The sequence below is a fragment of the Carassius carassius genome, chromosome 22, assembly GCF_963082965.1.
Source record: "Carassius carassius chromosome 22, fCarCar2.1, whole genome shotgun sequence".
Lineage (NCBI taxonomy): Eukaryota > Metazoa > Chordata > Actinopteri > Cypriniformes > Cyprinidae > Carassius > Carassius carassius.
Window position 1 is genome coordinate 10,511,006 of NC_081776.1, and position 72,089 is coordinate 10,583,094.

The 72,089-nt window shown below is 37.2% G+C and overlaps 5 protein-coding genes across 8 annotated transcripts; 1 reads left to right on the forward strand and 4 right to left on the reverse strand.

The window, feature by feature from the left end:
- Positions 1-7,560: 7,560 nt before the first annotated feature.
- On the forward strand, positions 7,561-9,756 carry LOC132098913 (SAFB-like transcription modulator). The gene is made up of 4 exons (XM_059505198.1): positions 7,561-7,734; positions 7,905-7,998; positions 8,143-8,230; positions 8,935-9,756. The coding sequence occupies exons 1-4, from the start codon at positions 7,611-7,613 to the stop codon at positions 9,655-9,657; spliced, it is 1,029 nt and encodes a 342-aa protein (XP_059361181.1). The 5' UTR covers positions 7,561-7,610; the 3' UTR covers positions 9,658-9,756.
- A 154-nt stretch (positions 9,757-9,910) lies between these two features.
- LOC132098912 (epiphycan-like) lies at positions 9,911-22,707 on the reverse strand. 2 transcript variants are annotated; one of them, XM_059505196.1, is made up of 10 exons: positions 22,498-22,707; positions 19,246-19,413; positions 15,131-15,302; positions 14,689-14,877; positions 13,477-14,229; positions 12,941-13,048; positions 11,937-12,095; positions 11,438-11,640; positions 11,117-11,212; positions 9,911-10,923 (listed from the first exon to the last, which is right to left on the reverse strand). In XM_059505196.1, exons 2-10 carry the CDS (start codon positions 19,411-19,413, stop codon positions 10,753-10,755), a joined length of 2,019 nt encoding a protein of 672 aa, XP_059361179.1. In that variant the 5' UTR covers positions 22,498-22,707; the 3' UTR covers positions 9,911-10,752. The 2 variants fall into 2 exon arrangements, with proteins under 2 accessions (XP_059361179.1, XP_059361180.1); XM_059505197.1 differs by lacking the exons at positions 12,941-13,048; positions 13,477-14,229; positions 14,689-14,877.
- Positions 22,708-24,783: 2,076 nt separating this feature from the next.
- LOC132098914 (keratocan-like) lies at positions 24,784-31,785 on the reverse strand. 2 transcript variants are annotated; one of them, XM_059505199.1, is made up of 3 exons: positions 31,632-31,785; positions 26,151-27,025; positions 24,784-25,575 (listed from the first exon to the last, which is right to left on the reverse strand). In XM_059505199.1, exons 1-3 carry the CDS (start codon positions 31,637-31,639, stop codon positions 25,412-25,414), a joined length of 1,047 nt encoding a protein of 348 aa, XP_059361182.1. In that variant the 5' UTR covers positions 31,640-31,785; the 3' UTR covers positions 24,784-25,411. The 2 variants fall into 2 exon arrangements, with proteins under 2 accessions (XP_059361182.1, XP_059361183.1); XM_059505200.1 differs by lacking the exon at positions 31,632-31,785 and adding an exon at positions 28,153-28,308.
- A 4,394-nt stretch (positions 31,786-36,179) lies between these two features.
- Positions 36,180-38,809, reverse strand: LOC132098916 (lumican-like). Its single transcript, XM_059505201.1, has 3 exons — positions 38,517-38,809; positions 36,750-37,655; positions 36,180-36,669 (listed from the first exon to the last, which is right to left on the reverse strand). The coding sequence occupies exons 2-3, from the start codon at positions 37,627-37,629 to the stop codon at positions 36,515-36,517; spliced, it is 1,035 nt and encodes a 344-aa protein (XP_059361184.1). The 5' UTR covers positions 37,630-37,655; positions 38,517-38,809; the 3' UTR covers positions 36,180-36,514.
- A 10,484-nt stretch (positions 38,810-49,293) lies between these two features.
- LOC132098917 (decorin-like) lies at positions 49,294-63,836 on the reverse strand. 2 transcript variants are annotated; one of them, XM_059505202.1, is made up of 8 exons: positions 63,673-63,836; positions 56,654-56,903; positions 52,224-52,336; positions 51,113-51,326; positions 50,888-51,001; positions 50,687-50,780; positions 49,718-49,856; positions 49,294-49,633 (listed from the first exon to the last, which is right to left on the reverse strand). In XM_059505202.1, the coding sequence occupies exons 1-8, from the start codon at positions 63,688-63,690 to the stop codon at positions 49,433-49,435; spliced, it is 1,143 nt and encodes a 380-aa protein (XP_059361185.1). In that variant the 5' UTR covers positions 63,691-63,836; the 3' UTR covers positions 49,294-49,432. The 2 variants fall into 2 exon arrangements, with proteins under 2 accessions (XP_059361185.1, XP_059361186.1); XM_059505203.1 differs by having other exon boundaries at positions 63,683-63,833.
- Positions 63,837-72,089: the final 8,253 nt, after the last annotated feature.

Here is a 72,089-nt window from a genome sequence, read left to right on the forward strand (position 1 = left end):
TTTGCATTTAAAGAGACAGGATCGAAAAACTATGGAAGCATATGGGTAGCAATATTTAACTTGGAATGTAATATGCAAAATGACAATGCAATATGTAAAATGGCAATGCATTTCTGTATTTACATTTACATTTTCCAATACATTTTTGCAACGTTTGGTGCAAAATGAATAATTATAATAACATAATTTTCATTTGCCATTTCATACACCAGTTTTAATATGTAAAATGAATACTAATTTTAACGCTTTATAAGTTGCTAAATTAAAATGAAAATGTATTACAGAAATGATTAGATATATGTATAACATGTTCAAGCAAAAACTGTGGCAAAATTATCATTTAAATGCAATTTTTCTTAAATGCATTAACACTCACAGTCAAGACACTTACGATTGCATTTTCATTCCATGTCCCGCAATGAATGTAGCAAAATTCAATGTGCCCATTGAAAATGCAATCCGAGCCGATCACCTGTCTGCCCCCTCCCGCCATGTCAATCACTGCGTGAACAAGGCGGGGCTTGCAGAAGGTCAGAGACTCAAATCTCAAGAAGAGTGATTCAAGTGAGAGAACATGGACAAGACAGTTGGTCCATGTACGTTTTGATCATTTCGGGTTATGGCTTCAATATTTCATTCGCAAATTCACAAATTATGTGCCCAGCTACATCTGATTAAAATATTATGCTAATGAACAGTGAGCGGTGGTTTCAGACATTAAAGTGCTTCACTCGCACTGACTCTTATTCTGCCTAAAAGAATGAAAAGACCGAGTTGAAGGTGGAGCGATTCGACCAATCAGATGAAAGCAGCATTTCAGCTCCGCCCACAAGTGCAAATGAATTATTGAAGCCAAAAACCGAAATGATCAAATCCTACACGGACCAACTGTCTTGTCCATGTTCTCTCACTTGAATCCTCTTCTTGAGATTTGAGTCTCTGACCTTCTGCAAGCCCCGCCTTGTTCACGCAGTGATTGACATGGCGGGAGGCGGCAGACACGTGATCAGCTCAGAATGCATTTTCAATGGGCACATTGAATTTTGCTACATTCATTGCGGGACACTGAATGAAAATGCAATCGTAAGTGTCTTGACTGTGAGTGTTAATGCATTTAAGAAAAATAGCATTTAAATGATAATTTTGCCACAGTTTTTGCTTGAATATGTTATACATATCTAATAATTTCTGTAATGCATTTTCATTTTAATTTTGCAACTTATAAAGCGTTAAAATTAGTTTTCATTTTACATATTAAAACTGGTGTATGAAATGGCAAATGAAAATTATGTAATTTCATTTTCATTTTGCACCAAACGTTGCACAAATGTATTGGAAAATGTAAATGTAAATACAGAAATGCATTGTCATTTTACATATTGCATTGTCATTTTGCATATTACATCCCAAATTGAATATTGCTACCCATACGCTTCAATAAAAAACTGCTTATTTCTGCTTCAACTCGAAATGGGCATTATCAAAATTATATAAGAAATGATCTGTGGGGTATTTTGAGCTGAAACTTTACAGACACATTCTGGGGACACACACTTATATTACATGATGTAAAAAAGGGCATAATATGTCATCTTTGTAGTTTGTGTTGTCCTGGTTCTACTGGCTAAAATGGGCAAAACATAAATGAGCCACAATTACATGACAAGCAATAATCAGCTGCTCTTCGGAGATAAGTCTGTAATTCTGACAGCCTGATCTGTCCTGTCACTCCTCTGGCTCACCACACTGCACAGAAGACTCACTTGTGATTTAGATAAATAAGCTCAGACTTCATGAGAATGGTGTGAACTTATATTATTTCTTATAAAGATTCCGTTTACATAGCCTTTAAGCTTTATCATTAGCTATTAGTCTTACTTTGGTGGCTAACTAATGTCAACATAATGTTACAATAACAAAATTATATAAGTATTTTACGTATTTTAGTCTTCTGCCCTTCATGACCATCGGCAATATAATGCTTTTATACAAAAATTCAACATACTGTTGATATTGTTATGCTTCTATTTTAGACACAATATTGCCATTTACTTTGACTATTTTTAAATGATTTAAACCACAGCGAACCTGACGTCACAGAGAAAAAAAATAGCGGCGCTCCCAAATGAATCAGTTTTTTTATCGAATCAGCTCAATGACTCATTCACTTGCCTCACCATCTCGCCATAATGCACCGACTGGCTGCCTGTATATATTTATTTATTTTTAAGGAATATAGATATTTATAAAACTTCATAAACCAACAGGTTTTGTGTGAAAGAAATGAATTGGAATCATTAAACTCAAGAAAGATGACAGATAATAAAAGCCTATTAGTTTACATTTAGCTTAAAATCCCTTGAAGTCCTGGCTTACCTATAAACTACTCTCACCTATATGAAGCACACCATTCACTCAAATCAGATAAGATTAGATATATTTTCTGAATTGGCGAACCTGCACTTTCAAATAGGAGCTTATGCTGCTAACTTTTTTTTTCTAAAACAAGAGAAAATCGGTATGATGAATGACCAACGGACAAGCCCTCCCATGAGACCAGGCTGGTGACAAATCAATAGACTGTGGCAGTGTGGCCTGGCTCGAGGGCTCCATATCAATCATAATGCACAAGCCTTGTATTCTGCTGTTATCTTGTTGACAGCACACAGTAGGCCAGGGACCATTTGTCTCATCCATTAATTTTGGCAGATGGACCACAGGGCAACTGAACTGACACTAAGGACTGTCCGAGTGGGAGAAACAATCACCATAAACAGTATAAAAAAAATAAGACTGAAACTTCAATTTTGGCTAATTAAAGACCAGAGTGAGTTGAGAAACGTGGAAAAATTTAGAGACAGACCTTGACTTGGATGTGTTCCTTCATTCCTTCCATTGACAAAGAGGTGTGTGTCCTCATCATCCAAGTAATTTGAGAGGTTTGTCCTGCCCGGCTCTCCTCCATTGCTTCATGCCCCCCCAAAAACAGATGCCATGCACTATAATCTAAATGTGGCACTAGGATTATCAACACATTGTTCTCATCAGCCTTCCTATAGCACTACTTACAAAGACTGCCTTGGTGGGCCTTACTCTACTGTGGCAATTTAGGGCCACCTGGTGGTAAAAACCAGTTAGGACATTGCATCTGCTAGTCACATGTTTTTTTTTTTTTTTTAACTACCCCTGTGCCAAAAACAGAACCGTGGGGTGAGGAACGGAACAAGGTGTTCTTGTGCTCAAAACAATCATATTTCAAGAGACTCAATTAGCAGAAGTGCTGATCCGCAGCTTGTTTACATTTTATTTGATAAGGAGCTTCGTGGGCCTATTTAAAACCCACATATTGCTCTGTCCAATAGTGCATATTTAACAGGAAAAAAATAATTCTAGAAAAACATGTGTGGATATAACAAGATGCTTGAACGCTGACTCGACACGTCACACATTTCTTGCTGATTTTCCAAATCATAAACTGCTTCACTGTATCCTAAAGGTGCTTTTTGGATTTAAACTGGATTTTTGCAGTCATTTTTGTAAAATGGCACTGCTGTTATAATTATAGCCAGCAGATTATTCCGAATTCAATTCAGCCAGCATAATTTTGCTCATTAACATTAGTCCCTTATTTTTAGTGATGGGACAGTTCATACCGGGGCTCCGAAGCAGTTATCAGAGTAATTGTATCGCACTGTTACGATGCTTGTGTCGAAACGACAATAACACGTGATTGATAACGTTTGAAGCTTCGAACCTCATACAAAATGGGAAGGACGGGACAGCTGGTTTGAAAAAAAAAAATGGTGCTTCGCATACCCCCAGTGTTTGTCTTTACATTAACTTTGTTGTGTGTGTATACTTAAATGGGATTCAGTATAATAGTTGATTAGTAGAGTCGTCAACTTTAACTTCAAAACCACACAGAAACTTAATGTACGTCACATCTCTGTTGCATTTAATCATGTTCCATAGCTGGGGTCTCGGAGACCCCGAACAGCTCACCCAAAATCTCTTTTAAAACGATTAAATTATTATGATCATACACTAATTATATATTATTAATTAATATTGAATCCGTTGACCAGACTACACAACACGAATGGTGTTCTCAATGGAACGAACTAAATCATTAGATCAGGTTATATAGAACTGTACCGATCCAAAGTCCGTTTACGTTTTTAGTCTTTAATTTATCGGGAGAATGATCGGACTTTGGAAGCTTTGTTTGGTCACGTGCTTTTATATCTAGTGTATAATAGATTATGGAGTCTAACCTCCATATATAGCTAATGCACGTTGTTCAAAACTTTGAATAATAAACCATATTTCGACAATCTGATGAAAGCCTCCATTTACTATCACTACTTATTTTCTTAAAATTATAGCTATAGTGAATCACTTACAATGGAAGTGAATTGTGGTCGCAATTTCAGATACATTAATTGTGCCAAACCTTCTATGGTATTTGATTTGTAAAACTGTTCATTCAAAAAAAAAAAAAAAAAAAAAAACACCTTTCCCCACCCGTGTTCTTCAGCAGCTGTCCTCAAGCTCTATGGGCCCCAATCAATTGCGCAATTCTGGTACTTCTATAAAATCTCATTTTAAACTTAAGTGAATTGTAACTCCAGAAATACCATACACCAAAAGAAAGGCTGACAGAATCATGTAAGAAATAAAGACATTCTGTATCCTTGTCATTTTATTATTAGTCATCTTGCAGTACCCAGGCTGGAAACCAGTTCTAGGTCCATGAACACTGGAAGAAGGTCAAGGTGTGAAGCCTTGTGCCTACATTATAAAAGTTTATCCTCCAGGAAAATCAAAGCTTATGTAGGCTATAGTATATGCAAGTATAAAGTTAAAACCGTTATATAATAATTTAATGGGAATGCAGTTTACACAAGGTTTAAAAAACAGAAAAGAACATGAGTCAGATTTAGGTTTTAAGAATCAACAAATTTTAATAGTTAATACAATAAATATTGACAGTAAGTTCTCACAAACTATATCACCACACATGAGATGTAGCTCTGTGTAGGTTTACATTAATCAAGCATTTACCACAGCATGTACAGTTCCCCAGCAGTGATGAGCAGGCAGCACTGCGGCTCTGTCCCAAGGCTCTGGGTGGGTTGCACAGACAGCCGAGATCCACCGAGGAGGATCAGCAACCTGTAAAAGTCTCGGAACAAACACACACACACCCGTTGGCAGAGCAATGCATGCATACTTCTCAGCGACAGCACGTTACTGCGACGCTCTCACACCGTGTACACAAAGGGTGGAGCGTGTTTACCTGCTGGCCACGTGGTGTGGCCCAACTGGATGCGTGGCGTACACGTCATCGCGCAGCTGTGACGCAGAGCGTTCCGCCTCCCTGAGTTGGAGTCTGCGCAATGCTGTGAGAACAAGGAGAGCCGACAAATGAAACCACATTCAACTTGTAACATGCAACTCAGAAAGAATCCTGTCGAATGCCTGAGGTGTAATAAAACATTGTTCGATACGATTACACATTTACAGGACTAACAATAAAAGCATAGGCATTTTCATGCACATGTTACGGTCTATGGTTTCACAGCTGCCCGGTCGCCTCGTTCCGACGAAATCGAGTCAGGTTTCGGAAACGCCTCAGATTTCATTCCTGAAGAATACATTCTCGAAGTCTCGCTGCTGAAAGTCCAAAGATCTGTTGTGATCAGAGTCCGACATTGAGAAAACGCTCTCATCAAATGAGACATTACTCTGCATCGAGAAATCGTGGCTTACGTCACACGCCTCCACTGAAACATCTAATCGATCAGCGTAGACCAGGTCCATTAAATATTGCGTTGTGTTTCTTGGTGCCATGGCTGCTGTTAGGTAACGTTGATTCCCCGTAGCTGTACTGTCGACACGGTCCGAACTCGGCTGCGGTCTCGTAGAGCAGACCCTTCGTCTCCTTTCGCCCATCTTTGCGCGTAGAAATGTCCTCCTCTTTGGTTTTGACCACTTTATCTTCTGAACAGGCGCGGTCTTGATGTCCTCCTGGAAGTCTCCTTTCATTGTCGTGATTTCAAGAAACATTACCAAGGAGTAAATAGTCTTTGGTTATCCAAAAGATTTTCTTATATTATAAACTAGTGTTTAAAATAGAACAAAGAAAGCTTTCAAGCCTTAAAAAAAGACGCGAGCTTTAGCTGCTTGCTCTTCAACGGTCAAAAGAAAAACGTGGTCAACGACCGTTTGTCTCACGTACTTAAGGAACATGCGGAAGTGACGTTCTCCGCTTTCAGCGAATCAGATTTCACCTTCTCTTAATCGGCGGTGTTGCGCATAGACATATAAATGTATAAGTCTATGGTGTTGCGACCATAGAAATAAACAGACAGTGCCCCATTTGCAACTGGTGGTGTTTTTTTTTTTTTTTTTTTTTTTACCAAAACATTGCAACATAATATAACATTATGTAAAGAAAAGCCATCGGGAACTTTAGGAATAAACTTAGAAAAAAAAGTGTAGGTCTAGATTACTGAATAGTTTTGTTAATATATTTTACTATAACATCCGCCACATTGAAAGGGTCCATATCTGCTAGTAAGCCACGAATGGTTTATTTACAGATTTAAATGATTCGGTTTAACATAAACATCAGACAATTTTGCATATTGCAGATGATATAAAACTCCACAATGACATTGGTAAGCCATTTGTAAATTAAACTGATGGTTATAAAAGCACACCCTTTGATGAAGAACACAATTTTGTTATTTCACTGTGCTGCTTTTCCATAGTTTGTCTTTGTAAACATGTGCTGGTCGGACATGTTTGACCATTTTACCTTTTGCAGAATCTCTAAAAAGGCCTTATATGCCCTTAACATTTAAAACTGTGATATAACCTTGTATCAACTGAGTTCATTTGTTCTGTGTTCATAATTCACATTAGGTTAGCCAGTCTGATTTGTTCAGCAAAGTCAATAACTTTAGGGGAGATACTCAACTTAACCATAATATTTCTCCACTCTGCTCTTTCTGCCAAGAGGAAGAATAATCTATTTCACATTTATTCTCTTTCTGTTATTATTCTAAACTATTCTGGCTTTAAATGTCAGCTTGCCCATTTCTTGTGCTCCACCAGCTCTGTGGTATTTCTATCAGTAAAGTTTTCCATTCTGGTATTTCTGACAATAAAAAGTTATATGACGTCTTCATCACTACATTATCATTGCCCCTCCTGCAAAACTACAGTTTTACGAAGAAACGATTTTGAAAGCCATTTAATTGTTTGTAAAGAAGCACATCCTGTTGATATAGGCTTTAATAATAAAGTATAGTTTTATTTAAAATACTTTTATGCGATACGATATAATACCAACATGTGTATGTTTCTGTATCAGTTCCACATTTTGAAAAATTTACGCTAACAAATGAATTTCTAATACCAAATCCATGTTTAAGAAAATTGTTGTACACTACTTTTCCCAAACTTTTTTTTGACATTGTGATATCACAGCAGTCCAGTAGGTGGCGGTATGTGCACTCGAGCCGCCATGAATCAACGGCAGAGGGAATGAACGTAAACCCTCCATTTTCTCTTCTAGTGCCCTTCTCTTGTGCACTAGCGCCATGAGTAGCACACTTGATGACTCAAAGACAACAGACACAAGTATGGACCACGAACTTTACACTGTACAGAGTCCCTCGGAGGACATTAAGGACGGCCCAGAGCATGCAGAATTTATTTATAAAAGTGAGTAGCAATTACCTTATGTATTTAAAGTCCCAATGCATTTAATTAACTGTCCCGTTTTAACAGTTTAGCATTGAGCTGACCACGCAAATTGGATGCATGCATTATACAAATCACGTATCCTACCGTTATTAACATCTGCATTTGTGTTTTTGTGTGTGCGCCTCAAGTGTCAAATGAAGAATTTGTTAGATTCGTGAAGCTGCGCGTGACCAACGACTCCCTTTTCACTGGAAAGAGAAATTCTTCAACTCTGGCTTATAGGTAAACCATTCACCGCCAGCACACAGTTCCACATGCATACTCACACATTCAAGTCGTTGCACCGATAAAGAAGCATGCAGTAGATGTTTATTCCAACAACCTGCAGCAGTTAGTGTGTAAAGTCTCCATATCTTTGTGCCATAGGGCCATCTTGAAAGAGCTGGGTCTGCAAAGGGAAATTTCTGCCAGCCAGGCCAGGAGGAAATGGGAAAACCTTAAGATGAAGTATAAGGTATGCTAATGCCATGTTATGAGTGTTCAATAGTTCTCATTTCTGTAATAATAGATATACAGTGCTGCCCACCCGGGTACACACACACACACATGCACACACACACACACACACACATATATATATATATATATATATATATATATATATATATATAAAATGTATGTATGTGGGTGGGTAATGTGTATTATATACTTAAAAATGACAGTAATTAAATTTAAGGTTGAGAAATGATATATAGTAGTGTGTATGTGTATATATATATATATATATAAAATATTAAATATTAAATGTTCAATTTAAATTTCATATTTTCATGAATGTATTATATTCTTAAACAGCATTATTTAAAATTTCACAAAATTAACTACATTACATTTTAATAGTACACATCATAATGTCATAAAATGCATATATAATTAGATTATTTAAAAAATCTATATTAATATATAATATAAAATATATATAAAATATATAAAAAGATGCATATAATTTATTTAAAAAGTATGGTGCATGAATGTATTATATACATACCTATGTACATACAAACCTAAATGCCATTATATACTAATATTATGATTATTTACATTACATAATTCTGAACATCATACAGTGTCGTTACACAAACCTAATCTGCAGGATCTTGCACTCTGCTTGTTCACCACTCATAAACTGTTTGTTTCTGTGTATTTTCCGTGTATCAGGAAATGAAGAATCCCCCCCCTGGCGTCTCGGTGAACCCCACTAACTGGCCGTGGTTCTCCCTTATGGACGATGCCATGGAGGGTAGACTCGAAGGAAGTGAAGTCGCTCTAGACACGTCTACTGTGGGCGACGACAGCGAGTATCGCCCGAACAACACCACACGCAGGAGGAGCAAGAGGGCGCGGGAGCAGCACAAAAGCGAGATCGAGCTGTTCGTCGAAGACGATGACATGATGTCTGAAGAAATGGGGCGAGATAGGGTCGAGCTGGACAGAGACAGGGACGAGATGGAGCAAGAACGGGCCATCCTAGAGAGCGACAAAGCTGCTATTGAATACGAAAGGATGGTCCTGGAGCGGGAGAAGATGGTTTTAGATCGAGAAAGAGCAGGAGTAGAACGAGAACTCGCAGCATTGGACCGAGACAGGGCCTCTCTGGAGAGAGAAAAGGCAGCTGTGGAGAGAGACAGGGCCTCTGTGGAGTACATCCGAGCTCAGCTGGAAAAGGAAAGAGCGATTCTTGACAGAGAAAGGGCAAAGCTCGAACGAGAGCGTGCCATTCTAGAGCAGCAGCGTGGGATGGAAAAAGTAGAGCAGACGGCTAATCTAAATGATAGTACAGAAGGAACAGATACCTCAATTCCCTTAGTGATGGAACCAGCTTCTTTAGAGAGGAGGCAGAAATTCCTCAACCTGTTTGAAAAGCTCATCGAGAACTTCTAATATGGAACTAACTGTTCTGAACGGGACCCATAATATGTATATATGTCTTCTTTTTTGTACACCTTCTTTTTGCAGTAAAACTGTTTTCTGTTGCCAGAAGTGGATTTTGTTGTATAACAGTGATTGGTTTTGTAATGTTAATAGCTCTGCTTGTTTAAGAGAGCGATAAGTGTTGCTTTCATGCCTTTGAAGACTTTACAAGCTAACAATGAAAACGTTAAGCCACCTCTGTTTTGGAGAGGTCATCAGAAAACTTTATTCAGATGTGATTATTTCCATACAAACACACAATGCTGAGCTAATATTTACCCCCCATTCCCCGCAATCAATTCTCAACCCCAATACAATGTTCATTTTGAAGGCCATTGGTCATTACAACAGCTTGAATTGTGATATACCATAATATTGCAGTTCTTGTAAAATAATAATAATAAAAAAAACATCTTTTATATTTATATTACAGTACAGACTTTACAAACGAATTAATTGTTAGAATGCTTTTTTTATTGCATTAGTCAAATTTACCTTTCAAAAAGTTCATTAAGCACCAGCTTCAATTAGTTTATGTTAACTATGATAAACATTTGTTAAATTCTATATGAATATTAACAATATTTCATTTACAAAACAAACATATTTAAACAATTTGGGCTGGCTTTTGCAGCTAACCCCAGACAGGCAACCAGTACAGCACACAAAAGAGGGTTTTTGTGCGGTTTTGTTCATATTTGCACTTGTTCATTAGTATTTGAGTTACGCATGGTTCTCTTTTTCTCTGTTTATGAGGCTAGACACACAAGTGTTTGAGACGTCATAAATCCAGATATGATTACAAACTTCCTAAATTATGTAAAGTATGTAATGTGTCAAAAGGTAGAAACACAAGCAGCGTTGAGTTGGAAGTGTCCACCAGAACTCCTGTGAGAGGTTGAGTTTATGTATTTATGCCAACCTCCTTTAAAGACAGCCATTCATATCCAAGTGTTTGCTTGAGCCCGAAGTTAAAAGAGAGAGAGGTACGCACAGAGGAGTTTTGAAGCATGTGCATACGTGTGAGTTTTGTACGTGTGCATTTGAGTGTGCATTTTTTTCGGCTTAAATAAGGGCACCAACAGGGATACGTGGCAAACATATGTAGGCCTGTGGGGTTCTGCTGAGGTTGATGGGGTTACCGTCCAGGCGAACATCCTCAAGAGCGTTGCGGATGTAATTCAAGTCATGTGGATTGCAGAAGGTATCCTCGTGCATCATTTGGATATTGTTATTCTGCATGATAAAATGAATAATGTTTTCAAAGATGTCAGCGTCCATTAAAGATCACTATGCAGATCACCAGAAAGACTTTTTAAATATAAACTAGCTACTTTCAGTTAAAAACTATACAAATGTTAGTTTCAGTTAAGTGGCAAGTGCCATAGATGTCCACAATGTGGCGCTAGTGAGGTGGGAGTACAGGTACCTGTATGTGCAGAGAGCGCAGACTGTCAGGCAAAGGAACTGGGATGTGGTCTATGTTGTTGTCTGTCAAGTAAAGGTAAAGTAGCCCCGACATGTCCTGGAAACAGAAATCATGAGCTGTTAACAATTCCGTCAAACAAAATGATCTAAGATAAACTCAACACATCTTGTTAAGTTTTCTCTAAATGAATTGTAAGTTGTTCCTTTGGGTCTGCTATCAGGATCAAGGTCTACTAAGGAAACCTCAGAAAATAATGGGCTGAAGGTGAGCTAATGCTTTGTTATTAAACTCCACATTTTTTATTCTTACTGCTTTTCTTACCTTAAAAGCCTCTCTTTGAATGCCAGTGCTGCCCAGCTGGTTGTGAGAGGCATCAATAAGGGTCATAGAGGGTGCTAGAGCTGGAAGTTGTCTAATACTGTTCTCTCGTAATATCAACTCCTCCAGAGCAGGAAGGCCAAAAAAAGCATCATCATCGATCCTTGAAATGCCATTGCTGGTCAGATCAATCCTCTTTAATTTATCTTTATAACAAAAGAAAAAAAGATCATTCAGTGAAGTTCATGAAAAAACTAAAGCAAAAGCTATCAAATATTGATTAAGCTAACAGATCTGGTTATGAAATGTTATTAGACAAACTGCTGTCTATGAACTCGAGCCTTCAAGTCAACAGGAATTGCAACCTGTTTGCAACATTACTTCTGTAATGTGATTTATTATTGAATTAAACCATATAATCAGCTAGCTTGTCATTTCATACTGGCTTGATTTAACTCCGACATGATTAAAACTTTAACTGTCCCTTTGATTAAACACATACTCAGGTTGATGAAGTCAGACTTGCTGATCTTAGCAATTTTGTTGTAGCGGGCATAGAAATGAGTGGTTTCTTTGGAGAGGGGAGGAACACGGTCCAGCTTAAGGTCATCACAGTACACAGATCCAACCAGGCAGGTGCAGAGCATACAGGTAGCCATACCTTACCACCAAATTAACAGGTGGCATTCAGAAGACAGACACAAATACATGTTAAAACACAGAAACTGTACTGATGCATATGCCAGCCGCCACCTATTGTGAGACATGAGGCAAACAGTTTTTGCACTTTTGTATCATATTGTTAAGAGAATAAAAAAAGTCACATGAACATATGCTGCATACAGTGGTGTCTAGTCCTGCTCCCGGAGAGCCATTTTAGTGCAGCCTTTAGCTCCATTACCCAGTTGACCTATCGGTAAGCCCCTCCCCTCAAACGCAGATGATTCAATGGCAGTCGAGTATCAGTTGCACGGGGAGCGGAACATGGACATCTGTAGGTTTCAGCGCCATAGAGAAACTTTGGTTTATGGTTCAAAAATGGAAAAACTATGTCCTTGGGATACTTATAACAGTGATTCCAGGTATCCTGAGAGGATAGGCAATGGAATTTATTTTAGTGTATTTCATAAACCTAAACAAATCCCAAAGCATTTACCCCCAATCCAAATGAAGACAATAACGTTAGTTTTCTGGTTGTCATACTCTCATAAAGTTACAATTTTCATACCAAAAAGGTTCTTCTCAAGGTTGTCAGATGGACAAAAAAACTTCTAGGCAGGTGTTTTGAAGCTTACTGCAGGAATTTATGGCATTCCAGGAGCAGGATTGGACACCCCTGCAGAATATTGCAGAACAGAACTTCAGTATAATGATATGTGGGTATCTATGGTAGCAACAAAACTAAATTAGATATCACACTGAACAGGTCTTAGAACTACTGAGGATACATATTATGGAATCAACTTAATTGCCTTAAGAATGTTCAAATACGAGTGAAACACTGACCTGTTGTATCTGTTTCAATATCTTTGTCAAAATCAGGTACCCCTGACCCTATTTCACCCCCAGTCCCCTCCAAGGGAGTGGTTGGGGTAGTTAGGAGTATCACTTCCTCTTGTTAAACACAACAACATGAAGGTGTTAGGAGACAGATTAGCACATGGACAGATGAACAATGGAACAGGACAGACAGTGAGCAATACTGACACTGAGAATTTGTAATGGTAATGATTATTATTGTTATAATGCACACCAAAGCAAGTGAATACATATTAAACCATGTTCAGCCAGTTAAATTAAGTATATGGGTTTCACAGAGGGAATAATTTTAGAGGATTTGTAGAAAATGCTTAGAGCTTAGAATTGATGGGTACAACAATAAATTCAATAGTAATTATAACTCTTGCTAAGCTTGTCTAAACTATTCTTCTAAGGTTTTTTTTTTTCAAATAACGACTCCAGTAAGCTGTAACCAATACTACCAGATTTCTGTCATATATCTGAGTCATAGAAGTGCATAGTATTGATATTATGGTACTGACCTTCATCTAAGTCAGGTATTAATATTTCAGTGGTGACGACTGGGGCCTCGGTCACCCCAGACTCTTCTGGGCTCCCAGATTCTCCTGACTCGAAAGTGACCTTAGGCTGTTTAGTCTCCTCTGGGACCCCAGAAACTTTAGGCAGCACAGTGATCACAGGCTCTTCAAACACCTCATTCAACCCAGAGATCTCAGGCATCCCGGAGGTCCCGGACTCTCCCGATACCTCTGGCACCCCAGAGAGCCCAGATTCTCCAGACACCTCAGGCACCCCAGAGAGCCCAGATTCTCCAGACACCTCAGGCACCCCAGAGATCACAGGCTCTCCAGACACCTCAGGCACCCCGGAGGTCCCGGACTCTCCAGATACCTCTGGCACCCTAGAGAGCCCAGACTCTCCCGACATTTCATGTACCCCATATGCTTCAGGCTCTCCCGAAACCTCTGGAACCCCATATTCTCCTGAGACCTCAGGTACCACAGAGACCCCAGGTTCTCCTGATACCTCAGGTAGCCCAGATACCACAGGTTCTCCTGACACTTCAGGTACCCCAGATGCCCCAGACTCTCCTGACAGCTCAGGTACTCCAGAGGCCTCAGGTTCTCCTGATACCTCAAGATCCCAAGAGGCTGAAGGCTCTCCTGACACCTCAGGTAACCCAGAAGCTCCAGACACCCAAGAGATTCCATACTCCCCAAAATCCCCAGAGGCCTCGTGTGGAATGGTTTCAAACATCAAGTGGAGCTCCTCCTCTTGTGAGAGAAAAGGTGGGGTGGCAAGAAAGAAATTAGTCTCCTCTACAGTAGATGAGAGATAAAAATATGACAGCAATGCTGGCAATGATTACTAGTTACCCATTTTGGATCAACATTTTAACCAATACAAAACAGTTAAATGGTTGTGAATTACAGATCATGATTTCTTGCCTCAAAACCCTTAGGAAATCCCTCCTCACTAAGGTCTAACAGGTAGAGACCAGAAATTTGACTCCATCCAGAGAAAAACTAGCTCCTCTCAAGCTATACTCTCAGGTAAAATGTACAAAAATTTTAACGGGACATCTAATATGCACCATTCAAAGGTAGATAAGGTACAAGATTACTGCCCCATTGACAAGCTGCTGTACACCTAAATGTACAATTTGAACACGTTTTTTTTCAGTGCTTTATCAGTGTAAATATATAAAGCAAACCAAAGTCCTGAGTACTGACCTCTACCTGAGATCAATATTATGCCTGAACCAGAAAGCCCAGAGACTCCAGAACCTAGGTCCTCTGAGTCCACAGAACCTGATATGTCACCAGAGGTCCCAGGACCTCCTGAGCCCAAAGGCACTCCAGAACCTGAAATGTCCCCAGAAATCTGAAGGATGTCAGTGGGCGTCAGACGAAGCTCCTCCTCTTGTTCAAGACAAGGTTAGGTGTTAGAAAACTTATTAGAATTAGAAATACACTTAGATACATATGGACTGGTTCAGTAAACAGTACAAGTGATGAATTGAATATGGTGCACATAAAAAGCAAGTTAAAGAATTATTAAAACACATTTAACTAATAAGATTTCCAGTTAAATGGAACAACAGCATGATGAAATGATTGGCATGCTAGTCATCACAGTTAGTAGTGTGTGCGTTTGTCTATGCATAGTACAAACCTCCCTGTGCACTAGGGCCCATCAGAGTCCCTGACTCCCCAAAGCCTGATGGAACCAGCTGAGGCTTTATGGGTAATTCCTTGTCTTCTCTCTCCTCCTCTTCCTCCTCCTCCAATGAGGCATGGTGTGAAGGATCAATATCTTCATCGGGGCTCAAGGTTCCAATCTCTATCTGCAAGAGGAATTTAGGCCGGTACACTATATTGATTTTTGTTAAGTTACAAACCCTAACAATGCTTACACAACTGAGCCAGATAATTAAAGTCTTGAGAATTATTAGAAACTTCTAAGCAGATAAATTGGGACAGACTGGAACTAAAATATGTAGGATGTTGGCCCTCTATGACTGGGACTGAATACCCTTGAGCTATACTGAATTGATTCACACCACATATGGTTTTAAAAATATTCCAGATACAAACCATTTATTCATTAGACATTAGTTTGTCCTACTAAAGAAAAAGAGTCTTGCAGACACATTAACACATTTGATTGTAACAAAAATTATTTTGAGGTTCAGTTAAAGGTGTGACTCTGCAAATAGCTGTCCCATTGAAAGAGAAAAGGCTTTTCAATGGGTATCGACCTATTCATTTAAAGCTTTCAAAGTCACCATTTTCCTTGTAAATGGTAATTGTTCTGAGGTGTGAGACAAATTACAGATCATATTGATGTGCTGATTTTTATATCTATTCTATTCATTTTTCATTTCATTTAATCTGCTAATATTGACTACTTTTATCAGCATTTTTAGTATTTGATTCCACTACAATCCAGAGTGGGGAGCTGTGAAACCATTCACTGTCTCATTTGCAAGCAGCTGCTATTCTCCAGAAATGGTCCTTGTGGAACCAAGACATACATGGTAGCAGAAAAATACATTTTTCGGTTGCACTTTATTTTACAGTACGTGTACTTACATGTACTTATAGTGTACTTACAGTGTATTTATCTAAGAAAGTTCTGGTAATACAAGGTAACTACATGGGGTAGGGTTAGGTTTAGGGGTAGGTTCAGGGTTAGTACCTAGTTATAACATAGTTATTATAATTACTATAATAAGTACACAGTATGTACATGGGGAACAGGACTGTAAAATAAAGTGCTACCCATTTTTCTGCCCATTTTCTTTCCAGGGTGTTCAGTTAACTCCCGAGGACCCATCTCAGTTGTCTCACATAATGGTCAACTTGATCCTATTAAAAATGAATTATTTTTTAAAATTACAATTATTAAGCTGTAGAACTGTTATTTTATTAAAATGCACTACACTATTAATTCTGTCAACAATCAGGTATTAGGGCAAATCGCAGAAATCTACTAATGCTGAGAGTCCGTAAAAAACAGCAAGCCTTTGAGAGGCCTTGCTTGGACTATGCTTGCTTTTCAAACAACAACATAGCCAAACATGCAAAGCCAAAAGCTAAAAGAATGGCTAAAAGAAATCAACAATGTGTAAAGCAATAAACAGTGCCAATGACTTATTTCAGATACTGGGATGCATGAGAGCTTTCTGGAACCCCTACAAAAATCTATTCTACAGCAGCCAGACCTGTGACTCACAAGCCTGTCAGCATTTTGTTAGTCAGAAAGTCAGACAAAAGATAATTTTATAAAGTAATGTGCATTGTGTTGTGTAAGTTTTAAAGTATTTTTATTTTTCTGTTGTGGAAGCAATGCAACAGTTTGCATAATACTTTTACTCTATAGGGGGTCATTAGGTTCAACTGAATGTTAGTTAGGTCGTTAGGTTCAGCTGAAACTGCTGCTGTCACTGGTTTGAGTTTAACCTAACCTATAACCTCTTACTTTCTTATTATACATCAGGTGAACATATTCCCGATAGTAGTTAACATAAAAAAATTGGAACGTTTTGATATCACTAGTTTTATATGATTTCCTGAACATGCACAACTAGAAACTGCAACTAGATCCAAATGAATTGTCAAATTACAGGCCCATTTAAAATCTTCCATTTATGTCTAAATTATTATAGTTGTATCCACTCAATCATGCATCAATGAAAATTTTCAGCCAGGATTCAGGCCCCATCATAGCATATAGAAACTGCACTCGTTAAAATTACAAATGATTAACTTCTAGCTTCTAACCAAAGATGTGTCTCAATACTAGTTTCATTTGATCTTAATGCTGCGTTCAACACTATAGTCCATGACATACTCTTAGATTGTAGCCTTTTTGTGTTGCATTGTATGCTTTCATGCTTTTTGTTGGTATAGCTTTACGCCTTTTCAGAAACCTCTAGAACAGATATATTGATAAGTGCAACCTTTAGATTCCAAGATTGACATTACGGCAGGAGCAACATTTCAGCTGTCACTCGAGTGAAAGTATAATACAAATACACCTGCACATACATTAAATGTCTCTGTTTGTACATGCATTTACAAAAACATGTGCCTAAGGAACCTACAAGCCCTCTTACATGTACAAGCAACTTATAACTCCTCAAAAACAAAGTCTTAACATCTGATTGGTTATGTATGATACATTTAGTCAGTTTATTTATATTAAAGAGTTGTACCAGAAATCTAAATTAACTACAGTTTGGAAACTGCATTTCTTCATAATAATTAAAATGTTAGAGATGGTGAGGAACGACAAACATTCCCACACCTTATGAAACATTCATAATATCCTAAAGAGTTGAAAATTAAGAGCCTTACACAAGGAAAATGTGTGGTAATTCACAAGTGTGCTTTTGATTGTGGGTTTAACTACATAACATGCACATCAGGATCAAGTTAAGTCTCTTGGCTTCAATGTAATTCTTCTAAAAACCCATCTTGGCTTATGCCATACATTCAAACATAGTTTTAGCCATTTTTTCCATGCTGAATATGATACATTTCTTCATACCTGCATACCTTAACTTCTGGCCATCAAACCTCAGTGCGATGGACAGTTTACAACAACATTCCATTCAATAAAGTGTGTAAAGAACATTAAGTATAATAATACCAGACATTCCCAAATTAATATTATTAACTAAAACATTAATTTAACATGAAAATATGTTCTATGTGGATTCTGCTACAAATGTAATTTAGGAAATGACAACCAACTAAACAGAAAGTATTGGCAAAATTAGATGCTTTGAGCTATTCAATTATGTTATTGTGCATCCAGCTAAAAAAAATTGCTTAAGTGAAATAATCTAATGTACAAGTATGACTAGTGTTGCACAATTATTGATTATGAGTGAATTTCAGTTCAGTAAAAATGCCAGTGTCTGCATGTCATTACATAAGGCTGTGCCAGTGGAAAAATTCAGTCGAGAACATTTTACGTTGAACAACATCTGGTCTGTCCATCATACAGATGATTTGTCCAAGAAAAGTATTTGTTACATTAAAAAAAAGAAAGATAAATCAGTCTGACACACTGAACTTTGCTGCACCAGTATGCCTCTGTCCATGAGCAGTTCTTTAAACAACATACAAGGACAATCATAAAAAGGCAATTTACTGAAAATGATGGTCCTTGTGAAGTTTCATTTCATTTAACATTTAAATTTAATTTAACATTTAATGATAAATATTAGTATGCATAGCAGAATACTGTTCTGAAATCAGCCAGTAAATGAGTAAATACAGGCCCACATGCCCTCAGTGACCGACCCTAAAGCACATCAGCTGGTTTAGAAACCAGTTTCTAAATGAAAATCATAAACCAAAGACTGACAAAGCTGGATACTATTATCCCCAAGAACATTTGGATGAGCAGAGCAAATGAAAAGTTGTCACCCTGAAGCAAAACTGCAGAAATACATTCCTGCATGTCAATTAGAACCGAGTCCAATGCTTGAACATTAGCCATCTTTACAGACTGGAGGAAACTAATGAATTTGTAGAAATGGGAATCATTAAACCGAGGTCCAAATATGAATAAGGTTTGATTCGAAACACTTAGATGGGACATATATTGGAAAATAGGACTTTTACTTGAAATGAAAGAATTCAGGTACTAATGAAAAAACACATTTATGGAAACTAGGCTGCAAAAAAGACAGGGGACATCCTGAAATCCATGAGAATGAGAATATTGACATATGACAGTTTATGAATTTTGAAACCTTGAAAAAAATCTCTCACCTGTGGTTCATCAATTCCATCGTAATAGTCATAGACATCCATATTCTTGTCTAAGTCCACATTGTTGTTGTCATAGTTATCTAGTTCCGCTTGTCTGGCATATCTGCGGGGAGAGGCTGCCACCACACACAGGACCAGAAGTCCCCACATCAACCTCAGCGTTACCATCTTCCTTCTAGACACAGAATCAGATGGATTATTGTTTGGGGAGATCTTAAAATGTTCATGTAGAAGCAGAGTAGTAAACAGTTTGAAAAAGATGATTCTTGTGAATGGCTGGTTGTATATAGCAGTATAATCAGCCCACAATATATCAAGCAACATAACCATATAAAATGTATTTTATTTTTGATAATTAAAAAAATATAACACACCCCTGAGGAGGTAAATTTACATGTTCTAACAAGAGGCACAAGTATCTTAAAAATCACGGTCTCTGGCTCACCATGCACCTGTCATTAAATGAAACAACTTTGTAAGATTGGAGAACACAGTATTCATTACCAGGGTGTAGGCAGCCAGTAATACTGAAATACAAACCTCTAAAGTCCTTCGCTCACTTACAAGAGCCAAGAAGCCACCAACTAACCAAGCAGCCACCTTGAACGCACTCAATGACTGCTTTGTGAGTTAAAGTTGAAAGTTCACAGGTGAGATGCCTGACATCATAAAAGGTTTAGCATTTTTATTTATTTATTTTTGTAACTAGCACAGGTTGTGAAAAAAGTTGACTTGACTTATGGTATCTTTGAATAAATGCTTTATATGGTTCCATAAAGAATCCACACTCTTTAAAATAAAGTTACTTCAAAAGGTTTCTTCAAGCAATTAACCATTTTTGGTTCCACAATGAACCATTCAATCAAAGGTTCTTTAAAGAACCATCTCTTTCTTGCATTTTTGTTATCTGAAGAACATTTTTTCGCCTCAAAGAACCTTTTGTGAAGCAGAAAGGTTCTTCAGATGTTAAAGGTTCTTTATGGAACCATTTAGACAAAAAGGTTCTTCTATGGCATCGTGAAGCACCTTTATTTTTAAGAGTGCATGGAACATTTCCATTGCACAAAAGGTTCTTTATAGTGGAAACACGTTCTTTACATTATTCAAATATTCTTCAAAATAAGAAAAAAAATGATTTGTATAGAAACTGTTCACTAAAGTGGTTCTTATACAGCATTGCTGCAAACCCCCCCCTTTGGGATCTTTATTTTTAAGACTATGGGTAAATTATCTACCACAAAACCATACTAATTGAAAGAAAATAAAGCATTATTTTCACATTGTCATCAGCTGATCTAGAGGAAATCTGCAGATGTTTTTCCATTTTCTGTGCTGATTTTGGGGGGAAATTCTGCTGACTGGATTTAAGTCTGGCAGAAGATTCTATATGCCCCTAATCACAAGTTCTTAATAACTAACAATGTCCAAAACTCTAAATTTTTAATACTGTATATAAGAAAGATTTGTCAAATATTTCTTTGGAGTATCATGCATTATCAAGCACTTCTTCATATTCTTAATCTCACGTGTACTGCTTTGTATTCTCTCTCAAGGTTTGTTATCAAACACATAATGTTAGTTTTTTTCTATTATTAGAATTTGAGCTAATGTGGAATATATACATTTCTTATGAATGGTAAGAGGCTCAGAGGAAAGCAATGACCAAATGGAGTGAAGGAAGAGGAGGGTGTACTTGATGTGCAGACCAAGTTCTGGTCCTCGGGGTGAAACGGAGAGAACTAGGCGAAAGAGAGAAAAAGAGGGAGAACTCTAACAGAGCCTCTTTATGAGTGTCTGACTCTACACTCAAGTTCGAAATTCCACCGAGGTTTGTGGACAGCATGGCAATGAGTTACGATCTCTCTCTATCTCTCTCTCTTTCATACACACACATCCACGTAACTCTCAGTGAAGGCTATTTTGGGGCATAGCTGCACTCTAGAAACAACTGCATTTTTAGACATTAATCAGTTCCCTGTGGGTTTCGGACAGCTAGTGAACACATGCCATCACGTCACATCATGAATAGAGATTATATATTGGTGATATCGATTAGAGTCACAAACTAGTTCAGTCGTCTCACAGTAAAGCTTCAGTGTACCAGTGTACTTACAGCTTCAGCTGGGAAATACTGAAAGAGGGACTATACTGCACACAGAGCTCGGCTTTTACAGACCCCGTGTGAGTATGTGTGTGTGAGAATTAACTATCCCACTGTTGTTTTTGGCTCTACCTGACAGCGTTCCACATACTCATTGATTTGACAATTGCTTCTTCTCTAGTGGTTCTGCCAATATTGCCAAATTTATGACTTATTTACTTCCAATAAGTCAAAATGCATAAAATATGAGCATTGCAGCTTAAACAGACATATAATAGACATATCTACTAAATCTCATCTGATGGGCGATTACTGTTATAACTGAAGATTCATCTGAAAATCCTGAAATCCATGAGAATGAGAATAATGACATATGACCGCCCGATTTAACATATCAAGATAGTTTAACCACTGAAGATTCATCTGAAGATTTGAAACTGGAAGTTTCTATAATATGGCCCTTGACCTGAACAGTGTGCTAATGACCAGACATCATGAGTCTCTAACAGTAATTACAGCTGTCCTATCAGATTATTTGCAAATACTCATATTTTATTGGTGAGGCTTAAAAAATCGACTACTCTCTTAAAAATCAAGCACAAACATCATCACACACAAAACAAACCCCAAAAACCATGGAATAGTAAACTGGCCATTAAAATACATACATAAATTGCCATCACTACCACACAGATCACCTGTTAACTCACTTAAAAATCTTGTTTGAGTTTCAACATTACTGTATTGTAAGAAGATTCATGAAGCTGATGGAGGATAGAGGTATTATATCATCAAGCCAGAAATCCACAAAAGAAAAAAAGAAATAAAGAAAGCCTAAGTAAAGGTGTATATGAACTACGTGAACTATTTTAACTTTGCAAATGTGCATTATTATTACAAGAACTAGAAGGAGATTCATTAAGACCATGGTGTACATCTTATCAAATACAAGCCAGTCAAATACAAGACAAACATTTAAAAACAAAAAAAAATGAAAGCCTCAGTACAGAAGTTCATTTTAGCTTTTTTAGCTTAGCCTCAGTGGCTAAGTACAACTGAGGCTTAGCAGCAGAAGGGACCCCAAGAAGCCCTTAGGTCCGGTCCCTGCTCTAAAGCACAGCACCAGCATTAAGAAGAACACACAGCAGAACCCTTACCTCTTTCTCTTCCTTTCCCAAATGGTCCTGTCCTTCAGATCTGACAGGCAGAGGGTTGGTGGGCCTGGCCAATGGCAATGGGTCACTCACAGTGAGTGTATTTCTGTGTGTGGATGCTTCTGGGTGTGTGTGAAGTGTTCGTGTACACACACTCCCAGACCCCTGTGCCCTACCTGCCTTGTATATGTGAAGGTAAGAAGTGAGACTGAGAAAAGGGAGAAATCGAGTTTTGGTCACATCTACAGCAGTGCCCACCCCATACCACACTGCATCGCACACACACACACACACTGAACGGACACACAATTTGCACACTGACAGACCCCCAACTGCAAAAATCCTTTAATCCCTTACAACGATCTTTCTTTTTTTGTTTCCTGAAGAGACACATAAGTTATTCAGTTCTAAGTGAGATATTTGTCTTCCTTTTCCTAAGGTGAGCGTGAGGCATATTCTACTTTCATGTAGGGATCTGCAGGGCCCCGGCGCACAATGGGCCCTCTGTGAGGCTCCTCTGTTAGTGTAATGCTGAGAGGTAGAAAAGACCTCCATTCTGCTCTGTGCCAGGACTTGGTGCTAAAACCCTGCTTAGTACCTCTGTGCAGAGATTGACTGAAGAAAACCTGCTAACCTATCAGGAAGTCCCGTACAAGTGCCTGCTTAGTGTTTGGTGGGATGTTTTTAGAGGCCTCAGACTATTTTTCTATACTAATTCTCTTTCTCTGCTAATCATATTTTTGCTGAGTCACATGAAATAAAAATCCAGCTTTAGTTAAGGACCGGGACTGTTGAGCTATTCAGATTTTTTAATAACATCTGACACATACTGCATTATGTTTAAGTGTTACTCAAAGTCTTGTTGACCTTTTTAAACACTGTTTTCACTTTGTTTGATTATATGTGACATTTATGTGTGATATATATATATATATATATATACACACACACACACACACACACACACACACACACACACACACACACAACTATTTTTAATTATTAATAAATTATTTAATTACAGTCTGTTTTACATATTTGAGCTTTAAGGGACACCAAATACACCAAAAAAGTTCCTTAGCTGGACCGAGCATTGCATCAATATCCATGCAAACCCACTAGATTGTGCCAAGGAAATCCATTCACTTGCAAGATCAATTTAAGCTGCACTGTGTGGTTGAGGATTTAATGTAACACAGTCAGCTATGTCTAAAATCAGCGTAACAGATGAAACTAAAAATATATGTATTGGGCACTCGCAGCATAAATGAAGCTATTGTTTCACTTGATAGCCAGGTACTGTACACACACTGTTGCTCTTTCTCTCCATCAGATGTGTATAAATATTTAAAAGTAAGTGTTCTGTTGCACACTTGTTTTGCTTTAAAAGGTTTTTTTTTTTTTTTTTTAACCACAGAGCCCTGCTTGGACCATAAAGATGAGCTTGGTACAGTATTTCCCATACACCAAATTCTAATGAGAAGTTTTGCAATACATCTAAAAATCTTAAATAAATTGCCTTGATAGATGGGAGTTGCTTTGAAACTGAAAGTTTAGCAAAAGCTACAACTGAGTGCAAATTAAAACAAATCACGAGTCTAATCACATTAAATTATTGTAGAATAGTACATTGCTTGTGAATTTCCTTTTAAAAAGAGGATACCTAACTGGCTGCTTGATATATATATAATGACAAATGAATAATTGACAATGCAGAGACAATGCTGGACTACTGTTTAATCAGGAACATCAAAAAAAGTTGATCTCATTTTATATTTTCCTTTTTGACAATGTTCTCACAGTTTGTGACATTAATCTCACATATTATTTTTTTTCTGCAAAGAAGGTTGAAGTGATAAATATGAACAAAGAAAATTAATTGTTACATTTGGGCGTTTAAAATGTTTTTTTCAAATTTTTATACTCTAGAGAAAAATACATTTTAAAATCAGTCTAGAAGGTTCACGTGTAGTACCACAATTAAACTGTATTTATACATTAATTATTAAAACAGTAGGTCACAGTACATCTTCCTGTCCTAAAGCGGCTGCTTCTTTCAAAATTGATGTCATACTAAATATTGATTGAGTATTGAAATACTTATTGTAAAAAGATGTAAAGCAATGTTAAAAAGTAAAAATAAACGTATTTTTAAAAAATATTAAATGTCAGTACATATCAATCACTATAGCAGAGGCAACAAAAAAAATTCAAGTTTATTTTCTGTTGGTTCTGTAATGTATACTAAGAACATCCATGCATTCAATAAAATCTAATAAACCGCACTATGTACTAAGTTTATTACAATTTGGCTCCATAATCAGACCACAATTTTTCTGTCCAAAAACACCCCAGAATGGTGTGGTGAGGTAAAACAGTTTTTGGATAATGATGGATAATGAAAATAGTTTTTGCACAGGATGGGGAAATTACATTTCTTGCAATAGAGGACAATTGTTTTGGAGCTCTCTTCATTATACAGAACATTGAACAGATAATGGTGTTTCCCACAAACCAGGTCTGTTAGTTTTCCATATGTATGAAATTAAGAAAGGCACAGTGGTTTTACAATATAGCCATGAGAAACCATCTGTAAATGCAAATATGAACCAGTTTCATTGATCTCTACCACACTTAAAAGACCAGAATGGGAGACCACCTGAATATATCATATTTTGTATACTGGTATATTCACCAGCTTTCTTAACTAGCTTATTTAACAGGGCTTTCTTGATCAAAAACTAAAGACCTCAGCTGGTCTTTTCAGCAGTGTACAGTTTTTAATATGTATTTTCTGAATTTACAAATAGATAGTCCTCTTTTTTTAGACCCTTTTCAAGTGTATTAGTTTCCATACATTTTCAGGTCAGGTAAATGCAATGGACAGGAGTATCAAGATGGTGTAGCATCTTTATATAACAATAGCCCTGAGGAGACGGAAACACATCATCAGCTCTCGTGGAATAGGGGGGTTGATCTCATTGCCATCAATGCGAAGGTAACGGAGACGTGGACCATTCTCATCAAGATAATCATCGAGTGTACCAGGTGGACAGATATCAGAGCTATTCACACCTATGGAAATTACAGAAAAAAAACACACCTCTTACTGATAAAGTCACAGACATGCAGGCATAAAACAATTAAGGGTGCATCCAAAGTCTAAAGTCCAAAGTATACTTCAGCTGTCCATGTTCCGCAATGGTCTGCACACTGTCTGTGTGCCATAATTTTTGTAATCAGGAGGATCCGCAGACAGCTGTGCACACCGACTGGACATGGACATGGCTGTATGGCTGCCAAGTATACCTTGGACTTAGGGAGGCTTCCTTGCTTCCGGTCAGCCAGTAACTTAACAAGTGTGTTTTGCTTATGAAGGAACTTCTTAAGGAAGCTAGTTTCAGACAGGCTTCCAAAGGCACCATAAAGTCTTTAGAGCTTTAGAGATAATCAAGCAAGTATTGACTACATTGCTTATTTAATGGCAGAAAGTCATATGCTTTGGACACAACCATAGTGTGTCCTTTGTCTAGGAAAGGACAACAGTATGAATGGAGACCTGTTTACCAAATGATTTAGCAAAAATACAAAGGAAGTCTACATGTACAACATACAACAGGGCATGTTCAGAACTTTGGTTGTGGACTTACTCTTGATCTTATTGTGATCCAAATGCAGGTGCTCCAAACCAGAAGAGATAACGGGTATCTCTGTGAGCTGGTTATGAGAAAGCTGTAGATCTAGGATGCTGGAAAGATTAAACACATTTTTTGGGATGCCTCCATTAGCCAGCTTATTGCGGTTGAGCCTGAGAGACACCAATTTGGGAAGACCTTTAAAGTACTCAGCCGGAATCCTTTCAATATTGTTGCTGTCCAAAAAGATCTGTGTGGTTGTGGGTGGTAGGCCGAGGGGCATGGTATTTAACTGATTCTTTGCTAAATTGATCTGGATCAAGTTCTTGAGGCCTTTCAGATTGACCTCAGTAACTGCATCATCCTGTAGCTTGTTGCTTTGCAGATCCAGCAAGGTGAGATGGTCCATTCCAGAGAAGACACCGGGTGGGATCTTTGAGATTCTGTTTCGGGAGAGCCGCAACTGCTCTAATTTAGCAGGCAGAGGAGATGGAATGGAAGTCAGCAAATTGTCTTCCATGTAAAGGTGTACAAGGTTGGACATGGCTTTTAGAGCATCTGCCTCCAGGCCTTCACCTGTGATTTTGTTGCGGTTAAGGTTGATCCACCTCAGTTGTGTGGCGTTGCGCAGAGCATCAGCTGACAGGACATCAATCAGGTTGTTTTGGAGGTAGAGGTACCAGGTGTAGGGTGGGATGTCAGGTATGCGTTTCAGACCCTTGTTGTCACAGTAAACAGCATTAGGGAAACTTGGAGGGCAGTGACACTCTTTAGGACATGCCGATATCTGAGAGATAAGGTGCTCATATGGGATTTCTTCAGAGCGGACTTGGCTGGTCAAAAGTAGGGCTACAAATGCAACCATGAGCCACTCCATGGTTAGGCTTAACCTGAAAAATAATAGAGACAGAGAACAAAAAAAAAACAGCTGTTAACAATATTGAAACTATATAACAATAAAATTAGAGACTTAATTTTAGTTCCAAACAAGCCTGTCACGCAAGTTCACTGGGCTTGTTACAAAAACTTATGGGCTTCTTCCTTCAGTAAATTACTTTGTTCCCGGGCCTGGAACAATGTTTGTCCCCCATACTAAGAATAGACATAGGTCCACCCTACATTACCCCAGGTTCTCTCTAAGTGGATAAACTCACTGACAAAAAAATGAGGAACATCCTCATTCCCTGTGTCTTCATCTTCTAAGTACCAATCCTCTTAAACTCAGAATATGCTGCCAGGTCAACCTTGATTGACTTAAGCCTGGCATAGTGCTACTCATCTCCACTCAGAAGACAGTCACAAAGAAGCCAGTCTCTGGCATAGGGGTTCAGGAATGTCCTATTTCTGAATACACAAGGTATACCAAACATGGCATGTTTTTTAACAACACCTGGCCCTCATGTTGCAATATGAAAGTCTACATCCATTGACTGATTTCAGAGAGGCTGATTTGGTTCGCCCCCCCCCCCCCCATTTCAAATAGACTTAGCTCTTTGTACACATTTAAAACACATCTTTACACATTCCTATCTGTCAAATGCAAGTTTGTGTTTTGTCAAGTGTGTATGCAACAAATAATACGTTAACACATATTCACAGCTGAGCTTTCTCTTTTATCTGGTTTAAATTTTTGGTCCTGAGCTCCTGACTGTGACTGTAGGGAGATAGTTTTCTATGGGCAACACACTCACACTAAACCAAAGAGAAGCCCTGAATACACAGTGATCAGACCAGCTTCACTTGTAAAGGTCTTTCAAGGCAAGATTTATTTTTAAATCATGATCTCCATACTGGCTTTTCTAATCCAGTTCTGTGGACAACTGCATCAAAAAACAGTTGAAAACTTTAATGCCATACCTTAAATCTCATCACTGTGCACTTCATAGCTCACAATATGCCGCTCTGGAGGGCAAAGGCTTTCTAATGGTATGGAAGAAGTTGTCTGAAGAAAACTGTCTTTGCTGAGATATTTCAACTGTTCATTACCATTGCACCTTTTTAAATGCTAGAGTCTTACCTTTGTCTTCTTGGGGCTCTTCTACTGTATCTCTTGCTGTGGGTACAGATGCCTTAACTTTGAGCTACTTGCCCTCTCCTGCCCCTATTTGTAGTGGCAATGGCATCCCATGATCCCTTCAAATATGGACACACTAGACACAACCTTAGCCAATCATGGCCTGTCAAGATCAAGAGTCATAATCCTGTGAGGATGGACAGTGCTTAAACCAGCGTGTTGGTCAAAAGAAGACATGGGCCTTGGCCCAGTTTTAATGAGGCTAATACAGGCCTATAAGAGTCTTCATCCTATTCTTCATCGCCCCTCAAAACAACACCTGTCTCCTGTCTTCCATGTAAACAAATGTCTAGATCAGACCACTTAGTTGATAAATCTGAGACTATCTATCTATCTATCTATCTATCTATCTATCTATCTATCTATCTATCTATCTATCTATCTATCTATCTATCTATCTATCTATCTATCTATCTATCTATCTATCTATCTATCTATCTATCTTTGCACATCCTTGTTAAGGACTCACAGTTTGACTGGTAAATTACATTAGATCTGCTTTATTTTTGGTATAAACTTGCAGTTGCAAAATGAGTAATGAGAAAAGTCTGCACATTTGTTATTTAATGTGCACAATCTCCAAAACTTGTGTGCTGAAATTTCTGTCCCCACGGGAGCACTTGTCTGGATTTAGAGGCTGATTTGTAGCTGGCACAGTTAGCCACACATGGTGTCATTGTTTGACTGCCAAGCATTGATCTTTTTGTGTCATTACTTGCTCTCAATTCCACTGACGACAACAACTACTTACTCTGTCTTTGTAATAACCTGTAATGGGCTCCTCCAGTTGAAATCTATGACCATTAGTAATCCAGTCTATTATCCAGCATCTCGTGTCAAGGATGGTGGTGCTCTACGTTAGAACCAATGGCCTAAAGGGCAAAGAGTACGCACACCAACCTAATCCAATTTCAAAATTCAAAACCTATTATTCACAGGAACCTAAAAGAGCTCTTAACACTGATTACATCTTTGTCTAGGTCTACAACACTAAATCGGCAACTAAGAGCATTAGGCTGTGAAATACAGGACATGACGAGGTGATTCTCGGGGCAGCAATTAGCATCAAGCTGTAGGAGGTTTAAGCCTATTAAAATACTCTGTATCCCGGATATCTGTTTATTCCAATGATGGCATCAATACACTCAGACAAACTCCGCAATATTTATATTCATCGAATACATCATGTCAACAGGGAAAAATATTGAAGACTTGCTACTCTATAAGTCTCTGAGACCAAGATCAAACTACATGACTAAACCTTATCACCCTATTATCACGACTATTTTGTGACAAAACCACAGACCATAGTAGGTGCCAGCTTTTCTAATGTCCACACCTGTGATGGCTTACAGATTTCAGACTGGATTTTCTAGTCACCCAGTCTTCAGGTAGATGGACTGTCCTAACTTGAGAGCATGAGAGCAACAAGTTGGTGATTTATCACATTGATTGCTCATGATTAGAACATTCCAAACTGCTAAGTGATAAGCGCTAATGCTAACTGCTAAATATTTGAGGTGATCATCATGACGCCTTACTAGGCACATAAAACTTTTTGAACTCTGAGACTGATAAACAATATTTGAATGCTCTTTGTGTTTAATTAATATCTCGAATAGTAAAATATTTGATTTACCACCTTTGAATGGAGATGAACAGAAGTTGATAATTAAAATTAAATGTAACATGGACAAAAAAAAAAAAAAAAAAAAAAAAAAAAAAAAAAATATATATATATATATATGTATATAAATATATATATATATATATATATATATATATATATATATATATATATATATATATATATATATATATATATATATATATATATTAGATTAGATTAGATTACATTAGATTCAACTTTATTGTCACTGCACATGTACAAGGCAACGAAATGCAGTTAGCATCTAACCAGAAGTACAATAAGCAGTAAGTACAGAATATACAAGATCTACAATATGTACAATAACTATACAGATAAGTATTATGAACATAATTTACAGATTTTAAATACTATTAGGCTATATATATATATATATATATATATATATATATATATATATATATATATATATATATATATATATATTACTGAGAAATGACAGCATAAGACAACTGCTGAACATTTTAGCTTCAACTAAAAGAAAACACATGCTCTCAAAGAGATTTAATTTCCTGTTTGAGGCAGTTATGTTAATTACACACGGTTCTACATTTGGCTTTAGCTCTGTGGCTAGTATGCCATCCAAATGTCCACTTTCCAATTTCACATCTTTAGGCTTCTAAGAAACTTGATTTGAACAGAAACATCTAAGGAAAGTTTCTGTATTGTCTAATTGTTTTAGCCAACATCAAAAAGCTGCATTAGTACTATCTTCACTAGAATTTATGTTTAGAACATCCGTTAATTCTAGTTTTACAAAAAGATAAACTAATTAATTGAAATAATTAATTGCACATCCCTCCTCCACTGCTTACACAAGCAAAATCTAAGACTTTTTTTCTTTAAAAACAAATTGTCCTGGTACCATGGTACAGGGTTGATATGATCATACCATAGTATTTTGATCTATGCTATGCTGTGCTATCATGATAAATGTCTAACACTATGTTACTTTTTTGGCACATTTGTGTTGTCTTACACAACCTATTTCAATGTAAGCAACTAGACGCCAGTACATATGTAATATTTACATTTACTTTTACATTTATTCATTTAGCAGAAGCTTTTATCCAAAGCGACTTACAGATGAGGACAGTGGAAGCAATAATAAAAAAAAAAAAGAGCAATGATATATAAGTGCTATAACAAGTCTCAGTTAGGTTAACACAGTACATGTAGCATGGGATTTTAAATAATATAATAAATAAAAAGAAAACAGATAGAATAAAAAAAGATTAGAGCAAGCTAGTGTTAGGGGTCTTTACACATACACACACACACACACATACAATTGCATAATAAATGAAAAGAAAATAGAATACAAAAAGCTTAGAAAGGTAGTTGGATTTTTTAAAGAATAGAATTAGAATAGTGAGTGTTAAAGTTAGAGGGTCAAATAAAGATAATACATATAATAATACATAATAATAATACATAAGTAATACATATGCATTTCAAGTTCATGATCCTGTAGATGGCTATTACTCAATAATGTATTATTATTCAATAATGTTGTTCCTCTCAATTACAATTAAAATCCAAAATTCATTATCTTATATGAAGTCAGGCAGCAGAAGTGCATAGAAAATTAGAAAGTATAAGGGAAATATAAGCGATGTTTAAAATATCTCAATACACAACTAAAGAAAAACCATGAACACCCTACACCCACCACCCACTTCCCTACTGCATCACCACCACACCAAAATAAAACAAACCAAACAACAACAACAAAAAACCTTGAAAATATTACCTGCTCATCTCAGTCACAGAGCTGATTTTGGTTTATGAAGGTGGAGGCTGCTTCCAGTTTTGGGGTTGCAGTCAGTATATCTTTCCCGCCTGCTCTCCTCTCCAGAGTCCAGTCTGCAGTTTCTCCTACTTTCTTTCTGGCCCAGGCATGCATCAGAAGACACAGCCTTATTAGATTACTATTGTTAGTAGTGTTACTTCCCCAAGGCCAAACCTTGACATCAGCTGGTGATCTTGAATAAGGGTGTGTGTAAAAGTTTGAAAGATATGTGTGGATTTGTCTTTCCACAAGCATGCCCTGGTTACTTATTGCTAGCAAAGCACTTTTTTTCTCTTTTCTTAATATTTTCTTTGTGCAGTGTGGGTCTGTTGAGCCTCAGGAGGTGGGGGCTCCTGTCAAAAATGACAGCCTCCAAACAGATGTAGGTGGCTTTAAAACATTTAACCCTTTCTTTTCAATGGACATATATCGTCTCCATCCCCTTACGACTTTGAGGGATCTTTTGCACCCCATTAAACTAGGCCGCCCTGGGACAATGCACATAATCTGGCTGTCATTTTGCACTCACGGAGACCTGTGAAAAGTAGAATTAAGCTTGAATGCAAAAACTGTTGAAAGGTAAAATGATGTTAGAGAGTTAAACCTGTACTCTTACTATATCCCAGCAGGTTTCTCTCTCTTCACGAGTTGTGCATAGCTTCACAGTGAGTGAAAAGGCAGTGAGTAGTAACCAGGCGACATCTATTTCAACATCTGGATCCTGTTGTAGATATTTCAAGATGGAGAAGAGGAAAGTGGGATATATAAAGTCTCTGATTTGGGTAGGACACTGATTAAAGTCTTACTGCACAATTGACTGCACTCTCTGTTCAAATCTAGATTAAAAACAAATCTCTTTCGCCAAGCATTCGAATAATGCATCTCATAATTTGTGACTGCAGTTGTATCTGATCAAATGCGCATTATTATTCTTTAGCTTGGGTTAAACAAATGAGTTTTACTTGGTTGGAACAGCAGCTACGCTAATTATGTCTCTGTTTGTTTCTCTGTTTTTCCTAGGATACTAGGATTTACACAAGCTCCAGTCTGGATGCAGAACACCTGAGAAGAGATGATGCCAACCCCTCAGAGGACCTCAGATGACGCTAACCCTGAAACATACAGAAGTGACAAATATTGCTACTTACTATGCAATGACATAATAATTGCTGTTGACTATGTCTTGTATACATTTTTCTGAAAATTCCTGCCAAAAGCACATAAACTGACAATCACCACTTACAAGCTACTACTAAAAATTGTAGAAACTAAAATTTAAAATTAGTAATTTTCTATTAATTAGAAAGTAATTTTCTGTAAAGTTGCTTTGCAATTATTTGTATCGTAAAAAGCGCTATACAAATAAACTTGAATTGAATTGAATTGAAAAAGAGCACATTTCTGTCCTGTTGAAAGGATTTTACTGTCTGGAATAAAAGTGGATTCGTGATTTCTGTTCTTAAGTATTTGGAATCATCAAATATTACACAATCTCGCTTGTACAAAGCACACATGCCCTGTCAGGTCTCCAGATGTTTGGCCATGACCAAAGAGCTCCACAAAATACGTTTTTACGCTAGCATTGTCTTATCTAATTCATGAACTAATCATTCATGAACCAGTTCAAAAAACCAGTCTGGGGTGCATTTCCCAAAAGCATATGGTCGCAAGTTCCTTCATTAGGCTACCAATGGAGTTCAGTGGAACTTTATAATTTAATGACAAACTGGATTGATCAGGGTCTGGATCTCATGACGTAAAACTTTACACTTTATACTTTTCAGATATTATGAACCTCCAACATTTTTATGTAATCATGATTATCATAGAAACAAACAAAAAACAGAGCCTTGGTTCTAGCCATTGGTTGTTGATTGGAGTGGCAGATCTGTTGAGTGGCAAAAATGTACTGGCAGACTAAAAGAATGGAAAATTCTGAGAATAGTCTGTTATTTCAATAAAACATGACAAATTATGAAATTATTGATTAAAAACAGTTGCATTGATGAATTGTTCACATTAAGATGAATTTAGATTTCCATTTCATGTTGACTTCAAAGAGAAATTCCCAGCTTTCCCAACACTCTGTGTAGAGCCACACAAATCAAATTTATAATGCTCTGACAACAATATCACATAACAGATTTGATCCCCTCAGGGGACCTTTGCAAGCCTCTTTTGTGTTTTCAAATAGCATGACAGTGCAGCACAACAGACATATTCTAAACAATAACTTTTGTGTCCTCTCTCTAAAGAAATCAGCTGTAGGAGTGTGAGCTAAAAACATCACAATGGTCTCCTTTCCCCACCAAGTCTCTCCAGTGTCTAGTAGACACTGAATAACAGACTGTGGCTTTCTAGCAAGACCTCAAAACATATGACATAGCAACATAAAATTATTATCGTTTTTGCAGTGGCACAGCAACATTACAGGATCCCAGCAATGCACTTTGGTTATAATAATGGAACAATTTGCTTGGAAATTAAGATTTCATCATGTTGTTTCAGATTACTTTCTTTCTTCCATGAAACACAAACGGGTTTTGAAAGACTGAGGGTAAAAAGATCGTCAACATCTAGAACAATAAAAGTGATCAATTGTGTGTGTGTGTGTGTGTGTGTGTGTGTGTGTGTGTGTGTGTGTGTGTGTTTGTGTGTGTGTGTCTGTGTCTGTGTGTGTATGTTTGGTCCTGCAAAATCAGCTTGTGGTGAACTTAAATACTCAGGCTGCTATAAAGTGGCCAGAACTGCCTGATCTATCATCTGTTTCTAACACATGGACAAAAGATCTCCCACAGTGTCTTTCGGTAAAACTATCACATAGTCACCCCAAACCCTCCATTCCTCTGGAATGCTGGGTTGTCTGCCTGCAACTCTACTGTTTTAAACAAAACACTCATTTTTAGAGCAGAAAGATCTGTAGTTATGTTAAATGCAACTTTTGAAGTGCCTGTCATAAAGGGATGATTTGGGATAGAGATGGGAGCAGATGGTTGGAGGAGTAAAATGGGGAAAAATTGACTGTTGTGGTTTTTTGCTATAGGGCTACGTTACATGACAAGTACATATGGTCAAAGGACAATGTCAACATGGCAGATGTAGTTGGCAATGTAGTACGTATTCTACACACCTGCATACTCCATCTACTTTGTCATCAAATTCAGTACATAGTCTGAGAGTTTGTAATTTGATCGCAGACTGGGAATTATTGTTAAAAAACTACTTTGCTATAGCCCTTAACATTGCTTTGATATGTTTTTACCTTTGACAGAGGGATATTTAGTTAGATAACTCCCTATTCAAGCTCTTCCATACAAAAAAGCCTTTTCATCTTACAATCACTATATTTATATCCATACCCTGTACGTTTCCCACAGGAAGCAGTTCTGTCATCATGGCTCTGATTCAAACAGGGCAAAACTCATAGAACTTTGTCCAACCATGAGTTTGGCTGAAAAGCCAGAAAGGAGGAATATGGCAAACAGATTCATTCCAGACATTTCTTTCCATCCTAAACAGCAGGACTCAGAAATGGAAATCCACATGAGTCAAGCTGAAAGATCAACAACCAAGATGAAAATAATAAAACATGGAGTAGCTCGCCTGTGTGTAAAGGGAGCCATTTTTTTTACTGTCAGTGTAGTCAAGATTAGATGACCTTATGTTTATGAATCATGAGAACCTAAAGACTTTTTACGACTTCTAATATCTACTGAAAATTTCCTGCAATGATGCTTTAGAGAATTTCCATGATAAAACAGATGCAATTGTTAATATTTAACAGATTATTTTGGCTAAATGTATTATATTATTTGAATAATGTGTGTTAATAATAATTTCTATATCTGACTTCATTATTAGGATTTATACCAACAGTATCCCTCCACACATGTAAGAAATCTGGTTTATTCAAATAAAGTTTGAATAAAAAACAAAACAAAATATAACAACAAATCAGGGAAATTACAACTTTTACAACAGTCTGCCAAGGTTACTGTAAACTTGTGGTTCAATGATTCGACTAACATTGTGATGATGTGAAATTATGTATTGAATACATACATTTTTTTAATGTTGTTTGCCACAGAATTGAAAACAATTACTGTTACAAAATAAGATTAACTGCATGCAGATTAAATATGGTATAAATGTTGGCAGAGTTCAGAAATTAAATTCAAGCTGATACTAAATTGCTATTAATACAACATTTTAGCACTGAAATTCCTCAGTTAAATAATAATAAACAAAAAAAACTTTAAATTTACTTTGCAGTTAGCTAAACCCTAGCAAATTCACTCTATAATTTTTTTTTCAGTTGGATATCCTTCAACATTGCTGCACATTTAGCAATTTTATATACAACTAGATAGTTATTATCCATAAATTGTATTCTAAACAATATATTTTCCTTACCAGCAGGCTTATTAATAACATGATTACAATTTTGAATGATTAGGGTATTTATCATGCAGAAATATTAAGATGCAGTTAGATGACATATAGTGCAACTTCTTATGGAGTACACACTGGGCTAATCACAATTTGCACAAATATGTCTTTTTTTTAGGTGGGAATATCTTGTCTAATTCGACTACTACTCTTCATACAGTACCATACAAGATTGACATTTTATGTGCCAGATTTTCAAGATTCCAGACTACTGCTGCCCATTTTACCTACAGATGTGTTCATCAACATTTTAGAGAGAAAATATTGTTGTCAGTGTGCATATAAACAGATGTGCTTGCCGGAATCATGACTAAAGACGTGCAGATGTCACTCAAGAGTGTCTAATAAGAGTAATAGCCTTAATGTATTTGATAAACTATTGGCGAGATGTGAATTTAATCAAAGATGATCTCTGAGGCCTGGCGAAGGCAGTTGGCCGTGTCATCTGGCAGACTGCTGTGTGTGATGTTGTTTCCATCCAAGCGCAGGGTCCTGAGTCGAGAGTAGTTGACCGGGGAGCTGAACTTGCAGATATTTGCAAGGTCAAACTCTGAAGAAATAGAAGTCGAAATGGAGTAAAAACCATGCTAAATCTGTAGCTTAAAAAGTTAGAAATGGAGTAAGACTTACTGTTTATCTGGTTGACTTGCAAGTACAGATGCTCAAGCGATTCGCTGATCTCCGGAATGCTCTTCAGCTTGTTAAAAGACAGGTCGAGCTCAAGGAGAGAAGACACGTTGAACACACCTGCAGGGATTCCAGAGTCCACCAGCTTGTTGTGAGAGACACGCAGGTACTGCAGGGCTGGCAGCTTGGCAAGGTAGCCATTAGGAATGCTGTCTATGTCGTTATGGTCAGCGTAGAGCATCAGAAGTGAAGGTGGAACTCCCGAGGGAAGTTTCTTGAGCTTGTTCTCGCTCACGTCCAGCAGAACGAGGGACTTCAGGCTTTTGAAGGCACCTGTGATGCTCTCGGTGGTCAACTTGTTCTTGGACAGGTGGAGGGTGGTCAGGTTTTCCATCCCAGACAAGGTGTTAGCAGGGAACGAGCTCAGCTGGTTGCCAGTCAACTTCAACTCATCCAAAGACTTTGAAAGAGAACCAGGGGGTTTGGTCAGCTTGTTATTACTAAAATGGAGCTTCTCCAGTTTCTTCAGTTTATCAACGGTACCACCCTGAATCTTGTCGCTGGTGATGTTGTTGTTGTCAAGAATGAGCCAGCGAAGGTCGGTAGCATTGTCAAACACGCCAGCCTTGATCTCCTCAATATGGTTGTCCTGTAGGTAGAGGTATTTGATGCCACTCGGCACAATAGGGATGAACTTCAAGTCGCGCCCGTTGCAGTACATGGCTGTGGGGAAGCTGAAGGGACATTCACACTCCTGGGAGCAATGTGGAGATGACGGTTCCTCCAGTGGTGCGGAGGGGAATTGGTACTCTTCATAGTAATCATACTGACCCAAACTCTGACATACCAGTCCAGTCAACAGGAAGAAGCCAAGAGCAAACATGGCTGAACAACTTATTCAAATCTAACCTGGAGAAGAGAAGAGAAGAGAAGAGAAGAGAAGAGAAGAGAAGAGAAGAGAAGAGAAGAGAAGAGAAGAGAAGAGAAGAGAAGAGAAGAGAAGAGAAGAGTGGTTTACATGGCAATATTAAAATATGAAAAAAAAGTTTCATAATAACATAACTTTCTATGGTGAACCTCAGACATAAACAAAACCCAGAGCCATTCTTTAAATGAAATTGATGACTTCATCCTCAAGAATGCAAATAGGTCCAGACAGTCATTCATTCCTTTGCAAATTAGACCCACATTGCTTATGTGCAGATCCAAGTTCATCTCAAGTTACATGAACTTTACCTCATACCTATATCTCCCTTTGTCTTTGCATGCTATGCCGAAGAATTATTGAATGGCAAATGATAGAACTTCAGAAGAGTAATGCAAGGGTGCTTTTGTAATATTGACTAATCAATTAAAGTTTCATGAAAGTTAAAAGAAAAAAAGAATAAATTACATCAGTTGTCATGCATGGAATTTTGCAACTGTACTAAAGTATAGCCAAATTAAATCCAGTACTGCATAATCTCTCTCTCTGTTCATGCACAATTAAAAAATTAGTGCATGTATAATTCTATCAGCTCATGCATTTTCAATAATTAATAAATTATATATATATATATATATTTCTAACAACTTAACATCATGTTTTGAATGAAATGCGTGCATGGAAACTTCTCAAACATTACCATGCTGAATAACTGCAATATGATCATACTTTTTCTTCAGTCCACCCCAAAATTCTGCCAAGCAGTTTTCTGATAATCTCATCCAGACAGAACTTAAGTAAGCATGAGCTTTCAACTCATAAATGCAGATGCTAGATATCCTTACCTTCCTGCTTCTCTCTCTGTTCACGGCTTCAAGAAGAGTTGTGTTCGGCCCGAGGACTCTGGAGAGAAAGAGTAAGGGAGGGAGAAAGCAAAGAATGAGAGAGAGAGAAAAAAAGAGAGACAGAGACACTCAAGCCAGACCTTAGTTGCCCAAGATTGATAGAAAACAGCAGTGAAGCAGTTCTAGTGTGTAGATGTCAGCAGTTGTTCACTTGATTCTAAACATATGGATTCTATCAAGGTTCAGGTGTAGCAAAGCAGTTTGGTACATGTAGTTCTTCAGGGAACACAGAAAGGGGTAAAGACTTACTGGGGACAGTTTGCAAAATATATATACCTGTATAGTCACCACACACATGCGCACATTTTTCCATCCCATTCTTTCCAAACAGGCCCTCAAAACAATTTAACAATTATGTGTGAGACACAAATAAACCTACAAACACATCCACCGTGAGTTACATCATAGCCAATGCTAAGCATTCATCATAAAAAAATAAAAAATAAAAATCTAAACAAAACAAAGGTTAATGAAACTATTTGAAAAATCATCTAAAAATTGGCTACTTGCGAAGGCAGCTGCCTGCTATAAGACTTGGAAAAACTGACCAAATAAGAGGGTAGTAGGCCAAACCAGTCTTACATAACCGTGTTGTCTATCTGAAGAGAGAATGTATCCAGCTGGTAGATGGTATATCATCAAACAGTGTGCCATCTTTTAATCTTAAATCTCATAAAATCCAGCCGGCTTCTGTCTGGCTGTGGTCATAGATTTATGTGATGGGAAGCTCGCACACAGTGGGAAAGATGGTGCTGATTGCAGATCAGTTTAGTTTTAATAGCATACAGTGACTCTTAGGAATGCAGTAAAGCCAGAAAACAAGATGAGAGGTCGGTTCTGTAGACTTCATGCGTATCTGAGATTTTGTATTTTCATGGATTACTACCGCAAACTCAATAAAGAATATGAAGATAAAACCTGCACACCAAATATAAAAATTTAAAAAATTTAAAAATAAAAATAATTAAAACAGAATATAAAATAAGTATAATAATAAAATTATTAAATGTGTGCATGTGTGTGGTGACTACACAGGTATATATATTTTGCTAATTATTAAAACATATAATTATAAATTTTTTTAATGATTTTAATTATTTATCAACACATCAACAAACTAATGTCTATTGTCATCATTTACATTTTTTATTTTAAAGATTTTACTTAATTATTATATTTTATTATTATACTTAGTTAATGACAGTAAAATATTAGGGTTACTGAGTGTGTTGATAAATAAATAAATAAAATCATTAAAAAATAAATAATAAGATGTTTAAACAGATAAATAATTTAAACATATCATGTTACAAAAAAAAATGTGCCCGACAGATTCAAGAGACTAAGAGTCAGATTCAAACACTAGTTATATACTTGTCCACCACGGCGTGTTATAGCATGTGCGCTAACTGCTGGGCCACAGATCTGATGCTGTTGGGTGGTCTTAAATTGGTCTGGATCAATCTGACTGCTGCAGTGCTCATACCTGTCCCATTTCAACAGCACCATGACCTTATCACTCATTCCTCATCTGTCATGTCCCCTGCAGGTCACCTCTCCACTCTCCCCACTCATCTGTCAGGCCTTTAGGGCAAGCACATGGTGCTGAGCTCATGTTTGGACTTTATGGATGAAGTTATGCAGCAGGAGCAGGTCAGGGCAAACCTGTGCAGCTGTACCAGATGCAGGTATGTGAGGTGTGCAGTTGCACTCAAACTATGTAAAAACAGTCTGCGGTCTGATTGAAAAAATCAGCTGCAGAAGCACTTTTTTTTTTTAAGTATTTCAAACACACCCCTAGATATAGATATGTAGCAGGTCATTTATTACACTTTACACTTAAGTAATTAGCTTTGTTTGAAGTACAAAACTCTTATTTAAGTATCATTGAGATACAAATAGTTTTTATTGATATTCTGAATTAGTTTTTATTTTATATTTTCTGTTTTCATTTTAATTTTAGTTAAAGTTTTAGTAATTTGGGTAATATTAGTATTTATTTTATTTATTTATATATTAATAAATCATATATATTAATATATTTATTTATTTTGTCTATATATTTTTTTAATACATTTTTATTTCAGGTTTAGATGGAGTTATCTACCTGAAAATAAATGTGTTGCCTTTTTAGAAAAATAGAATATATAATAAAAACATTTTTTTTTTCAGTTAAAGTTAAGTTTTAACCCTGCAATACACTTTAAAATATTGGTTGTTTTAAAAGCAAGATTAATGAAAAATGGCAAACCTATTTCAAATCTATTTTACTGTAAAATACAAAACGATAATCCATGTGTTTTGTAAAGCATAAAGAATGAATATTGCCTAATCATTTATGAGGACAAGGTAATTTCCAGACAATCATATTTGTTCGAATTATATTTTATTATTGAAAGTTACTTTTTTCTTAATTCTATTAATGTACATTTGAGTGTGTTATGTTATATAACATACTATAATTTAATGAAATACACAGTTATGCGCTATAAAATATACATTGTCCAACCTATAACATGGACACTATTTTTATTTTTTATTTATTTATTGAATACAAATCTGCCAGCTGCAGTTTTACTGTTGTTGTTGACCATAAACGTATTTATTTGACCATACAGCCGGTGTCTTCTTAAGCCTGATTATTACCAGCCCAACTTGAGTAATAATGATGTTCCATAAGAGTGTTCTGCTGTCCAGCTGTGTCTTTCCTGTCTGGACATTGACACACATGGAAAATGAGAGCCTCAGCATCCTGAAGATCACTGGAAAGACTCTCAACACCAGTTCCATTTCCTCTTTTCATCTCACCTTCATCAGTTTACAGTGACGTTAGTGGCTAAATTCCCTCTGTCTTCAAAACCACGCAAAGGAAAGTCCACAGCTGCGTCTGTGTCTTGGTTTCTGACAACACCAGACATTTCCAGTCAAGTTTCATAATTTCCAACCATTTTTCCTGACCTGGATGCTTTTGAGGCAGACAAATCTGCTTGTAGACAAGGATAACACTGTTATCCAACCAATTAAATTGAAATATGTTTTAGGAATATATCAAAAAGCTGATTCTTCTGATCTTGTCAACAGCTTTATAATGTTTCCTCTCCTAATAGCTAAAGCTGCTATTTCTACCTGATCCGACACTTAAAAATGACCTTTACTTGCAAATCCCGATGTTGTCAGGTTGCTTCAGTCAAACTCATATTTTTTATCTTTGAATAAAATGAGTTTCATCTTGTTTTCAAGCTCAGTCATGATACTCATGTAATTATATTGAGAAATACCTCATATGGTTCCCATTACAATGCATGTCTTTGTCAACAATAAAATGATTTAGTCACACATTATTTATATTGGTTTTTAAGAATGCCGAGAGAGCTGACAAATGAAAAATGCTTCAAAACCTTTCAGTGTGGCTTAAGTTTACAGTGAAATAAAAAGTTGCAAAACAGTGAGCTCACAAACCTTGGTCAACCAGTAAAAGTCAGTCAGCTTCATTAACTTATTAAATATGATTATTGTTACTCCATCTTTGAGATGATGCTTAATGAATCGTGGCTACCCTTGAGTCACAATCAACACTTGACCCTAGCTATATTGAATTTTCACTATATATTTGTCTACTATATATCTATCAATATCTATATCTATACCTATATCTATGCATCTATATATATATTCTATTCTATTCTCTCTCTCTCTCTCTCTCTCTCTCTCTCTCTCTATATATATATATATATATATATATATATATATATATATATTAGTGGTGGGCATAGATTAATTTTTTTAATCTAGATTAATCTCACTGTGATCTTGAAATTAATCTAGATTAAAATGGCTCATTCTAATTCTGCCGAAGGCATTCAGAATATGTGTGTTACCCAAATAAAATTGACAAACAGTAAGTCTTTGAGAAGGGGTTTATCAAGCTAGGTGGTGCATTAGACCAGGGGCTCATCTCCTGTTTCCAAAATGCATCACAAAGTGCATGAAAAAAGCTGTAAACTAATTCCATACTCACTGCAGACGGAGTATGTGTGAAACAGGCGTGAGCAGGCCGTAGCTGGGGTCAGTGGGGACCCGGTGAAGATTGTACCAGTGGGCCCTGTTTGAAATTGTTTAATTTGTATGTTCGTTTATTTTTATTTATTTTTGCTATTTACACAATGTTTACTTTTTTTCAAGTTTGTAGGTGTCAAGGTACAGAAACCAAATAATTAAATGTAAAATAGCACTGGATAGTCTTCAATGTAAAAATGAAACAATCAAATTTATTCAGACACCTTCAACATTTCTCACATTATTACAGTTTTGCTATATATATCAAAAATTATATCTGGTGTCTGAATAATTTTTGGTTTGACTGTTAAAACTACAAAGTAATTAAGTCAACAGCAGTGACTGATTTTCATTTTCTTGGATTAACATTACAGCAGCCAGCAGCTAAATTAGGAGCGGTCACTTTAAGAGGCGATGAACGCATCCAATATAATACACATCCCATTTTTTTTTCCTCAACTGATTACTTTCACTTAAGACATAACTGACAGTTTTTTCGAGCATAATTTCCAAGGTGGATATTTTGACATATTTTGTATGTATTTGTCGGCACAAGAGCAAAAATAAGCAAATTCGGTGTTCAAGTGTTTTGAGACGCCTTTCTCTGCGTGAGCCCTGAACACCAGAACACCGCAAGTACTGAATTAAAGTTTATTACCTAATTCGCCTTCTTTATTTTTTATTACAAATGCAGTTTGAAACTATATAGCAACGTGGCCCTCGCAATTATTCTCCCTTCGAAGTGCCGTCTGAAAGTATTAATCATGCCGATTGGAACACAGCCGCATCGTTTCGTTTGTGCGAAGAAACGGTGAGTTTGTCGAGTGAGTTACCTTTGTAAAAACATTCCAAAAGACATATTTGTCATATAACAATATTGGTAAAACAGTGTGTTTGAGGTTTTCACTTACATTAAATGTTAACACTCAAATCAAAGTAATTTTATAGTAAATGAATGTACCAAAATAAAGTAACCAAAATGTATAAATATGTGAGAGATTTTGTTGTTTTTACAGAATTATAAAATAGAATACTCTCTACAAATGTGTTTGTGTATGTACGTATATATATATTTAGAGAGAGAGAGAGAGAGACAGACAGACACACAGTATAGACACTGTTTGCAAAATTATTTTTTTTGTGTGTGCTTTTAAGTGTTCATTTAATGCATATCAGCAAATAAACCAAATATTTAACAGATGTTATGTCAGATTAAATAAATGGTTTAAACTGCAATGGTGGCTGGATGCTGCACAGGTGACAGGAGGTATGGGTGAAGAAGATATCCTCGGTCTCCCAGCAGCCAGCTATCACCAAAGCCATGCACCCTCTACAGCCCCCTGCAAACTGCAGAAGTGGCCCACACAAAAGAGTCATGTGTGCTTCACAGAACGTGCAGGCAAACATAATCATGATCCATAACTAAGTTATTGATTGAGGTATAAATACTAATATAAACAATATAAATATAAAATATAATAGTCTCGATCAAGGCTAGCTACTACTTTTTCTTTTTCGTCTTGTCTTTGCTTCTGTTCACCTTTGTATTTGGCGTTCCGCCGGGTTCCGCAGGAAGTTAGATAAACTAGAGGGGTCAAAGGTTATATGACGCCATAGACGGGCGACAAAACGGAAATAAAGAAACGTGCCGTGTCTTCTAATTAAACTATAATTTTCTCTGAATTTAAAAGTTTGTGGAAACTGTTGGGATAATGTAAGTACACAACTAAAAAAATATATATATAACATAGATATAGTGATTTCTGCTATTTTTAAAGCAGAAAAATTACATATTGTGCCTTTAACGGCGATATTTTTCTTATCGCCTGATAAGAGTCTCACGTTAACACAGCACGTTAACGCCGATAACGGCCCAGCACTAATATATATATATTAGTGCTGGGCCGTTAACGTGCTATGTTAACGTGAGACTCTTATCAGGCGATAAGAAAAATATCGCCGTTAAAGGCACAATATGTAATTTATATATTATAATAGGTATATATATATATATATAATGTATATATAATGTATATATGTATGTCCGAAAAATGAAAACGTCTAAATAAACAAATAAATAATATATTAACATATAGACATGGATGTATAAAAATCACATTCTCTCTCGTGCTCTCTTTCTGTATATGCATAATATTTATAATTTATTACATCTTTTTAGAGTTAAACATCACTCTTGGTGTTTGGTGCAAATTAGTGTTACTAAAATGTCTGGACTGCTGCTGTTTTAGAACAATATGTTCACTTTGTAAAATCCCTGCTATCAGCTCTCCTCTGAATTAGCTAGAGGTATTCAGACTCAGTTTGGACACAAATAGTCAAGTGTTGGGTGATCCTGAGGTGGACAAATGCACCTCAGACACCTCAGTACTGCCACAAACAGACTCAGCGCTGAGCCTCACATTAGCAAACACACACTCACACACACACATGGTAGCACATGTGCCATAGGCAGCTGCGAGGGTAATTTCAGACCTCAGTGTATCCACTTAATAAAATAGCAGCAAGCTAGTTAAGAAGTCACAGCTCACACATGCATGCTGTGGAGGCATGTGAGACCGAGAGCTGATCAAAGCTCACACTCCGGGTTTCAGCAATGGCCTGTTCTGAGAATGATGTCACTTCTGTCATGACGTGGCTCACAAAGCAACAATTTTAATTGTGACAGGAATGTGTTAAAATGCTGATTTTAAATTTGCATTACTCAATGCAGCAGAAATTATGTGTTAATTTTGGTGCTGTCAGTATATTATATCATATTATATCATATTATAACATTATATTATATTAATTATATCATATTATATCATTATATGATATGATATTATATTTATATATATATAGTTTTTTTTAAATAAACAATTTCAAATTTATATCTCAAGTGACATTTATCAGTTCTTTTAGTATTATTTACAGAATATTAAAGTATTTATTATATTTTCATTTTTATTTAAATTACTGTTTAAAAAGAACTGTTACTAATTTTATGTGCTTTTGTCGCTTATATTATTCTTTTATTTGAAATAAAATGTATATTTATTTCAGTTTTAGTCATTTTAGCACTTACAATCTGCTACAATCTTATTTATTTTTCATTTGATAACAACACTCATCATACTGTTTCTGTATATAAAACATTTCAGCTTGAGATCTCACAATGTAAATTGATATTAATATATATTAGTTTTTTTATCTTATTAATATATTTATTATTTTTAATATTTGGATTGGATTTTATTTTTGTTTGCATTTTAATTCCAGTTTAAATTAGTCATTTTGTTATGTGCTATTATCATTTTACTGTTGACTTTTTATAAACATATTTATTAACTTTCATTTAGTTTTAGCACTTCAGCTAAATGTTAAAATTTTTTAATTGTCATTTCAGTTTGTCTAATATTTTTTTATTTTACTTCAGCTTTATTTGTTTTAGTTTACAATAACAAAACTGTTCTACATGCTAAAAAGTGCATTATTTCTTATTTTAAACATTAATTCACAATCATGTTTTTATTTGCTTGCTTATTTAGATAATTTTTTAAAGGCAGGAAACAGGCATTCACGGAAACACGTGTATATGTATTAGTCATTTTGTGTAGATATATTATAGTGGGTGATATTCATACTTCTTAAATCCCACAGCACCGATAATAAATGAGTCTGAGATTAATGAGATTAATATGAAACTGACAATATTATACTATACATTTTCCTCTGCTGTCCTCCTTTAACTTTAACTTTAAAGCTCTTGTCCAGTATAGTCAGATGATATTAGCTCTTCCCTCAAATTTAAGCTGCCACAGTTGTTAAATTTACCTCTCACACACTTAGCTCTCTGGCACACACACTCATATATTTACAAATGCACAATCCCACACTGTGTCCTCTCATCTCTCACTCACTCACTCTCTCTCTCTCTCTCTCTCTCTCTCTCTCTCTCTCTCTCTCACACACACACACACACACACACACACACACACTGCGCTTTACAGCGGCGTTATAGAGGAGGAGCTTATTATTAAAGCTCATATGACAGCTAAATGTGTATGAACTGAGAGAGCACTCAAAATCGTGCAGAACAAAATAATCCAGAAGGGGGCACTAAACAGAAACGAGAGACAACCTGGTGGATATATTATGAAATTGATGAATGAAAAAATTCTGATGAATGAAAATGATCCCAATATATAGATATGAAAATTAGAATGCATAAAAGTATATATTTGTTAATGTTCAATGTCTTACCATTTAATTGCATTCTTCGTAGTTGTTTGAAGGATTTACCTAAACCAAAAATTATTTTTTTATTATCTCAATTTCATCTTTTAAAGTGCCTGATTCAGAGTGTTTGTCATTATAAAATCAGTAAATGATATCATATTTTTCATCTCCACAAAGGCTACTGTTAACCTCCGTCCTATCAGCTAATCCCTGTGTTTTAAGAGACTCGTGACTATTTTTATTTTATTTTCATAAGGTCTGTTTATGGTCGACCAGGAATCTGCACTTGTCTGCAGTGGTGACAGTGAGATAACACAGTTGCAACTATTATTTTTAAAGCCAGCAATTTCTATATCAGACGACCAAAATACAGAGTAAGAATAATACTTCCGTTTCAAAACAGAAAATAGAGATGAATTAAAGGATATGAAACCATTCCATTAAAATGACTTAATGTCTTATTGCAAACAAAAAAAAACAACAACTGTAACTTAATTTCTTTTGTAGCCTAGTTTCTGTTTTTGGACACAATAAAAAGGGAACATACTGTAAAAGGCTCTGAAAATCAAGACCTTGACTTAGGAATGGATCCCTAAAAGTGCTTTAACATTAAAAAAAAAAAAAAATATATATATATATATATATATATATATATATATATATATATATATATATATATATATATATATATAATTTTGTGCTCGGTGTTGAGCAATGGTTGTATAATTCATATAAATTACGCAAACTGAGTTTTGTTTGACACCAAAACCAAACTAGCACCCAAACGTGACTTTTTTTTTTTTACCGTAGCTTGCCTTCTGCGACTGTAGCATCCATCCAAGAAAGTGTTATTTTGAGTCATCATTCGGTTTCATTTACCTGAAGACCAACCCTGTGCCCGAGCAAACCCAGTAAACCACCCAATGAAAGTTCCCAGAAAGCACAGTTAGTGATTTGACTGTTTATTTGGTTCAAGACACCTGTGTCGGAGCCCTCAATTGGCCAAAGAGAGAAAGAAAGAGAGAGGGAGAGAAGAAAGGGATTACCTTTATTGCGATATATTAAAGTCCAAACTAAGTGCTTGTGCTTCAAAGCATTGATAGGATTCTTTTATACAGCATATATATACAGCGTCTATACAAGAGACATTCATGACTCTCATGAAAGCAGGAGGTGTCCATGTCCACCGTCTCCCTCCCGATCCTTCCAGACTGAAACACACAGACAATCAACAGACACGAAGAAAGAAAGAAACACACGCATAAGCTTGCACATAACATGGCAGTCACCAGAGCAGCAAAAGCATGCGTATAGGCTTGGGAATCCTAACATAGTTAATTCTACATCTCGAAGCGCTATGTTCACCTGGGTAGAGCAGACGGGATCTGAGCAAACGAATGAACACAACTGTCAGCAAAACATCTGAATTTGAGACGAAGAGAAACTCATATAGCCCAACTTCCTCCTCAATGTAATCAACTGATTACATGAGAAGGAACAACGATTTTTAACAGCACAATCTGAACTAGCGCGACACAGAAAGTAATAACTGAGTACATTCTAGCATACAAGCTCTTGTTAATGGCACTTGCTGACATGTGTTAACCCCTTGCTGCCCGCTCCGCAGGCCAACGAAGAACATAGAAGAACATGGCTTAGGTCCAGAAGATCCGAACAGATCTTCGAAAAAAGATCATTTCGGGCGATGTGCACTATTGGATATTCTAAGTGGTCATGACTTCACTCTCTTTATTTTTCTTTTCTGTTCTCCTCTGCACATATACAGTACAGACCAAAAGTTTGGACACACCTTCTCATTCAAAGAGTTTTCTTTATTTTCATGACTATGAAAATTGTAGAGTCACACTGAAGGCATCAAGGGCTATTTGACCAAGAAGGAGAGTGATGGGGGGCTGCGCCAGATGACCTGGCCTCCACAGTCACCGGACCTGAACCCAATCGAGATGGTTTAGGGGTGAGCTGGACCGCAGACAGAAGGCAAAAGGGCCAACAAGTGCTAAGCATCTCTCGGGGAACTCCTTCAAGACTGTTGGAAGACCATTTTAGGTGACTACCTCTTGAAGCTCATCAAGAGAATGCCAAGAGTGTGCAAAGCAGTAATCAAAGCAAAAGGTGGCTACTTTGAAGAACCTAGAATATGACATATTTTCAGTTGTTTCACACTTTTTTATTATGTATATAATTCCATATATAATTCCACATGTGTTAATTCATAGTTTTGATGCCTTCAGTGTGAATCTACAATTTTCATAGTCATGAAAATAAAGAAAACTCTTTGAATGAGAAGGTGTGTCCAAACTTTTGGTCTGTACTGTATATCAACCTAATATGTATTATCAGTACATTATATTGATATGCATTTGGCTATTTGAAAGCATCATGTGACATCTGTCCAGTGAACTGCATGTTGAAAATGGAATTGTAGTTTATTTCGGGGTTAACGGAGATATGACATTCAAACTAAATTATGTGCTTGAAAGGATTAGGTCAGACAGGAAGGGGCGGGATGAAACAGTGACTAAGTCATCTGATGGGACGGTCTATTTCTTTCTGTAGTTGCCCAGTTGAATTGCCGAGCGGTCGAAGACACAGCGGAAGGTGATGGGCTGGACCTCCCAATAGGGCACTGGATTACTGAACAGGCTTATGCCTGAGTACATGGCCTTCTTTGTATTATAGCCGGGTGGGCAGAAGTCCTCTGTTCCCACAGCAGCAATCTTGTTGGAGTGAAGGTAGATCACCTGGAAATGATTGAACGAGAGCTTGACAACATGTGACTTAAAGACGTGTGGAAATGGCATGGTAACTTATGTGAGACCTCTCACCTGGATGTATTTGTGTTCTGGCAGGCCAGACGGGACCGCAGTCAGCATGTTACTGTCCAGGTGAAGTTCCCTCAGGTGAGGCACGTTGGCCAGAGAGCCGTTCTCCACCACGCTGATCTCATTGTAGCTCAGACCCAGCCTGCAAACACACACTGTGTTATTATCATTAACAAATAATGAAACGGAAATTAAAACTAAAGCAAAACATTTGCGGTAATTGAAATTCAAATACAAACAAATTGTCAGCATCATTACTCCATTCATCAGTGTCACACGATCAGAAATCATGCTGATTTGCAGCTCAAGAAACATATTAACAAAAGTTATCTAAGAGCAGTTGTGCTGCTTAATATTTTGATGAACATTTCTTTGATGAAAATTCCAAAGAATAGCATTCATTTGGAATAGAAATCTTTTGCGACATTATAAATGTCATTACTTTCACTTTTGATCAATTTAATGCATCCTTGCTAAATAAAAGCGATTAATTTCTATCACTTCTAAATATATGATTAACTCCCCTGGTCAAATATCATCAGAATTGTGAGACCAATAACAAAACAGTCTTCCAGGCTTCTCATAAAGCGGTCTGTATTTGAGTCAATACTCTTTTATAACATCTCGGCTGTGATTCAGTCTCGGCATGTGCAGTGGAAAATCTCCGTAATAGTAATGTTCTAATTTCTCTGTGTGATCCAAAGCAAACTGATCCATGCAGTGATGTCATGGTATTTGAGTCTCACAGGGTAGTCCTCATGCAAATTCAAAACAAACCTAACGAAATCTGAATTATTATTTCCTTTCCCTTCTCAGATTTTCAGTCAGTCAGTTTTTTTTGCTGAGGTTTTCAGCTATACAGAAACATATTTAGCTGTTTCCATCCAGACTCATCAAGTCTGCCATGAAAGAAAATCAACTGTTTGTTTGTATAACAAATTACGAATATATTAAGAAGAAATATGCATTTACTTGGACAGGTTCTTGAGGCCCTTCAGACTGTCTGCAGTCACTTTAGTGATCTTGTTACCATCCAAGTGAAGTTCAAAAAGAGAGCTGGGCAGACCTAAACATTTTTTTAAACAGATTAATGAAAAAACAATGTTGTATTAATACAACTCACTGAAGTGAAAGGGGCCTCCATCATTATTCACAATAGGGATGATTCTGTACCTTTGGGAATGGAGGTGATGTTGGTGTCAGCTATTCGGATGTAAGAAACCCTCTTCAGATCAGCAAAAGCACCATTATCAACTCCAGAGCTACTCAGAGGGTTCGAGCCCAGCTCTGGAACGGGACAGAGTCAAAATGTTCACTGGTTCATATTGCAGTATTGTTCCACTATTGATTTGCCACACCTTATATAGTTTTCTAATAGACACAGACAAAAATTCCTACCCATGACGATGACATTGGCCATGCCGGCAAAGGAGGACTTCTTTATCTTTTTAATCTGGTTCTCGTGAATACGCAGCTCCTGGAGGCTTTTCGGTATGTTAGCAGGAACATCCTTCAGGAGATTCTTGGACAAGTACAGTCTCTCCAGATTGATCAGAGAAGAAAAGGCCTTGGCATGAATGATGGTGATCTTATTGTTGACCAGGATGAGCGTCTGAAGAAGAAAAAAGACATTCCTTTAGGAACTTTGTGTCAGTTACATGACTGTATATGGTATTATTGGTATAATTATTTAGTTATTGGTGTTTAAATGCAAAAGTTTTAATTACTCAATCTAAAGTTGTTCCAGTATTTGTGTTCAGATCTGTTATATTGTTTTCACCCCTGACATAAAGTTTACTAGCTACTTGGTACAATCTTTATTTTTATGTTCTGTTTGCATTCATCTCATTAGATCTAGGCGCTGATGGTGAGTTTGGAAAGCGAGAAATAGCAATGGGACCTTGATGGGAGGCTGCATATTTATTGAAGATCGGGAGGCTGAACAATTGATCTGTTTAAAAAGTGAAGCATTACACTTGTGCACCTAGGAATGACACATTTCTCACAGTGAAAGCATGATGGATTGGAAACACTGAGGGTCTCATATTGTGGATAACAAGTTTCTCTGAAGTTCTGTTTTGTAAAGTGTTTCTGAAGATCTCCAGGGAATGTTTTTTGCAGCGTTTTCAAAAACTGGAGCAGATATTTGCCTTCAAAGATCGCTGTGGTTGCAACACATAGTTTTAGTACCTAATTCCACATTTGGCAGACAAACGGCTGTTTTCTCTGGAGAGTTTTTCATCTCACAAATGGTTTTGATTTGGAATTTTGGACTTTATGTTCTCTGCGTTTAGCTGGTGCTTTCAAGGTCATAGCAAAAGCATCACCAGCAAGCAGCCAATTGATCTCAAAATGTATAAATCAAAGTAAAATAGGATTTGTCCCATGAGGGGTTACTTGGATTTAAAAAGGGATGATAAATGCCATTGCTTCTACGATACAATTAAAGAAAATGCAGTTAAAAAAAACAGAGAGAACAAGGGAAAGAGTGAGTAATTGAATATCTCACTTGGAGACCCTTCAGGCCTTTGAAGTCGTTTTCTCTGATCTCTGAGATCTTGTTGTTCTGCAAATCCAGGAGAGTGCTATCAAGTGGAATTTTTTCTGGAACGTTTTTCAGACCTGAGAGACACAAATACCACAAGTAGTAAGAAAAGTGAATGGTCATGTTTATAACAGGTACAACAAAGCATTTAAAATACTGGAAACAGCATCAAAATAAACAATGAATCAATTCCTTACAAAGCCCTTGACTCCATAGACTAAAAAAATGTGTGAATGTGCAACTGGATGCTGGACCACATTTCCAGAGTGTAACACAGTGAAAAGTTACGATGATGGTTCATGTAAGCTTTAGTATTTCGAAACCATTCTGAAAGTTCACTGTGTTAATCATATTTGAGTCTTATGCCAGATATCTCATAGCTTTTCTTGGAAGGATTATAAAAGCTCTGCGATGCTGTCTATCGAAAAAGCTGACATGGGGAATTTGATTTTGCCAACATTGGACGACAGTATGACTCTGCTTTCATTTAATGTTCTGCAGAACAAGCTACATGAATGGAATACACAATGAAAACAAAAACATATTTAGACACTTCCATTTTTATGAGTGTCTTTGCATTATATAACAAACATTTCAAACCAAGTGTCATATACTTTGAATAAAAACAGCACAAGCATGTTTTGTTTGAAAGATTTTTCCAAACTAAACATTTCACAAATTTTGCTCAGAATATTAGCATCCTTAATACATTTTATACATTTTTAAGTGTATTATTAAAATGTTTAAGTGGGGCACTGTTTATCATAGTGTTCACTTCAAACAAATGAAAAAACATAGGAAAAAATGAGGTTAACACACATGCACATACATACACATAAATATATCTGCTCTAGCAACTCTAAAAGCTTTTTAGGCAGAACTTCACACAAACAATGTTTGGTTTGGTTTTGTGGTTAGTTTCCTCATCACTGCATGTGTATAAACAGTTTAAGAATATGTTCCTGATAATTATATAACCACAGGAGAAAGGGCACGGAGATCACAGTTGGACATATCACTGCTGTTGAGATATCTCACAAATGTTGCTTTCGTCTGGCTCTGTTTAGTCTCATTTTCTAGTGACTACATGTCTCAGCCAAATCACAGCAATCAATTAAGGTCAAAATTTGCTTTTATCATGGAATATATTATCAGTATATAATTCAAAAAGCACTAATAACATAATAAAATAGCTCAATTTGAGTAAACAATGGCAATAAGGTCAACAGAATGTGCAGTCCATTGGCAACCCTTATGGAACAAACATTAAACTATTCAAAAGCAAATTGTCCTCTGTGGTTAGAAATACTATCTAGCCACTGAAATCAGCAAGTGAATCAAAATCAAAAGTGGAGAAAAACATAAAATCATCATTAATAGACTCATGGATGCTAAACTCATTTCTACTTTTATTGGTGAGAAGAATAAAAACATGGGATGCTGTTTAATCCACAAGATTTTCATAATGTAACTCACACTACAGTGTGGTCCATTACCAAACACCCAATATTTTACACTTATCCCACTTGCAACATACAAGAAATACTAACCTCATATCAACCGGTACCTAAAAGAGGAGCATCTCATACTTACAGCCTGTTGTCAGAAAGTAAAAACACAAGCAGGCCCTTAATCAAACTTTCCTAGACAAACAAATTCATTTTTGCCATTAGTTGCTCTTGGGTTCTGGTACTATTTCCAGACGGTTTTCCCTGAAGCTGCAGAGCTGTATAAACTGGGTCACATATTTAATTGGAAAAAGGGGAAGTTAGATGGAGAACGGGCCTGTCAGCACACCTATCTCCCCCACTCCCATTATTTTTCCATGTCTGTTTCATGCCAAAAGACCTGCAGAGCAGATGAGCGCTGGAGGCCTCAAATAATCCCTCTCCTCTTATTTGTCCTTGTTCTCAGTCTCATTTTCATTCTCGTTCTTTCCCTGTCCATTTTAACTTCGGTTGAGTGTTAAAACTGCTAAATAATTATTGAGAACTGCTGTTTTGCCTGAACAGTATTTCTTTCCAAACCGACCTTGTCTATCACACTAAAGTAATTTCCTGTTTGAAAAAACTATGATAACTTAGACAGCATGCTACAGCAACTCAGTTACATAATAAAGCATGCTGGGAAATATTTTATTTACCCTTCTTGACTATGTTCTGTAAATTTATAATGCTGTAAATATTACATAAACATGTCCAAATGTAATACAATAATTTGATTCTTTTCTGTGTAGATCACAGTGACATAGCAGACAGGGCAGTTTTACAGGAAGAGAAGTGGTAATCATTTGGAAGTAACCTTATAAAAGAACAGACTTGACTTTTTAAAGTAGTAACATACACACATACGCCTGGGGATTCAATTAAGAAAATGTGGCAGCCGTCTGGAGGTTAGCGCCTAGTCGTCCATGGAAGTGAGGGCAGTTATCAGCATATGAAAACATTTAAAGTGGTTTTGAAATGGTGACATTAGTAATTCAGTGATGACTCAACAATGGGCAGATCAAAAAAAGAGAGAGGTTTTGTTCATGGCTGCTTGGCCTTGGACAGTTTATACCATGAAATAATTGACATCAGGTGGAAACAATGGAAATGGAAAGAAAAGCAATGCATGAAAAATAGATGATAAATGCAAACTTTGATGTTGGCTCAATATTTGAAGGTTTGTAGATCAAACAGTCAGACAAATAGGACTTGCAAGGGAGTTGTGGGTGGCTGCTAGGGCAAACAGGTGTTTGAGTGTTCTGTGTGGTTGCTAGGGTGTTGCTAAGAATTGCTTGGCAATTTCTATTTGGTTCTATTTGGATGTTAGTGTGTTGCCAGGCATTCCAAAGTGACTACAACGATGTCCTGCGGGGTATCAAGTAGTGGTCGACCAATATTGTTTTTTTGACAGCCGATGCTGATGCTGATATCTTGGAAAGCAGGGTGGCTGATAGCCGATATAAAACTGATATAATTTTTTTAAATTATTATAATTATTCATATTTAAGAAATTTTTAAAGCATTTGGCAATGGATAAAAAAATGTGTAAAATAAACATACTTATACTTTAGATGACAAAGTATTTTTCACAAATAAATATTTAATAAAAATATAATTAAAAAGGAAATAAACATTGTAACCAAGAGGGCACTCAGTATTCTGGGAAGTTTGTGTTCACTGGGAATCATGTTTTTTAAATAAAGCAAAGGTAACACTCATTTCACACACAGCACACAGTGAAAATGACATGAATATGACAGTGGGCAAATGCATAAAGCACAGCATAATTTGAACTTCAAATGGACTGACCGTCACACAGAGAACACGCGATCATGCTGGATAAAAATACACACTTCACAGCTGAATTCGACTAAGTTTGCGAGGTTTGTGAAATTAAATGTTTATTAGCCATTCGAAGATTTGTTTAAATGATATAAATGCGTATTTGCTTAATGCTGACGGCGAGAAAGTATTTTAATGTTTATCTTTCTATTACTTATAATATATAAGCAATCGTAATAATACTTTCTGTATACATTAATTCCTTTGTTTAACTGTTCTGTCTGATTATTAGACAGACTTCTATCCATATTAGACAGAATTGTTAACAACGACAGAATGTGAGCACTGTGTGCTCAGACGCTGCTGCCGTTTCTCAGCCCCGTCAAAATAAACACATCGCCTCAAACACATCGGCCAAGCAAAAATGAAAAATGGCAAATATCAGCCGATATATTGGCCTTGGAGATATATCGGTCGACCACTAGTATTAAGGCAAGCGTTTGAGTGTTTTGACACACTGGGTTGCCAGTTGGCAGAAAAAAAACCTGCATATTTGAGACACGGAAGCCAGCAAACGATTTGGGTCAGAGATCGCAGATTCTACCCAACTTAAAAAAAACCTCGGCATCCATATAAAACACTTTGACCAGAGTTATATTTAAAAATGCAGATAATCCAACTCATCAATTTATGGTGTAAGGTTTGTCACCTTTTATTGTCAATTGCACTTGTTTCTGTTAGTTGTCCTCAATCTGGCATCCCACATAAGTGTCAAGTCTGAGGAGGAGGGGGAGGGAGAAACAATTGACTCTAATATTTTGAAACTGGACAGCTGTACCCATTTCAACCACTAGCTGTCAATATTACATACTTCACCTTTAAATTACAGCTTGCCAGAGAAAGAAATTTCCAGTTTTATGAACAATATGTAGGCTATCAGATAGATTTACAGTCTGTGGTTTTACTCAGAAAGTTGACAGGCAAATGCTACCAAGTTTGTTTTTGTCATTGATCATTGCCCACATCTAGCCAGACACACTGACAGTGATACTTTAAAAAAAAAGTGTCAGTTAGGCCTATGCAGCTTTCAACAAGCAGTTTAGTCTAGTGTCAAGAAGTCTTTACCTAGATCAGAACACTGGGCCACTCGCAGATGACACTGGCACCGGAAAGGGCAGAAAAGTCCTTCAGGTTCCTCGGTTAGCACAGGGGGCGTCTGAACGGGTGGTCTACGAGTCGGAGGCATGGGGGAACCTGAGCCCTGTTCATCCTCTATCATGAAGTCCATAAAGCCGGACTGACGGAACGGCAAAGCCCAGCATACAGACACCAAAAGCAGGGAGAGACAGGCCGATTTCATGTTGCTGATGGAGGCCTGGAGGATAAAATGGAGAAGAGAAAGGGTTAAAGGTGAGGGGCAATATGCTGGGTGACATCTCAGGACCTGTGATGGTGAGAGGTTAAAAAGTTAAACGACAGATGTAAGGTGTATGAATGTGACTGAGCAATGTGGGCGATAAAAAGGCAGAGGTCAGGGGTCAAATTTATGTCTAGATTAGATTTTAGAGGTCTCTCATGGCTATGCTGTTAGACTGATGGTTAGCTTTATATGACTAAATGCATTTTACTATATGTAATAAAATAAGACCGAGATCAACTGAATTAGGAACAATACAGCACCGCAGTGGGTGTAATTAATTATTTAAACATTCTTCCTAAATGTGCTTCATAGATTTCAGTCACTACGATCATTTATAATGAAGGGAATCATCTTATTAAATGCTGTAAACCAGGAATTACCAAACTTTTTGCCAAAGACACCCAAAATATGATTTATCAAAACAACTTTTTTAAAGTAGACGCATATGATGCATTCAATTGGTCAAAAGACATTGACAATGTTACAAAAGTATTTATTTCAAATAAACGCTGTTCTTTTAAACTTTCTAATCATCAAAGAGCCCTGTTTCCAAAACAATATTAAGCATAAGCAGAACAAAGTGAAGTGACATTCAGCCAAGTATGGTGACCCATACTCAGAATTTGTGCTCTGCATTTAACCCATCCGAAATGCACACACACAGAGCAGTGAACAGCAGTGGGCAGCCATTTATGCTGCGGCGCCCGGGGAGCAGTTGGGGGTTCGATGCCTTGCTCAAGGGCACCTAAGTCGTGGTATTGAAGGTGGAGAGAGAACTGTACATGCACTCCCCCCACCCACAATTCCTGCCGGCCCGGGACTCGAAACCACAACCTTTCGATTGGGAGTCCGACTCTCTAACCATTAGGCCACGACTTCCAAATGTTTGATAACAATAAGAAATGTTTCTTGAGCTCCAATTCAGCATTTTATAATGAATTCTGAAGGATCATGTTACAAAGCTAAAGCAAGTTATCCAAATATTATCTGATGAATATTAATTTTATTAAGCTGACAGCTGACAGTGGACCCCGATTTGAAAATCCCTGCTATACAATGTTAAAATGACAACCATGCACACTATATTGTATCTGTGAGAACTGATTTAAACTGCATAACCAAATTCATTCATGCCCTCATTCAGAATAAAAATAACCATCTTCTGTCTCAGATAGAGTGCATAAATCTGTCCACGAGCCCATACATAAACATATGTCTGAGGAGCAGCTGGATTTCTCTGAACGACGAGGAAATTGTAAAGTAGGTAGAGAAACTCCCAGAGATCAGTTCATCTTTACAGGGTCATCTCAGGTCCATGTAATCAACATACAGTATAATTACAGTAGTTCAAATCCTCCGGTCGGCCACGTCACTTGGACAGCGAATAACCACTGTGCCCCTGTTAAACTCTGGAAACCCAGAAACTGACCTTGACAAACTTCTGGAAAAGAGCTTTTCTTAATTTTTCAAGCAAGAGAAGACAATGATACATACATTTAATCTTAGTGCAGATCTAAATAAAATGAAGTTTGTGACATATTTCGGGAACCATAAAAATACTTGCGTTGGATAAAAAAAAAAGAATATTCACAATTATCTACAAGCACACAAAGTGTAAATATAACTCTCAATAGTTTCTCTCAAAAGTCTAACTTAGAAGTCTCAGAAAAAGACAAAAACAAAAAATGACTCCTGCAAAGCATGGCATGTGACTTTTAACCTCTGATTTCACGTCACTGTTGATTTGCATCGTGGGAGAACATGCTGAAACAATTTTCTGAGGTTTAAAGGAAAAACAATGAGAAATTGTAATTATATTCAATGGCATTTCAAAACAACAACTTGCCAACCTCAACTTAGACATGCTATTTGATTTAATGCTATGTTTTCAGGCCTGGGTACAATATGCATCATTTCAGACACCTTTAATTACCTTTGACCCAGTGAGCAATGAGATGCTTTGATCAAAAACACTGCAGTATCACTTTGCCCTTTAACATTTAAGCGCGTGGTAAATTTACAGTGCATTCAAGGTAGTTTTAAGCTTGTGTGTTCCTGGGAATTGAACCCATGACCTTGCGCCATGCTCTACTGGTTGAGCTGCATAAGCCTTTTCTTCTATATGTATTCCCTGCAGGAATGAAGCAACAGTAGGTTTTTAGAGCCTCAAGAGCTGGTCAGCAGTATGAAAAGCCCTATGAGCATTACAGGCGGTCACCATGAGTGTTTCTGTTTGCAGGGGGATCATGGGAAGCTGTTGCTGCATTTGAATTGCGTCCTGTCAACAAACACTAAGAGAGCCAGGCAAACAGACAAGACAGACTGAAAAAACCAACAGGGCACAAAGTTCACATTCTCCAAACTCAAAACAAATAAATAAATTGGTTACTTAACATGAAATTGGTAATCGCCAGGGGCGATTCTAGGATTTTGATTTTAGGGGGGCTCAGCCCCCAATAAGAGTATGATTAAAAAGATATTATTTGACTATTAGGGTAGGGTGGTATGCTACTAACCTTACTGACTGAGCCATATACAACACTGTAATAAAAAAAGAATTATTGGATGTGACCACTAGAAAATAGGGAATGTCGAATTTTTTTTTTTTTTTTTTTTTTACAATGAAGACCTCCTGATTCATTCACTGTACAAACACACGCACACATGTTTCCAGTACAAACACAACATTTTACTGTTTGCATTTCTATGCTCACATACAAACCTCAGATAGGATTTTTTTCCTTTGACGATACCACTGCTTTTTCTTATAAAATGTACAGGGAAATTGGCAGACAATTAAAACAATGTCAGGGTTCAATGACTGAAATGAATCTTGGGAACACAGTGGTATTGTGTGTGTGAGAGGCTGTCTACGTTCTATTCTCACCTGACTGCTGCTCATTTGCAGACCTACTCCCGCACGACAAGAAAAAATGTGGTATATCCATCTACAATGAAATATAAATTATTTTAGTTTTTTAGCTTTTTAGCCTTTATAATCAACAATACGGTTGGATATTCATAAAGTCACCCCATGAAAACTGATGTACAGTAATTTTAAGTATTTTAACTAACCAGCTAATATTCATTAAGAATACAGACAAACCATGTATTAATGTAATTGTCTATTGGCATTATGATTAATCTGTTTCTATATTTATTTCTATTTATAAAAAAATAACAACATGAATTATCAATTTGCCACTTCTATAAATCAAGTACAAATCTAGTATAAATAGTATAAATCAAGAAAATCAAAAATCCTTTTACTCTACGCTTACTCTAATTTATGTATCATGACACTCCTCCTTATTCATTATTACTTAATACAAAACTATATTTAATAATACAAAACAAAATAACTCCACATTCTCTCTCTGGGCCATCTAGTGCTTTCAGACAATGATGTGTTTCTTTAATCATTTCTGTGCATGGCTGCATAATGTCAAAATACATAATAATATGTCTGTAATTTTAAAAAGTAAATGAAAATAAATCATGATCGTTTTCTGCATCTAAAGTATGTTTTCATGGGTGTTAATCACTTCATTTTTGTAGGAATAAAAAACAACTATCATACATTGGATGAGAAACCGAGCCGTCCCGTGTGCTCCCAATGCTCCAGTAACATTACATTATGTAAACTGCCATGCATTTATGACAAAGAACTGAATCGATGCAGATGTAATATCATAGCATTAGCAATCTATCAATAAATGCACGCACACACGACACACATTGTGCTCTCTGATGTTCGCTCAGCTCGGCGCCCCTGCAGATTGAAAAATGCGCTAAATCCAAGCAGACTCAGATAAGGGGAGGAGCCGAAACTTGACGCAGCTTGCCGCCGTTTCAAATGAGTTTTTTTTTAAGTGGACTTAAGCGATCAAAAATGTATTAATCAAATATTTTTTAGGGGGGCTGGGCAGAAGTTTAGGGGGGCTGAAGCCCCCCTAAAAAGGGCCTAGTGACGCCCCTGGTAATCGCATAAAGTAATGTGAACATGCAGTAAGTTCTCATTACTAATGAGGGGTATTTGTAGATCAAGTTTGGTTCTAGCACATATACATTTTTATGTGCTTGCATTGACACTGAATTATAAATGTTATTATATTGACAGGGTGTAAACAGCTTCAAAGATCTATGCAATCAAATAATAATTCATTGCTGGTAAGAGTAAGGCAGGTAAATTTTCTCAGTTCATCACTTCTTGGATCTGCAGATCGTATTAAAGAGAAAGTAGCCAAAAAAACGACTCAAGAGAAAGGATGCTGTGTTCCTCTCAGAAGCCAATGGGACCAGTGTCATATGACTCAATGTGTCAACGATTATCAGAACTAAGTCTAAATAAACTTCAGATGTGATTCTTCACTGACAGTTCTGTGCCTAACTATCAGCTTCTGCCAGGCTGTTACAGGCCTTCGGCTTTGATTTCTCCACATCTGTGGGTCAGGCAACAATCTGGTCCAACTGAAGTGTTTCACAGAACCCAAAATCAGCACTAGTCTGTTTCTGGTCTTATAAAACTGGGCTAATAATAATCGAGGAGACAGAAAAATCTCCACTTTTCCAGGCAACACATTTACTGACCTGTTGCTCCTTTCAGCAATAAATCACATAAATGTATTTACAGGCTACAGGACATTTAAAACATGTGTTCCCTTCATTTTAAAACATACACATAGACCAGTTTTATCATTGCACCCCAAAACCTGCCTTTTATTTATGAAAGCATTCCTCCACTGCAAGCTCTAAAATATACAGAATTCCTCAAACACTGAGAGAATGTTTCAGAAATGTAATTATCTGCTCATTCCAATGAGTCATGTGTCAAAACAAAAGCACAAAAAGACATATTACTCAATGTGCAAAAGCCTAAAAATGTGGACTTAATATTCAGCTCAACAAACTGCATTCCTAGACTGCTCTTGCATACAAGGGTTTCAACCACTCTGTCCCGTGCGGTCAGGCTGGTTCCAGACCACTAAACCAAACTCCAAAGCCACTGCCAAAGCACAATTAGACTTTCTCACAGATCAGAACCATGGTTAAACCCATCAAGCATGGTTGTCTTCAAAAGCACCTATCCGAAAGCCACAAAAATGTATTCAGATGGTGAATAAGCAATTGCATGCTGAAGGCCAGCTGATTATTCTAGCCCATGAGAAAATTAGTGGAAAAAAACGATCAAACTCCTATTACTACATCCTCGATCTAAGACAATCCCAGTTGCACACAATTACATTCAAGCACTCTTTCACTCATCCTCTCACTTCCTTTTTCCAAGGCAACTGCCCATCTGTCATAAGCAACTGCTTTGACTTTGGTCCAAAGCTCCAGTGGCTTTTTCTCAAAGGGTTAAAAGCCAAGTTAAGAAAGGAAAAAGCGGAGGTGACCAGCATGGCTTCCATTAAATGACTATCTCTTTCTAACATCAAATAGTTGGAGCCAAATGGATACCTTTAGCTTCCAAAGAAAACTTATTGCATGGCCTGAGGACACTGTCTTTTGAAGGGAGGAAGAGAGGGATGAGAGTTTCCTGTCATGGTACAAACTGTGTACGTGAGTTCTGTTCGCAATTAGTGAAAGTCATAAGCCATACAAAAGAGAAGCATTCTCCAACCTTAAACCCAACCAAAAATAAATACATGAACCAATTAGTCCAACTTTTAAAACCCAAAATGCCTGTTGAATTCTCTTACCCCCATCACCCCCCCCCCCCCCCCCCCACTGAATGTTTTGAGTTAGCTGAGAATTTTGTGGTGGGATTACCAGGAAGAGCTTTGTCAGATTGCTTGCCATTGGAAGGAAGCTATATCATTAAAGGATTAATGAGCCACCAGTCCCACACTCTCATTCTCTCTTCTCCTTCAGAGTGCTTTCATCCTTCAGCTGATATGGCTCAAGGCACTTTGGCTTCCAAGGCATGGATAAAGTGTTTAGGATGTGACTTGTCGAGCGAGTGGAGGCAAGCAGATGTAGAGCGAGGCTAGAGGACAAAACGTCTCTCCAGACAGGTCTATCCAAGGAAAGCGCTGTTAGAAATCCTCTAGTGTTTCCAGGCCTTACATGAACTCTTTCTAAATGCCAAGTGGCACACAAAAGGAAGACAAACCGGAATGGAAAAGTTAGAGCAGACAGAATAAGGGCACTCAAAAAGTTAAAGGCTTTTTCACAACAGCGAGTATGTGCGGGGGTTTCAAAGAGCAGGGATACTTGTCACAATTTGGAAAAGTCTGAAAAGGTCTTGTCCTCTCCAACCGAACCAGAAAGAAAATCACATCGGCAATCAATTTGTGTAAACACACTTTTCTGGCTTGAAATACAAAGGATGGTTTTCTCATCAGAATGCAACCAAAGCTCCTTAATTCACATGCAAAGCCACAGCTATTAACAAGGTACAACAATGCAGGAAGCTAAAATAAATGCATTTTTATCATTGATACTCTCATATCAATTCAGCATCTTGAATTCATTCATCTAGGATATGCCAGAATGAAGCAAATTCACTTAAAACTTCCAATGCGAAGTCCTAATTTCTGCACCAAGCCTTAATGAACTGCAGAAATCACCAAAACCGATTCCCAAGGGGTCATACCCACATTTCATCAGTGCAAATTGTCCACCTCTCTTTGAGACGGTCAGTCTTTTTCTGTCAATCAAAATTCCTGCTTTTCATCACTCAGAAGGGTTAAGGGGAAAGCTTTGGGTGAGATGATCTTACCTGCACGTACAGGACCATGTAGAGCTGCAGACAAAGATCCGCAAATCCAGAGAGGGCTGGAGCCGATGTACAGTGCGGCAGGCCGAAGGCTGATCACTGTGTGGACGCCTGCAGCCAAGATCAGGCAGGTGTGCTCTGTCACGGGGGGAGGGGATGGAGAGAAGAACAGAGAGGGAGAGAGAGAGGACAAGTGGAGAGAGGGAGGGAGGGAAGAAAAGGAGAGTTGGAGGGGGTTGATTTCTTCGTCTTTTTCAAATGAGACAATTGGAGAAGAACTTCCCCCAATCCGGGGCGGTCCAAATGCAATTGGAACAAGAAAAACTAGGGAGAAAAAAGTTGGGAGGCGAGAGGCTGCGACTATACAGGCATTGGCAAGTTCCCATACTGTGTCATCTGGTAAAGATATAGGGAATTCTGGATACAACAAAAGCGGCTCTGCTCCCTCCCTTTCGCACTCTTTCGCCGGACTTCATGCTGCCTTTTTTGCATGGTGGAAACATTCCCTCCTTTCCACCCACCATACTTTTGAAACAAAGAAACTTATTTGGTGACCCATAACCTCAACCACACACAAACATACAGCATTTCCAAAACCTGCATTAGGCTTGTTTATTTTGTCCTGAGTAACAGGCGCGGAAGAGCATTGAATGTGCAAAACGGAGGTATCCCGAAATGGGGAGGGAGGGGTTGGCTAATGACTGAAGTCAGGTCCCAGGTTTTCTTCTCTCTCAATCTTTCTTTATTGCGGTTATTCTACAATTGCCTGACTTTCACTTCTTTCTGTCTAAATCGAAAGACAGACAGTATCTGGAATTGGTACAATATAATTTCAGCCTGGTCTCATTCATATTCAAAGATATTTGTACAGAACGTTTACACACAGTTTGATACATTTAGATATAAACTGTAATGCATAGTTGATGTACTGACAGCATGTTAAAATTGAGAAATGAAAAAACTTTACCAAGCCTTTAATTTATATATTCTTTTATAAACATATTTTTGAGCCCCTTACCACACATCTATAACAACAAGATTTTTTTATCTTTATATAATAAAACACTATCATTAAAAAAAAATTCATTAAAAATGGCATTAAAAATTGTGATGACATTTAACATTTAAGTAAAAAAAATCAACATATTATTTCCCTGAATCCAAAATTCTTTTACGCTTGTATTAATATAATGTAAATTTCACTGCCTATCAAATATACAAAAAATGTATGTGTGCTAGAACCACAATTTACATATGAATACCTACAATTACTAATGAGATCACACTGATAAATCATGCATCCAATAAAATCGGCCACATTATCATAGTAATACAGGATATGGATCATGTGCACTCCACTGTTTTTAGGAAGTATCTGGAAGTATCATCCGACTGCACGCTTTCATAAAAGTTCAACTCTTTCAAGTCACTGGGTCACTGTTACTCATGTAATAATTCAAACTCAATGCAAGGATTATTTGGTTGGATATTGGATGCATATCAAGACCCCTAAATAAGGTTTCAAATCACCTATGAGTATTCCACAGCATCAGTTCTGAAAAAATTGTATGGTTTTAAAAAGATTAAAAATCTGAACTTATAGTTTCAAAATTACTTTTCAATGACCCCTGTGTCAGATATAAGTAGACTTGGAGACATAATGTGCTTCTTTAGTGGAAATCTGGAGAGTGTGATGTGGTGTCAGATCAGTGGAGGATGCAGATGATGACCTGTTCATCATCTCCTCCGACCATCTGCCCTGGGCTGAGCTCAGAGTTCGAGGATCTGGCCAATAAACCCGAGGCCACAGCCAAATGTCCACATAAAACTCAGACACACTTGTGTGACCCACACCCTCCTATTTACCAGCTTCACATTCTGTCCTTCTTGCTCTTTTCCTCTCCCTCACCGCACTTGAATCTGCATCTAGTCTGGGTTTTATTTTATTTTAACTTTGAGTAGTTTTGTTGAGTAGGTTTAAGATTGTTAGGATGTCACACAGTCTGTTCATATTGCATTTGCTTAATTTGAGCAGATTCTATCAATTTACACATGGATATGCACCAAACTTTTGATGTCGAAACTGGAACAAATGTCTATGAGTTTTTATTCTATAAGATGACTCTCACTTTATTTTCCTATGTCCCTCTTCATATCTGATTTCTCTTCCTCATCAGTCTATTTCAAAATGGACCAATGGGATCAAAGCAGGTTCCAACAACACCATTGCTCCCTAAAGGAGAGTTGATACAAGGGCCCCTGCTGGTGTCAATGGCTGTTTGGCTGCGTGTTATTGCATACACAAGCTATAAACCCTAATGTGGAAACTATTACACTAAAAGTCAAAAGGAAGACAGGAATTTATTAGCTATGCTAGGGGGGAAAAACACACATATGACATATGAATCAGTTGTATAAATAAGATGTAGTCAATTAATGTGTCCATGGATTTGTTTTAAATCAATATAAAGTTTTTAGGTAATAATTGTGAGGAGCGGGGCGGGGCCGAGAGACGTGGGAAAGAGCGAGTCCGGTGGAGTGATTGGGAAATGAACGACACTTGTTCGACCCACTGGTCTTGAGTCCCACGGAGGAGATGGAAGGATATAAAACAGGGTGACGACAGTGAAGGACGAGAAAGGTCCAGGCCTGGGTTTTAGTTTGTGTTTTGATTTTTATTTGTGCGCGACAGTCGTCCGCGAGGGGCTGTTGCGCTGTTTTATGTTTATTTTGTAATTAAAGTTTAATTTTGATTGTCCGCCGGTTCCCGCCTCCTTCTTCCCGATGAATATGAAGTTTGTATCATTACAGTGGTGCCGAAACCCGGGAGAAGGAGGGACGCGCTGCTGAAGATCCCTCGCCGCTGTGGTGAATCCGCGGTGCCATCGAGCTGGCGAGGAAGTGTGCCGCCATGGACGCTCGAGGCGGTGGACTGGAGTGAGTTGCCGGGGACGGGCGGCTGCCGTCCGTGAGGGAGCGTAGGAATCGGCGCCGGTCGCCAGGGAGCCAGAGCCTGCTGCATCCGCAGGAATGGAGAGGAGCAGGGAACAGGGGACTCCTGCCGGCTGCCCAAAACCGAAGGAGCCGTCGCTGTCCACCGGGCGGCGGGGGAGTGTCGTGCCGTCCGCCGAGGGCCGTCCAGTGCCACCGCCAGGCACCAGTGTAATAATCAAAACTTCATAATCATCGGGAAGAAGGAGGCGGGAACCGGCGGACAATCAAAATGAAACTTAATAATCAAAATAAACACAAAACAGCGCATCAGCCCCTCGCGGATGACTGATCCGCACAAATAAAAACCAAAACATAAAATAAAGCCCAGGCCTGGTCCTCTCTCGTCCTTCACTGTCGTCACTCCTGTTTTATATCCTTCCATCTCCTCCGTGGGACTCAAGACTCCGTCGTTCATTTCCCAATCACTCCACCGGCCTCGCTCGTTCCCACGTCTCTCTGCGCCGCCCCACTCGTCACAATAATAAATAAAATATATATATATATATCCTATATATTCCATAAAAATTATATGTATATACGTATCTATAGATAGATAGATAGATAGATAGATAGATAGATAGATAGATAGATAGATAGATAGATAGATAGATAGATAGATAGATAGACAGACGCACACACACACAGTCTAAAGTAATGAGGTCATAAAACCTAAATGTGTGATATAATAAAAAAAAAGATGCCTTTTTAGATTTCATATAACATCTCATACTGCAAGATTTGTGATGTATATATATATATATATATATATACATCATGTCAGCTACTCATAAACTGGACATGTGAAAACCACGTACACACATTAAAAATTCCTGTAGACATCCTGACCTGACAAAGGCTTTGAATCATTGTTAGATAAGTGAGCTGTGTGAAATCCCATGCCATTCAGTGGTTAGTTACGCAATGCAAAGTCGGGACCAAATGACTCAACTTTTGCAAGCAATCTGGATTTAATCTCAGAACTAGTTCAAAAGAGTGGCAAGACTGAAGCAGCTCTGTCTGCCTTATGCTTGGCATAGATACGGATCTGCAGATCAGCCTCCAGACGAGAGACGCGATGTTTGCAGCTGAAAAGGGAGCTCAGAGTCTGTTAGAATCATTAGAACCTGCAGGCAGAGTGCAGACCAAACCACGACGGAGCAGCGCAGAGAAACCTAAACTCTACTGCCTCTGGAACCGCTGAACAGCTGGGACAAGATGAGGAGAAAAATATAACAAAAAGACAGAAGATATCAAACTACAACAGACTTTGTAAGGTGAAAAATATTTACAAGGGTGTAGAACTACAATGAATATGGTGCAAATATTATTTACATGTGTCCAGTCTTTATATTGTGAACCATGTGTGTGTGAACATATCTGTTTCTCCAGTCTTGAACAATCACACCAAGAAATATTAGTCACTGACACACTGCACATAGTCCAATGATTTAATAAATCACTAAAGTAAATAAACCGTACAATGTCAAAGTTAAAAGCACTCATTGGAAAGTCTTGGTTTAGGGTTCAGTTGCACTGATCAGGAATCAGTGTGATTTTTTATTTTTTTTAATCTACGATCACTGCACGAGTGTTTCTAAACTGGAGGGTCGCAAAGCAAGAGTTGTAAAAATTTATTATAAAATAATAATATATATATTTTTTAAAAGATATAAAAACAAGAACAGCTTATTTATATATAAATACATATACTTTCATTTGTATTATTTTTTTTGAATTTATTTGTAGATGACATTAAAGTTATTAAAATAATACACTGGAAAAAATAATAATTGCTAACTGACCATGTTTATTCACTGACTGGTACATGGAATTTCAACCCGATCTCACAGGAAAATCAAACTATTTTTACAAGGTTGTAATAAGCATAAAGGGGAACTAAGCATAAAGGTCCACCCACATAACTGTACCCACATGAGGAGTAAACAGATTGAACGAAGACATACAAATGAGTGAGTAACTAATAGGGATTAGTAACTAATTTGCCAAAATGTCAAACGAAATTGTGTTTTTCTTTTTTTTCTTTTTTAACTGGTCTGGTTTTCTGAAACTGATGAAGGCTGCAACCAACCACAATTACCAAAGACAACCACACAGACCTCACATCTGAATCAAGGTCTTAAGAGAAAACACAGCTGTGGGAGTGTGGGCGGTGGAGAACGTCCTCTTCCCTCAGGTCTACACACTTTCTCTCAGATTTGTGTTGGTATTATTTACATAATTATTACAGAATTAATATCGCTGCCTATAGAAACATTTAGTAAGCATTCAAAGCTTGACATTTATTTGCAAGACTTCACAAGCTCTGAACAATTGGATCTTACATCCAAAATAACATTGTGTGCTCCAGGATGTGTGTAATCTCTTTGGCATTTTGGTGAGTGTTTATTTGTTGTACTAAAACTCAAGATGTGACAGATGACAGACCGCCTTGCTGTTTAAAATACAGTTAACCACTAAAATTGATTCACAGTTGTTAAACTACAATTTCATGCAATTAATTTCTTAAAATCTGGTATGTTGGTGGTTGGGTCAAGCTCAGACTGCTTTTCTTCTAGTGGGCCGATCTAGAATAAAAAGTGTCAGTTTTTCTAGTTGAGTCTGGTTTGGCTTCCATCAGACACCAAACAGCTTTTACTGCTGGCTGCTCAGTCACAAGACCACCAGAGCCCAAAAGAGCCATAAAATGAGCAGCAAACCGGCCAAAACCCTAAAGAACCCAGCAGAACCCCACACAAACTGTTTCCAACTAAAGGAACCAATAGACCCGAACCAAAGACTGCGTACGAGAAACAATCACAGTAGAAACTATATGAGAGGTTGCATTTGAGTGCATTTGTGAGAAAACGTAATATGGAAATATTCTAACAGACGGTAAAATATGTGAAGTCTTTACCTAAAAATATACAAATACCAGAAACATTGTTTTTGTGAAGATATGTTTTCATATGTTTAAGACTTGTTCTAAGAAGTTATGTTTCATTCATTTCTTCTTACCTCATTGGAAAATTGTTGTTGTCTTCATTAAATGCATGTTGCTGTTATTAGGACTTAAGTAAGATTAAATACTCGTTAAAAATAAATTTTTTAAGGTTTTCAGGTAATAACATAGTGAGCATTATGGACTGTTTTAACTGATAAACAGCAGCTAACGTATTCATATTTTAGATCAGTAGAATAGAAACAAGCATTTTCTCCTCTACAGCTGAAAGATGGAAGTTTTAAAGAAACCCCAGAGAGCCAAACGTCTGTAGCGCATCACCGAAAAAATGTCAGTGATAAGATAAACAGATGCTTCCACACCGAACGCACACAAATGACACAATAACACACCCATAACCCAAAACAACATCCAATATACACATACTTTAGTCTACAATACTATGCACACACACCCTGACAAGAAAATGTATTAGGTTATACCAAAGGAATGTACAAATTCAAGGGAGATTTGGAGTCTGGCTGATCAGGAAAGGGCCAGTAGAGGGGAAAAAGATTCAGCATAAAGTCCAAAAAAAGACACACACCAAAAAAAAGAGATAAGAAAACATGATGCTTGTCCTTGCTTGATGCAAAGTTAATCATGACGTAAGAAAGCACAAGTAAATATTTCCTTCTTCCCACTACGTTTCTCCAAATACTGTGTTTTAAAGTGATTGATTGCTATGTTATTGCTTTTTCTCTTTGTGTCTGTGGCATATGAACGTTCCCATTGGCTTATTGTTCCCAGACCTCTGCGATCCTGTTGATTTTAATCGAGGCCTTGGCTAAGCTTTCCTGTCTAAAGTTTGAATAAACGGTCAAAACCCCCTCCTCTAGCTCTCCCAGACATCTTGAAACATTATTCTTTTGGGTTTTTTATCCCTGGACTTTCAAAGACATGCCTTATCGCACACCACTTTGAATCTCAAAGAAACTAAAGTATCAATTTCATCAAGCAGATATGTTGCAACAAGTAATTCCAAAAAAAAGAATAAACAAAAAAAAAATTCCAATAAAATTAAGAGAGTATTTATCAACCCACCCACCCACAATGGCGGCTGTCTTGTTTGTTAACCCACAGTTAGCCAGCCGAATAATTGACGGGGAGTTTGGCTAAATAGAAGGTCAGCCATCTTTCTTTAACTATATTTTGAATGGAGCAATGTAGGGCTTTCAGCTTTTCTTTGTGAATGCTTGGTAAAACCAACTGCCAGACGAAACACTTCCTTTGTATATGTCAGGCCCCGGCGCCTGTTTTTATCATTCTGTGTTTGTGCATTTGATAGGAAGAGAATATAAAGAGGCAGTCTCTTCTTTTTTCTCCATAATGGGTGCCGGTTTTTGTCCAAAATATTTTGTAGTATAGACAATACATTTAAACGCCATTTTGATCCAAAATATAGTGAACTTCCTATGGAGGGAGCATTTTTAGATGGCAAAGTCTGCTCCAACCAAAAGTTAAACATCTTAATTATTATTTTAGATAAATTGTAAGACAGCATCTTTGTTGACAAGGCAAGTCTCAAAAATGACATCAAAAATTACATATGAGGTGAGGAAAGAGATGATAACAGTTTTTTTTAACTCAACGCAAATATATAAAGTGAAAATATATACATTTCAATCAGTACTAAATGCAATAGTCCAATTTTTCTCTCTCAAAGTCTGCTTGTTTGCTTAGCAAAATGCTATTAACAAGCTTCACTCAGATCAATTGGACACCATGTTTCTCAACATTTGTGTGTCGGTTTAAGTAATTTTGTGCTTATTAGAGTCTGTTTGTTAGCTTAGCAACATGCTAACGTTGAAATTAATTGCAAGCTGCATTTATTTATACTTATTATGAATTATTATAATTTGCACTGCAAATACATCTGATCTGAATGCTGCTTTAGATGCAGTTTCTGTGCCACTTCTGTAGTGTATAAATGGATTTTGTTGATACAACTGGTAACACTTACTGTCTACAGTGTCTTATTCTACATGAATTTATTAATTGTAAAAATTTGGACACAAAAGAGCTACTTACCCATGTTACTTGCATACCTGTGTAATTTATCTGAGTTCAGACTGCTGTGTTGGAGATGTGTGAAAGAGTCTGAACCAAGCATGAGTACACTGTTAGGCCTGACTGACTGATTCATATAAATATACTTGTATATTTATTCACAGTTAAGAATACTGGCTTTTGCACTTTCTTCATGTGTGTACATAATAAAGCTCAGCTTATAAAAATGCCCTGGAAATCAATTTAAGGAGGCAAACATTGCATTAACGATTGCTTAAGGTCTGAAGAATAGGAGTTCCCTATCTGTCGGTCACTACGAGTTATGTCGAATGACATATGGGGTCTCACTTGGGAGGCCAATCATCTCTGAATTTAAGAGAAAACGCCAATGAAAATTGGCTAGTGGATTAACACACCT

Coding starts and splice junctions, on each gene's coding strand:
- LOC132098913 (XM_059505198.1), top strand. CDS start 7,611: ATGAGTAGCACACTTGATGACTCAAAGACAACAGACACAAGTATGGAC. Junction 7,999..8,142: donor TCTTCAACTCTGGCTTATAG/GTAAACCATTCA, acceptor TTTGTGCCATAG/GGCCATCTTGAAAGAGCTGG. Junction 8,231..8,934: donor ACCTTAAGATGAAGTATAAG/GTATGCTAATGC, acceptor TCCGTGTATCAG/GAAATGAAGAATCCCCCCCC.
- LOC132098912 (XM_059505196.1), bottom strand. CDS start 19,413: ATGGTAACGCTGAGGTTGATGTGGGGACTTCTGGTCCTGTGTGTGGTG. Junction 15,303..19,245: donor ATGGAATTGATGAACCACAG/GTGAGAGATTTT, acceptor TTCCTCTTGCAG/ATAGAGATTGGAACCTTGAG. Junction 10,924..11,116: donor TGCGCTCTCTGCACATACAG/GTACCTGTACTC, acceptor TTTATCATGCAG/AATAACAATATCCAAATGAT.
- LOC132098914 (XM_059505199.1), bottom strand. Junction 25,576..26,150: donor GGATCACAATAAGATCAAGA/GTAAGTCCACAA, acceptor TAATTTCCATAG/GTGTGAATAGCTCTGATATC.
- LOC132098916 (XM_059505201.1), bottom strand. CDS start 37,629: ATGTTTGCTCTTGGCTTCTTCCTGTTGACTGGACTGGTATGTCAGAGT. Junction 36,670..36,749: donor GCAAGTCAACCAGATAAACA/GTAAGTCTTACT, acceptor CTATTTCTTCAG/AGTTTGACCTTGCAAATATC.
- LOC132098917 (XM_059505202.1), bottom strand. Junction 49,857..50,686: donor GGCCTCAAGAACCTGTCCAA/GTAAATGCATAT, acceptor GTGTGTTTGCAG/GCTGGGTCTGAGCTACAATG. Junction 49,634..49,717: donor CAGAACACAAATACATCCAG/GTGAGAGGTCTC, acceptor AATCATTTCCAG/GTGATCTACCTTCACTCCAA.